Genomic DNA, 72,089 nt, shown 5'->3' with positions numbered 1-72,089 from the left:
AAATAAACGAGATCCAACCAGATCCAAACGAGATCTCCTTCTCCATTCTGAAGGAGATCAGCCCTGGGATTTCTTTGGAAGGAATGATGCTAAAGCTGAAACTCCAGTACTTTGGCCACCTCATGCAAAGAGTTGATTCATTGGAAAAGACTCTGATGCTGGGAGGGATTGGGGGCAGGAGGAGAAGGGGACGACAGAGGATGAGATGGCTGGATGGCATCACTGACTCGATGGAGGTGAGTCTGAGTGAACTCGGAGAATTGGTGATGAACAAGGGAGGCCTGGCGTGCTGCGATTCATGGGGTGGCAAAGAGTCAGACACGACTGAGCGACTGAACTGAACTGAATAGTCCTTTGTATGTATGTACCAAGTCTTCTTTTTAAAAACAAATGTTTGGAGTATAGTTGATTTTTAGTGTTACATTAGTTTCAGGTATACAGAAAAGTGTATCAATTATACGTATACATATGTTCATCCTTTTTTAATGATTATTTTCCCATATAGACTGTTACAGAGTATTGAGTAGAGTTCCTTGGGTTATAAAGTCATCTATGAACCACATCTTCATCCACTCCTCAGTCAATGGACATTTAGGTTCCTTCCATGTCCTGGCTATTATAAATAGTGCTGCAGTGAACACTGTGGTGCATGTATCTTTCCAGATTACAGTTTCCTCCAGATATACGCCCAGCAGTGGGATTGATGAATCATACAATAGTTCTATTTTTAGTTTTTTAAGGAACCTCTGTACGCAGTGTTTGTACCAATAGGCATTCCTACCAACAGTTTAAGAGGGTTCTCTTTTCTCCATACCCTATCCAGCAGCTATTGCTTGTAGATTTTTTTTTTGGATGATCATGACTTTTTTTTAGCTAATAGCTTTTTAAAATTTTTTAAATTTAGTTTTTATTGGAGTACAGTTGCTTTACAATGTTGTGTTAATTCCTATTGTACATCAAAGTGAATCAGCTATACATATACATATATCCCTTCTTTTTTGATTTCCTTTCCATTTAGATCACCACAGAGCACAAATAGAGTTCCCCGAACTATACAGTAGGTTCTCACTAGGTATCTATTCTATACAGTGTCAGTAGTGTATATATGTCAATCCCATCCCCTTTCCCACCCCACTGTGCCCATATGTTTGTTCTCTACGTCTGTGTCTCTATTTCTGTCTTGCAAATAAGATCATCTATACCATTTTTCTAGATTCCACACATATGCATTAATATGCAATACTTTTTTTTCTTTCTCACTCACTTCACTCTGTATGATAGTCTGTAGGTCTATCCTGGTTATTCATAGTGGGTAATGTGGACAATACCTGATAGTTTATGAGACCACTGAATGAATAGAGCTTTGGGCAAAATGACATCAACTCAACCTGGAAGCTGGAAATTGGGTTCAACCATATGGGCAACAATTTAACTAAGCGTGTTTATGTTATGAAGCCTCTATAAAAATTCTAGACACTGAAGCTCAGGTCAGCTACCTAGTTAGCAATATTCTTTTTGTATGTTATCATGCCCTTTAGCCAGGAAGAGATAATGGGTCTGGACTCTACAGAGAGAGGATAACAAGAACCTTCACCTATAGGACTTCAAGGTCCAACCGTATGTGTATCTTCCTTGTCTGGTTCTAATTTGTATCCTTTGCAGTAATAAAACTAATATCATAAGTATAGATTTCTCCTGAGTTTTGTGAGTCATTCTAACACATTACTAAACCCAAGGGATTCCCCTTAATTTGACTATTCTAGAGTATTATTGAATGTGAGGAAGTCCCTGATTTGTATAAGTAAGGGTGGTACTGGGAATCCTTGAACTTTTAGCTGGTGTTTGAAGTGAAGGCAATCTCATGAGGAGTGTTCCCTTAAGCTTTGTGGCTTGGCAAACTCTTTGCAGCAAGGCAGGGGGTGAAAAAAAATTAAGCCAAGATGAAGCCCCTCAAAGGTCTCTGAAAACCACCAGAGAGCTCTGGAGCTAGAATGATCCCTTAGAGTCGGCTGGAGTTGGGACAAAATCATACAGTCATTGGATGTGGGCTGCCTGGTGGCTCTCTGTAGCTGAGGCAGATTGCTTTAGGAGTTGATTGCAGAGAGCTGAGTAACACCCAACTTTGGAGAACTATGTCCCTCATTCCAACAATAGATATTTTTTTATAGTGGTAAAATAACATAAAATAATATAAAATTTACTGTCTTAATGATTTCCAAGTAAACTTCACATGGTTTTGCAACCATCACCACCATCCATCTGCAGAACTTTTCATCTTCCCTATCTGAAACTCTGTCCCCACTAAACATTAATTCCCCATTTCTCCTCCCAAAGCCTCTGGTAACCAACATTCTAATCTCTGTCTGCATGTGTCTGACTCCTTTAGGTACCTTATATAAGTGGAATCTTTCAATTTTTGTTTTTTGTGTCTGGATACATAATATGATTGGGGCTATGGTGGTTGGAATGGGAAGAATTATCAGAAAAGTTGGTAATTGACTTTGGTAGACATTCTTCCATTTGCTCCTTGGGAAGCATACATGTGAGGTTTCCTAGGAAAGTCCCAGTTGATGACTCAGTATTAATCATATCTCATTTCAATTTCAAAATACCCTAGTTTGAGCAGGAAATTAGTCATCCTATTTGCTCAAAAATCTTGCCACGACCATTAAGAAACAAAAATGCACTAAATATTTTGGTCCTTAAGGTAGAGTCTAGATCCTCAAATCAAGGCGTAGGCAAAAATATCGTAGGAAAAGTATAGAAACAATAAATAAGAAGAAAGTGAGAGCTATGATTATTTTACAGTGCTAGAAACAAGACTCCTTATGAACAGAGGCCCTGGATAATGTATAGAGAGAGTGAGAAGGGTATACTGATGTGCTTCATAAAGTCCAGGAGAGCTATGACTTGTGTGGGAAGTCCAAAAGTGGCCACAGGACTGGAAAATGTCAGTTTTCATTCCAATTCCAAAGAAAGGAAATGCAAAAGAATGCTCAAACTACCGTACAATTGCACTCATCTCACATGCTAGTAAAGTAATGCTCAAAATTCTCCAAGCCAGGCTTCAGCAATACATGAACCGTGAACTTCCAGATGTTCAAGCTGGTTTTAGAAAAGGCAGAGGAACCAGAGATCAAATTGCCAACATCCGCTGGGTCATCGAAAAGGCAAGAGAGTTCCAGAAAAACATCTATTTCTGCTTTATTGACTATGCCAAAGCCTTTGACTGTGTGGATCACAATAAACTGTGGAAAATTCTGAAAGAGATGGGAATACCAGACCACCTGACCTGCCTCTTGAGAAAGCTGTATGCAGGTCAGGATGCAACAGTTAGAACTGGACATGGAACAACAGACTGGTTCCAAATAGGAAAAGGTGTACGTCAAGGCTGTATATTGTCACCCTGCTTATTTAACTTCTATGCAGAGTACATCATGAGAAATGCTGGACTGGAAGAAACACAAGCTGGAATCAAGATTGCCGGGAGAAATATCAATAACCTCAGGTATGCAGATGACACCACCCTTATGGCAGAAAGTGATGAGGAACTAAAAAGCCTCTTGATGAAAGTGAAAGAAGAGAGTGAACAAGTTGGCTTAAAGCTCAACATTCAGAAAACGAAGATCATGGCATCTGGTCCCATCACTTCATGGGAAAAAGATGGGGAAACAGTGGAAACAGTGTCAGACTTTATTTTTGGGGGCTCCAAAATCACTGCAGATGGTGATTGCAGCCATGAAATTAAAAGACACTTACTCCTTGGAAGAAAAGTTATGACCAACCTAGATAGTATATTCACAGGCAGAGACAGTTTGCTGACTAAGGTCCGTCTAGTCAAGGCTATGGTTTTTCCTGTGGTCATGTATGGATGTGAGAGTTGGACTGTGAAGAAGGCTGAGCGCTGAAGAATTGATGCTTTTGAACTGTTGTGTTGGAGAAGACTCTTGAGAGTCCCTTGGACTGCAAGGAGATCCAACCAGTCCATTCTGAAGGAGATCAGCCCTGGGATTTCTTTGGAAGGAATGATGCTGAAGCTGAAACTCCAGTACTTTGGCCACCTCATGCGAAGAGTTGACTCATTGGAAAAGACTCTGATGCTGGGAGGGATTGGGGGCAGGAGGATAAGGGGATGACAGAGGATGAGATGGCTGGATGGCATCACTGACTTGATGGACAAGTCTGAGTGAACTCCGGGAGTTGGTGATGGACAGGGAGGCCTGGTGTGCTGTGATTGATGGGGTCGCAAAGAGTCGGACACGACTGAGTGACTGAACTGAACTGAACTGAAGAGGAAAAATGGGGCTTCCCTGGTGGCTCAGTGGTAAAGAATCCACCTACCAATGCAGGAGATGCTAGTTTGACCCTGGGTCAGGAAGAAACCCTGGAGAAGGAAATGGCAACGCATTCCAGCATTCTTGCCTGGGAAATCCAATGGACAGAGGAACCTGGCAGGCTCCAGTCCATGGGGTCACAAAGAGTCAGACATGACTGAGCAACTAAATAACAACAATTTCAACAACAACAGGAAAAAATGTGTAAACAGAAAGCAGAGTGCCAATTAGTTACAAATCACTATGGGACTGCAGATTCAGAATTTCTTGTTGCACATATTTGAATTTACTGCCTTTCCCAGTATTATGAACCAAAAAAAAAACAATGTTGACACAGGTATTAAAATTAGACTATTCTGATGATAATCCCCCACAGGGCACTCTTGATGTCCTTGTTCCTTAGACTGTAGATGAAGGGGTTCAGCATAGGGGTGACCACAGTGTACATCACCGAGACCACTGCACTCTTCCTGTGGGAAGATGAGACAGTGGAGCTGAGATATACCCCAAGGGCTGCTCCATAAAATAAGCAAACAACTGACAGATGAGAACCGCAGGTAGAGAAGGCTTTGTACTTCCCATCTGATGAGGAGACTCAGACAATAGAGGATATAATTCGAATATAAGAGTAAAGGATCCCCAAGAGTGGAACTCCAGCCAAGATGGTACCAATGAAGTAGATTAATATGTTACTGGTGGAGATGTCTGAACAGGCAAGGTTGAGAAGTTGAGAAAGCTCACAAAAGAAATGAGGGATTTCCACATCTGCACAGAAGGTAAGCTGTGACATCATCAAGTAGTGAAGTTGAGAGTTCAAAAGGCTGATGGAAAATGACACCAGGACCAACAAGCCACAGAGGTGGGGATTCATGATGACCAGGTAATGCAGAGGGTGACAAATGGCCACCAATCAATCATAAGCCATCACTGTCAGAAGGAGACTCTCCAAGCGTGCAAAAAGAGGAAAGACAGTCACCTGAGCTAGGCATCCTGCATAAGGGATGGATTTGCTCTGTGTGTGGAGGTTCACTAGCATGTTGGGGACAGTGGTGGTACTTATACCAATGTCAGCCAAGGACAGATTGGAGAGGAGGAAGTACATGGGGGTGTGGAGGTGAGAATCGGAGCTGACAGCCAGGACGAGGAGCAGGTTCCCGAGCACAGTGGCCAGGTACGTGGACAGGAAGAGCCCAAAGAGGAGGGGCTGCAGGTCTGGATCATCTGAGAGCCTCAGGAGGAAGAATTGTGAGACGCGTGTACGATTGTGTGGTTCCATGAAGGAGGGACACCTTTTTAAAGAGAAGAGGGTGTTGAATAAACAACACAAACATAGAGGCACAGACATAAGTGTCCAAAGTTTGGATCTGAACAATTCAAAATTCGGAAATAAAGTATGCATGCTTGAGGACCATACAGCACAATTCATCAAGCAGTATTTCTCAGTGTGAACACATCTCTACTAATGCTGAAGACATCCATTGTTTTCTCCATACATGTATTTTAGAGGCATGAGGCCAAAGAGTGTTAGAGAAGAAAGGACATTTTGAGATCACAAATCCATGAACACGGTAATATGTCTGTCCCCTACCTTTGAGAGAAAAATATAGAATAAAAAGTATTCTTCTCTTTTTAAAGATTATTATTAAAAAAATAAAGATTATTATAACTAAAGTACAAGAAATAGCAGTAAAAAAAAAAAGAAATAGCAGTCAAAATTACTATATCTTATTCAAATGCAGTATAAGAAATTCCCTTGATTTGCACTGTAGTCCCAGAAAGCTAAAAAGCACTGTCTCTGGATTCTAAATTAAAATCAAGTGTTCATGATCAGATAGCATTTGTATAGGCTAATTAATTTCAAGGGTTTTTCATCTTTATTTATACTTATTTATTTCATCTTTATGATATTCATCTTCCATGGAAATAACTGCTTATTCAAATATGTGGGTTGTCTGGTCAATGTCTCTTTAAATATAACTCGAATATAAATATTTGACCTTGATAGACTCCACATTTTGATAAGTATATTTTTGTTAATAGTGTAAAATCATATGGCATCCACGATCCTGAAGACAGCATTAATGTATGATGCAGCAATTATTAAATAATAATTAAATTTTAATAAATACTTTGAAGTTTTTTTCATTTTTGTAGAGTTTTTCTCAGTGCTATATACTCTCAGAGAAAGGTTTGAGGTTGAGTTTGCATTTTACCGTTTTTGTTTGTAAGGCTACGAAAACTTCTTAATTGTGTCTTTACTCCTAACGTTTGTAAAGTGTTGACTTCCCATCAAATCCAGTCCTCTTAAGAATAGTTGAAAATTTTAAGAACAAAGCCCAGTCTCAAACCCTAAATTGGTCTTCTTATGCCAGATTAAGAGCTGTTCAAGTAGTTCTTTTTTATTGAGGAATCAAGTTTCAATCAACATTGAACTCCCTGAAGGCAACTCAAGTCTTCATTTCTCCTGACAGGTCAAAATATGAGTATAATTGGGAAAAATCCAAATGGGAAAAAAATAGTAATATCACAAACAGTTGGGAAGTTTGTGCATCTGTAAAATGGGTACATTAATTGAACTGAACTTACAGGTTTGCTATAACCAATTAAAGTACTCACAGTTACAAGCAACTGGTCACCATAGTCTAGCCTAGTTAACATATAATATTAGCTTTCACATGCCCTTTTAACTTCCCAACTTCTGTCAGTTATACTTTGGAGGCTTGTTTTAATATCCAGATAAGTTGAATTTAAAAATTGAAAAACCAAAAACTATGTATGTATCTTAATTTAATTGAACTTACAGTCATTATAATGTTGATGTAGCTATCACAAAAAGGAATCTGTGCCCTATTTGTCTAGTCAAAAAAAAAAAAAAACTAGAGGGAAAATTTTGCTCCCCCTGCATGATCTTATTCCCTTGCACTTCAATGTTTCCCAAGTTAAACACATCATGAGTTGGGTAAGCATATTTTCTTTCAGTGTTTCCATAACATTTGTATTGATTTATGTATTCATAAGAAGTGTTCTTGAAAACTTTACTAGATACTACCTATCATAGATGAGTTCCTATTTACCACTCTATGAAATTCTGCTATTTCAACACATAATATGATTTATGATATTACCTGAGAGACAAATTTTATTTTCCTTTTCAATTTTTTATTATGACACAGCTAAGAAAATTCTTGGGCCCCTATCTATATTACACAAATAAAAATCCCCAAAGACATATGCATCTAAGACTATTGTTTGAGTTTTAAAAATTGAAGCACGTGCAATTTTCCTATTCCTATCTAGGTTTTTCTTGTGTGATAAAAAAAAAAATCACACAAAAGCAAGTGCATGCTCTGATTGTCAAGGTATAAAATTAGAAAGATCTCTGGAATCTCACTGGCAATAGGCTTTTCATGATAAAATCACAGGAAAATTCCCATCTTGTATAGGGAATGACATTTCTGTAACTCAAATGTTTTAGATGGGCTGGAATATGCATTCCTAGTCACAGAAAATCCTATCATCCATAATATTCATACAATAAAAACCCCTGAAAACCACTTAGTCCATTTGTTAATTCACAGATAAACTCACCAAATCCCCAGAAGAAGAAACCCATGGTTCTACTTCCATTTGATCACCTGGGACTACAGCAGCTTTCAGAAGAAAACAAGCAACCCACTCTGGTGGGACAGAGTCCTGGGACTGGAATTGGGAGGCCCTTGTCTGAGGCCCAAACCTTTCATACACTAATTATGGAGTGTGTGTAAATCTCCCTATCTCTCTGCAAAGGTATTCCTCACATTGAAGTCAGGCCAATAACACCCATTTGTTGGACATGTAGGGTGTCAAGGAAGGGGAAATGACCCTTCTGGAGTTCTTGTGGCTGGATTAATAATAAAATCAACACAGGGCACATTAACAGGAGAAAAGGGAATCAAACATTAATATTAATTTGTGAAGATCACGTAAAAATGGAACCTAAGAAGTGGCCAAAGCAGGCAGCTTTTATCCTCTTTAGATAAAGAAACAAGACATTTGTAAGAAATTGACAGGACAAAGAAACTTAGGCTTTGAGTTGCTTCATTAGTGAAGAATCTAAACAGTTTGAGCTTGAGGTAGTGTATTGAAGAAATAATGAGTTTTGTTTAAACAGATTTCTGGGCCCTAAATTCCCTATGTCTGACAATAAGGATGTCCTTCTTCCCCTAGATAAAGCTTCCCAGGTGGGTCAGCGGTAAAGAATCCATCTGCCAAGGCAGAAGATGCAAGAGACACAGGTTTGATCCCTGAGTTGGGAAGATCCCCTGGTGAAAGAAACGGCAACTCACTCCAGTATTCTTGCCTGGGAAATCTCTGATGGACTACAGTCCATGGAGTTACAGAGTCAGACGCGACTGAACTCACACCTCCCTCTAGATACAGGGAGTGCCCCTTTCATATGAGAGATTTTCCTCCTCAGGGAGACAGAGGAGGATCAGAATTTCCTTCTTGCACTGGCTGCTTCAGAAGCAACTTCATTTCAAACTGATCAATAGATCATTGCACTATGCTTTGTGGCAACCCATCCTGTTCTCCGTTAGAGATATCTGAAGAGGTCAACACTTAATAAACATCCTGTCATAGGTTTTGAATCAGAAGTTGAATCATTACCGGAGTAGTTGGATATTGATGAAACACAATCCTAATAAAATTTAATGATCTTATATTCTATTTTATATAGGAGCGGTAGAAGCCTATTGAAAAATTTACATGGCTCAAAATAGCCTGGAGTTAAAACTCCCCTCCAAGTCCTCCCCGCCATTCTATGCAAAGCAAAGAACTCTCTCACCCGAAGAAAAGAATGGACATTAAGGTTGATTACCCCCAGCTCCCAGCTGGTTCAGCCTCTGGCAGATCTCCAAAATTCCGTGCCCCAGCCCTTTAAGAGATAACTACTCCGAAAAACCTTGGTAAAGAACAGACTCCCTTAAGACAGCAACTTTCCACATACGTGCCTATATATACTTACTCTTTTCTTGGATAAGTGCAGCAGGTCACTAATCTGACTACTGCCCCTTCTTGCCTCATTAAAGGAGATCTGTTCCTGTAGAGTGCCAGTCTCGTTCTCTTTCAGAATCTCGCCTTCTCTAACTCCCTTACCCTACATTTTTGGTGCCAAAACCTGGGAGGTTGAGGTTCCTTCTCATTCTCCAGCCAGCTCTTCACAGCGTGGAAGCCTGCCGAGCTCACTTTCCCGCCTGGGCTTTCAAGACCTCCTCGGGAGGAGACGCCCTGTGCCTTCATGAGCAGTACAAGTCCTGTATAAGGGCTTTATTGTTTTTCCACGTAACCCAAGGGATATTTGTCTCTCTCTTTCTTTCTCTCTCTTCCTCTTTTCTCTGCACTTTCTTTTCCACGAGACAAACCAACTCCAGGACAGAGGCCTTTTGCCATTTGACCACTCTACATGCAACACTCCACTCGAGCCGGCCCCTAGATTAAGGTAAGATCTGGACGGTGTTCTAGAGGCGTCCTATAACCCAGTCCTCTCCAGGTCCCAGGGACCCAGAGTGGCCTAGGGCCACTCTGTAGATGACGGTGGGGGACGCTCCATCCCCCACTCGACACAGAGCCCTCTTCTCGTAACTGCTATTGCGACTACAGGTGACAACTTGAGCCCCCAATAAGAGCCTCTGCTTGCCTTTCAATTATGGGGTCTGGCCAATCTATCCCAAAAGATTCCCCTCTGGCCTGTGTTCTCAAAAGTCTCAAACCACTCTCACTCACTGAACTCAAAGCTAACAGCTTAAAACAACTCTGTATACAGATCTGGCCTCAATACCAATTAGACAACCAAAACCTCTGGTCTGAGTTTGGGACTTTCAATTTCAACATTTTATCAGATCTCACTAACTTCCTCAAACAGAATGGCAAATGATCGAAGGTCCCCTATATTCAAGCCTTCGGAGACCTTAAAAGTTGTCCTTCTCTCTACAAAGACTGTCCTACCTATGAAATCCTCCTCTGCTCTCTCTCCCCCTCCATTACAAAAGAAACCAAATCTAAAGCCCCTAAAAGGCCCCCTAAACCCTCAGCCCCCAATTTTGACACAGCAGATGAGCCTCCTCCCTACCGCCCTGGAGAAAAAGCTTCTGGAGATGAGACCCCATCCTCTAGCCCTTCCTCCTCCAAAACAGAAGGCGATGACTCCAGAACCCCCAAAGAGATTTCCAGCCCCCTCCATCAGCCAGGACCTGAAGCAAACACATTTCCTCTCAGAGAGGCAGTGGGACTGGAGGGCCCTATATGGGTTCATGTGCCTTTCTCAATTTCTGATATACGCCAAACTGAAGAAAAATTGGGATCCTTTTCAAAAAATCATACTAGATACAGAAACAATTCCTCCACCCTACACAAACATATCATTTAACCTAAAATGATCTTTATTACATCCTAAATGCCACTTTAGTTTAGTCAGTTCAGTTCAGTTGCTCAGTCGTGTCCGACTGCGACCCCATGAATCACAGCACGCCAGGCCTCCCTGTCCATCACCAACTCCCGGAGTTCACTCAGATTCACGTCCATCGAGTCCGTGATGCCATCCAGCCATCTCATCCTTGGTCGTCCCCTTCTTTTCCTGCCCCCAATCCCTCCCAGCATCAGAGTCTTTTCCAATGAGTCAACTCTTCGCATGAGGTGGCCAAAGTACTGGAGTTTCAGCTTTAGCATCATTCCCTCCAAAGAAATCCCAGGGTTGATCTCCTTCAGAATGGACTGGTTGGATCTCCTTGCAGTCCAAATGCCACTTTAAGCCCTGATGGAAAGAAACGGATATGACAGCCAGCCTGGACTCATGCTGATCAGCTCCATGACCAAGATAAGACTAATCCGGTGGTTGATGATATAGTCCCTTTAACTGAGCCACGGTGGACATATCAAACAGGCAATGCTGACATCCGGTACCTGCATCATATGATCACCTGTTTATTAGAAAAAAATACTAAAAAGCTCTCACATTCATATTAACTATGATAATATTAGAGAAATGACTCAAGAAAAAGATTAAAATCCTGCCCTTTTTCTTTCACAGCTTACTGAGGCAGTCCAAAAACACACTAATCTAGATATTTCCACCCCTGCCAACTTCTGTACCTACATGTCCAGTTCATAAGCCAGTCAGCCCCTGATATTCACTGAAAACTACGCCAGCTAGAAAAGGGCCCTGAGACCCCCCAAAGAGACCTTCTAGAAATAGCCTTCAAGATGTTCAGTTATAGAAACAAAGAGGTTAACAGAAAAAAAAAGACCATGAGAGAAAAGCTAAATACGCCTTTTTGGCGGCAACAATCAAGATCAGCCCGGCTGAAGCCATCCCAGACTGGAACTTAAGACTCCCTCCCAGACCCTGCTTCTGATGCAACCAGTCAGGACACTGGACAAAAACATGCCCGAACCCGCAGCCCCCCCAAAAAACATGCCCAACCTGTAGTCAGTGGGGACACTGAGAGGTAGACTGAGAGGTCCACACCTCCCAGACCTGGAGAGTGAAATGTCCACAGGGACACCCCGGCACCCCTGGAGACATCCCCACTTCTCCCCAAAACACCAGCCCAACCCTACTAGAGTTGTTTCAATGATGGGGCCCGGGTTCCAGCCCCCCAGTCTGTGTCCCGGACATGAGCTTGGAACTTAGGGTAGATGGGGTAGTGGCCAAATAAAGACCTACTTTATAGTAGACACTGGAGCTGCTTTCTCTCTCTTAACTTCCTACTCTGGCCCAACTCAAGACTCAGAACTCACAATCAAGGGGGTCTCTGGAGTTCCCTTAAGGCCAAAAATCAGTCCTCTATTACTGTCAATTTAAAAAATCAACCCTCATACACTCATTCCTCATAATGTCTCAGTTCCCTATGACACTCCTAAAGAGAGATTTGTTATCCAAATTGGAAGTCTTTATTAACGTAACCCCCCCCCCCGAAACAATCTCTACATTCTGCATGCAGATGACATCTGCTGCTGCTGCTGCTAAGTCACTTCAGTCGTGTCCGACACCATAGATGGCAGCCCACCAGGCTCCCCAATCCCTGGGATTCTCCAGGCAAGAACACTGGAGTGGGTTGCCATTTCCTTCTCCAATGCATGAAAGTGAAAAGTGAAAGTGAAGTCGCTCAGTCGTGTCCGACTCTTAGTGACCCCAGGGACTGCAACCCACCAGGCTCCTCTGTCCATGAGATTTTCCAGGCAAGAGTACTGGAGTGGGGTGCCATTGCCTTCTCCGGTAGATGACATCTAGATCGTTCCTATCCCTCACCCCTGACCTTCCCTTGGATCTACCCACCTTAGACCCCCAAGTCTGGGACACTGATCACCCATCCATAGCCAAACATCATCCCCCAGTCCACATTACCCTAAAAGACCCCTCGGCTATAATCACCCAACAACAGTACTATCTCACCCCGGAGGCCCACAAGAGACTTAAGTCTATCAAAGACTGCCTTCCTCAAGCCTCTATCTTAATTCCTACCCATTCACCACACAACACGCCTATTCTGGCGGTAAAGGAGACCAAACTCTTGGAGACTGGTCCAGGATCTGCAAAAAATCAATGATGCCATCACGCTGACATTCCCAGTAGTCCCTAACCCTTACACCCTTCTGTCTGCCATACCCCCCGACTGAAACGCACTTCACGGTATTAGATCTCAAAGACGCCTTTTCCACCATCCCCCTCCACCCCCTCTCCCAACCCCTTTTTGCCTTCACCTGGCAAGACCCCAAGACTCATGTTTCCCAACAATTAACATGAACAGTTCTCCCCCAAGGGTTCAGAGACAGCCCCCACTTTTTTGGACAGGCTTTATAAAAGGACCTACAGACACTCGACCTAGCCCCAAGTCATCTCCTCCAATATGTAGATGACCTCCTCCTTTGTAGCCCAACCCAAAAACTCTGCCTCCAACATAATGCCAAACTCCCCGGGGCCCTGGGATCCTGCAATTATCGGGTGTCCCAATCCAAGGCCGAAGTAGTACAGACAAACGTCACCTACCTGGGGCTCTCCATATCCCACCAACAAAGAACTATTCCCCCAGATAGAATCCAGGCCTTAATTAACTGTCCACTTCCAAAAACAAAAAGGGAACTCCTGTCTATCCTTGGCTTCCTAAACTTTTTCCATATCTGGATCCCTAACTTCCCTCTCATTACAAAGCTGCTCTATGAGACAACTAAAGGATGTCCGGAGGAGCCCCTCTTTAACCCTTCCTCGCTGGCCAATCCCATTCGCCAGCTCACCCAGAGCCTCCTCCGAGTGCCAACTCTCCACCTGCCAGATGACACCAGACCATTCTTTCTCTTTGCCCATTCCAACCAAGAACAGGCCCTGAGACTTCTATGTCAGCGGGCCAGAGACATCTGGGCTCCCATAGCTTATCTACCAAAAGAGCTTGACATGGTGACCAATTTGTTTATTTTTGGCTGTGCTAGGTCTTTGTTGCTGTGGACAGGCTTTCTTCAGCTGCAATAGGCAGGGGCTACTGTCTAGTTGCAGAAGACAATTTCTCACTGTGGTGGCTTCTCTTGTTCCAGAGCATGGGCTCTAGGGTATGCGGGCTTCAGTGGCTGCAGCGCACGGCCAGTAGTTGTGTCATGGGCACGAGGGGTCCTCCCAGACCAGGGATCAAACCTGTGTCCCCTGCATTGGCAAGCAGACTCTTGTCCACTACATCGCCAGGAAAGTCTTCCTTCTTTCTTTCATTCTCTCTCTCTTTCTCTTCCTGTCTCTCTTTTTAATTTTTGTGAGTGACTATTTTTTTTTTAAAATAATTGAATGTTGTAGATTCTATTAAATGGAAACTGATGAGTCCCTTAGAAAGTGACACAAAGGCATACAAGCACTGTTTCATCTTTTATCTAGTCCAGCAAGACATTGCTGGAAGGAATGAAAAAACAATCAGGAAAATGCCCAGTGCGTGGAAGTTTTATTGCCCACACTCTGCTTCTGAGAACTAAGGAAGGGTCTGTCAGTATTCAACTGAGATTTTTGTTCTTGTAGCCTATTCTGGGTAAGGAAGGAAAGGCTCTGAGGAACCTAAAATAGGTAAGTCTCAGTTGTTTCCCTATAGGCAGTCAGAATCCACTAACATAAAAAAAAAAAAAAAAAAGTAATATGTTGTCTCTGGCTTCCCTGGTGGCTCACTGGTAAAGAATCTGCCTGCAACACTGGAGACATTTGATCCCTGAGCCAGGAAGATCCACTGGAGGATGAAATGGCAACCCATTCCAGTATTCTTGCCTGGAGAATTCCATGGACAGTGGAGCCTGGTGGCTACAGTCCATAGGGTTGGAAAAGTCAGATAAGACTGAGCAACTAAACAACAAAATGTTCTCTCAGGATCTAGGGAAAGCTAAACCTCAGATCACCGGTTATTTTAGTTAAGTAACTGGTACTTAGCCTTAAGGAGAATATTAATAATAAAACTACCTAAAATGTACTTTGCTTTAACTGTAATGCCTCCATCACACATCCAGGCATGTGTTAGAATACATTTTCTTTCATTCTTTGTCAACACAGTTGTATCAACTGGATATCAATTTAGATGGCAACATTGAGGATCAGAGATGTTAAAGACTTGTTCAGTGTTGTTCAGATAATAAATATACAAGATTCAAACTTAGATTGTGGTTCTCTGAGGTCCATGCTCTAAGCGTGTTTACTGTTTCCCCACACTTCAGAGAGTTTAGCACAGGATCAGAAGTCTCTTCCAAGCTTTCTAAAGTACACATTTCTTGTTTCCTGCCTCAGAATACAAACCAACAAACACCCTGATGCCATACTCTCTTAGAGAGCAAGAAGGTATAAATTACAAGAATAAAAGAGCAAGTGGACAGGGAAGCAAAACCCAAGAACAGGGACGAGAGACAGAACTGCCTTGAATTGCATGAGCTCATCCTTCCTGGAATCTCCACTTCCACCTTCCTTCCGGTAGTTGTTAAGCAGGTACCGCCACTGTGCTTTCCACTGTGTCTACCATGAACCCCTAAAGCCTAGTGAGCAGGACATCTCTGCCTGGGATGAAAAGGAAGAGAGTTTGCTTTTTGTTCTTTTTGTTTATAGTGGCTAAGAAAAGCATCTTAAAGATGTCTCAAACCCAGAACCTTTCAAAAAGTTGATTTCTCATCAAATCCAACCCTCTTAAGAACAACTGATAAATTTAGGACCAAAGTCAGGTATCAAACTCTAAGCTGGCCTTCTTATGCCAGCTTAGGAGTTTTTCAAGTCCGTATTTCTTTATAGAGAGTTTGCATTTCTCCTATGTTTAGTCCTGAATGCAGGCTGTATTAGCAGAGGAGGATATTTTCTAGGTGCCTTATGTATAGCGCTTCACTGTCCTCATTCAAATCTGACTTTACCCCCATTTCCACTCCATGGCCTGATAAAAATTTCATACAAATATTGTGTTCCTATCCTCAACTGTAAAGTGATGCTCATGCACGTTGTGGGAGAGGAAATGCAGATAAAAGGAAACAAGCAATAGAAAAGTTTAGCTTGGCTCCTGGCAGTTGGAATCCAAAGTAAAGGTTTGTGATACTATGGTTCCTGATATCATTTTCATCACTATCATCTCCATGATCATCTGGAGTGCTTAAGCACAGTTTAGAGGGACCTATTTCTTTGTCAGGTAGAAAAGATGAGAACGGAAGGACAGTAAGTGTGGGATGAAATAGAATTTTAAATAAACAATATTGTAGAGCAATTGTCCTTCAATTAAAAAAATAGAAAAATTTAAAAAAGAATTTAAAATAAGAGTTCCATGATCCCTAACACTCACAACAAATCACCACAAATAGACCTTATCTATATATTCTGGTTCCCTCCCACTGGCTATCTCAACCGTCTCACTGCCTTGACGGTGATCAAACATGGCTCCTCCATCCTTCCTGCATTCAGTGTCTCCCACTGCACTTGGCACTCTCTGGGCTGTGCTATGTCTCTGCTGGACCAGGACTGAAGATTACAGATTGGCTGCCCCTCTCTTACCTGCTGTTGGATGGGGGCTGAGGCTGTGTCCTCAGGACTGGCAGCAAGGCAGACTCAGGAATGGAACTCCTAGGGCAGACCACAACTCTGGGAAGCTGAGATACACAGGTATGGGACTCACTGGAATAGAGCTGGCTATTTGAAGGGCTGGGAAGCACAGGCTAATTATTTACAGTGGTGCAGCCTCGAGATCTCCATGCACATAGCAGATAATTAGACAAATTGGTTCATGGTCTCTCAAACTCTAAGGATTTGCTAATATAATGGAGGATGAAAATTTCAAAAGTAAGTATTAGTTAGGATCTAGATCCTTCCTCTTTTCGCAAGGAGACTGACCTCTCTCCTTATCTCTGATGTCCAAGTTGTTTATCAAAAATTTCAAAATTTCCCTTTTAAATATATATAATTTTCAGATTATTTTTCATTACAGATTTTTATAAGACATTGAATATAGCTCCTATGCTATACGGTAGGTTCTTGTTTATTTCACATACAATAGTGTATACATGTTAATCCCAAACTTCCAATGTATCTCTCCCCTTCCTTACCCATTTAGTAACCATCACTTTGTTTTCTGTGTCTGTGAGTGTGTTTCGGTTTAGTAAGTAAATTCATTTGCATCATTTTTTTAGATCCTGCACATAAGTGATGTCGTATGATACTTGTCTTTCTCTAACTAGCATACTTCACTTAGCATGATAATCTCTAGGTTCATCCATGTTACTGTGAATGGCATTATCGCATCCTTTTCTTTGACTGAGTAATATTCCATTGTACATATGTACACGTGTTCTTTATCCATTCATCTATTGATCAGTATTTAGGTTGTTTCCATGTTTTGGCTAATGTAAATAGTGCTGCAATGAATATTGGAGTGGATGTATCTTTGGAACCATGATTTTCTCTGAATATAGGCCCAGAAGTAGAATAGTTGAATCACACATTAGCTCTATTTTTAGATTTTCTAAAAGAAAATTTTGGAGTATAATTGATTTATAATACTGTGTTCATTTCTGCCGTACAGCAAAGTGAATCAGTTATGCATATGCATATATCCACTTTTGGAAAGATTTTTATCTATTTCCAAAGCAGGAATAGAGAAGCAAGTGGACACGGGGCGGGGGAGGAGGGAGGGACAAACTGGGAGGTTGGGATTGACATATATACACTATCATGTGTAAAATAGATAGTAAGTGGGAACCTGCTATAAAGTACAGGAAGCTCAGCTCGGTGTGATGACCTAGATGGGTGGGATGGGGGTGGATGAGGGGAGATCCAAGAAGGAGGTGATATATGTGTATATATATGGCTGATTTACTTCATTGCACAGCAGAAACACAACATTGTAAAGCAATTATACCTCAATAAAAATAAAATTGATTCCAAAATGTTATTGTTATTTTCTTATACCATGTTAAAAACAGCTTTTAAAAATATTTATCTTTGACTGTGTTGGGTCTTCTTTGCTGTGTGGGCTTTCCTCCTGCTGCAGCAAGCAGGAGCTATTCTCTGGTTGTGGTGCGCAGGCTTCCATTTCTGTGGCTTCTCTCATTGCAGAGCATGGGCTCAGTGCGCCTGGACTTCAGTAGAATTTGCAGCACGCAGGCTCAGTAGTTGCAGTATGTGAGCTCTCAGGTCTGCTAGCTTCAATAATTGTGGCACACAGGCTTAATGATCGTGGTTCATGGCCCCTAGAGCACGCGGGCTTCAGTAGCTGCAGTTCACAGGCTCTCGCTCATGGGCTCAGTAGTTGTGGCTCATGGGCTTAATTGTTTTGCAGCACATGGAATCTTCCCAGAACAAGGATTGAACCTGTGTCCCTTGCATTGGCACGCGGATCTCATCCACTGTGCTACTAGGGAAGTCGTCTACTTCTGTTTTGTAAATAAGTTCACTTGTACCCTTTTTTTTTTTTTTTTGGATTCCACATATAAGAGTTATCACATAATATTTGTTTTTCCGTGTCTGACTTACTTCACTCAATATGACAAACTCTAGATCCATCCATGTTATTTCAAATGGCTTTATATTGTTCTTTTTTATGGCTGAGTAACATTCCAATGTATATTTGTTCCACATCTTTATCCATTCCTCTGTTGATGGACAGTTAGGTTACTTCCATATCCTGGAAGGCGTGCTTCCCTGGTAGCTCAGTCAGTAAAGAATCTGCCTGCAGTGCAGGAGACCTGGGTTTGATCCCTGGGTTGGGAAGGTCCCCTGGAGAAGGAAATGGCAACCCACTCCAGTAATCTGGAAAATTTTATGGACGGAGGAGCCTGGTGGGCTACAGCCCGTGAGGTTGCAAGAGTCAGACACAACTTAGTAACTAAACCACCACCACCATATCCTGACTATTGTAAATAGTTCTGCAATGGATATTGGGGTGCTTATATCTTTTTGAATTACGATTTATCAGGGAATATGCCCAGGAGTAAGATTGCTGAGTCATACGGTAGTTCTATTTTTTCGTGTTTAAAGGACCCTTTATACTCTTTTCCATAGTGGCTGTATCAATTTACATTCCCACAAATAGTGCATGAGGCTTCCTTTATCTCCACACCCTCTCTGGCCTTTATTGTTCATAGATCTTGTTGATGATGGCCATTTTGGCCTGTGTGAAGTGATAACTCATTGTAGTTTTGCCTTGCTTCCTCTAATAATTAGTGATGATAAGCATCTTTTCATGTGTGTTTCAATCATTGAGCTGTTGTTATATTTGGGAAATTAATCCCTTGTCTGTTGCTTCATTCGCAAATATTTTCTCCCATTCTGAGGGTTGTCTTATTGTTTTGTTTATGATTTCCTTTGATATGAAAAATCCTTTGAATTTAAATAGATCCCACTTATTTACTTTTTTTAAATTTGCATTGCTCTAGGAGACAGATGGAGAAGGCGATGGCACCCCACTCCAGTACTCTTGCCTGGAAAATCCCATGGATGGAGAAGCCTGGTGGGCTGCAGTCCATGGGGTCGCAAAGAGTCGGGCACGACTGAGCGACTTCACTTTCGCTTTTCACTTTCATGCATTGGAGAAGGCAATGGCAACCCACTCCAGTGTTCTTGCCTAGAGAATCCCAGGGACAGGGGAGCCTGGTGGGCTGCCATCTATGGGGTCGCACAGAGTCGGACACGACTGAAACGACTTAGCAGCAGCTGCAGCAGCAAGAGGCAGATGAAAAAAGATCTTGCTGCAATTTCTGTCAAAGGACATTCTGCGTATATTTTCCCCTAAAGAATTTTATTCCTGCCTTACATTTAGGTCTTTAATCTGTTTTAGTTTATTCCTGTGTATGATGTTAGGAAGTGTCTTAATTTCATTCTTTTACATGTAGCTGTCCAGTTTTCCCAGAACCACTCATTGAAGAGACTTTCCTCCATTGTATATTCTTGCCTCCATTGTCATAAATTAGGTGACCACAGAGGGTGCGGGTTTATCTCTGGGTTTTCTATCTTGTTCCCTTGATTTATAGTTCTATTTTTGTGCCAGTAACATACTATCTTAATTACTGTAGCTTTATAGTATAGTATAGTCTGAAGTCAGAGATCCCAGTTCTTCCAGCTCCATTTTTCTTGCAGATTGCTTTAGCTATTCAGGGTCATTTGTGTTTCCATAAAAATTGCAAAATTATTTGTTGTATGTCTATGAAAAGTACCATTGATAATTTGATAAGAATTGCATTGAAACTATAGATTGCTTTGAGTAGTATAGTCATTTTCACAATATTGATTCAAGCCACACAACACAGCCAAAAAGAAAAAGCAAAAAAAGATGTGGGGAGGGGACACAAACAGACAAACAAAACCTAAGGTAAACAGCAGACAAAAACAAATAAGCAGCAGCAAAAGAGTTTAAAAAAAGAGAAAGAAAACAAATGGGCGAGCAAAGCCCAAGACAAATGGTAAAAGCAAAACCAAAGAAACGAAGACAAAACCATATGACCCAGCAATGCCACTACTATGCGTATACCCTGCTGCTGCTGCTAAGTCACTTCAGTCGTGTCCGACTCTGTGCAACCCCACGGACTGCAGCCTGCCAGGCTCCTCTGCCCATGGGATTCTCCAGGCAAGAGTACTGGAGTGGGTTGCTATTTCCTTCTCCAGCATATACCTTGAGGAAACCAGAATTGGAAAAGACACATATATCCCAGTGTTCACTGCAACACTATTTACAACAGCTAGGACATGGAAGTAACCTAGAAGTCCATCAGCAGATGAATGAATAAGGAAGTTGTGGTACATATACACAATTGAATATTACTAAGCTATAAAAAAAGAATACATTTGAGTCAGTTCTAATGAGGTGGATGAACCCAGGGCCTATTTTACAGAGTGAAGTAAATCATAAAGAGAAAGACACATATTGTATATTAACACATATTATGGAATCTAGAAGGATGGTACCAATGATCTTACATGCAAGGCAGCAAAGGATATACAGACATAAAAAACAAACTTTTGGACTCAGTGGGAGAAAGAGAGAGTAGGGTGATTTAAGAGAATAGCATTGAAACATATAAATTGCCATATGTAAAACGGTCGGTGGGAGTTTGGTGTATGATGCAGGGCATCCTAAGCTGGTGCTCTGTGACAACCTGGAGGGATGGGGTGGGGAGGGAGGTGGGAGAGAGCTTCAGGATGGAAGAGGCACATGTATGCTTATGGCCAATTCATATTGATATATGGCAAAAACCATCTTTAATATTGTAAAGTAATTATTCTTCAGTTAAAATAAGTAAATTTATTTTAAAAACAAAAAAGCAAAGAATATATTGATTAATTAACATAATTAATTAATAAAATTAATTAATAAAAACAAAGAAAATGAAAAAAAAACAAGAGTACAATAAAAAAACCCCAAAACGAAAAAAAGGGAAAAAACAACAAAGAAAAGAAAAATAGAAAAAATTAAAAAGATTTTTTAATTTTTTAAATTAAATAAGTAAAAATAAAACAATAGGAAAAACATAGAACAAAGCAAAATAATAATATTTTCCTGGCATCTCAGCTGTCAAGTGTCTTTGCTGGCACCAGGAGTCACAGCCAACCTCTGCCTCCCCTGGAGGCACCTCTAAGCAGGTCTCTAACACCTCTAAGTAGGTCTCTGGACCCGCTGTGTGCACTGTGGGGGCAGCTCAGACTCTGACCTGGGCCAGCTCCCACATGTACTTGCCCCCAGATTCCACAGCTGCTACCACTACACAGGTCTCAGTTGCGAGAACACTCATAGTCTATTCAGACTTTTCATAGATGATCATAGGAATCTAATCTGCAATTGCAAGGAAAGATTTTTGTTCCTCTTTCTTAGTTGCCACACCCCTGGGGCTCAACTGTGGTTTTAGCCCCACTTCTGTGTATTTTCTCCTGAGGCTGCCCTGGAGCTTGAATCTGCCTATGAGGACAGGGCATGGTGGTGGCAGCATAGCTGCCAGGGTTGTGGGAACCCCAGCTACAAGTGCATGGGGAAGCCAGCAGCCACAGGCATGAAAGATTCAGCCCTAGTGGGAGCCTTTACTAGCACCTGGTGGCCGGCATGATAGAGTCCCTCAGCCCTGGTCAGAAAATATACCTTTTAATTCAATTTTTAAAAGATTAAGCCTCAGGAAAATTAATCTATAACTTTTTTCAAATTTAGACAGAGTAGAGAAATTACCAAGAAAAATCCATGAAATTCTGTTTTAAAAATCAGAATATGAAGTTTTTCTTAGAGGAGCAGCAGATCACTATTAAAATAGAATATGGCAGACACTATTAGAATATTATTGCAGAATAATATTATCCTTATTAAGTAGTAAGGATAATATTATTCTTATTAAAATAGAATAATGTGTTGATATTATTATCTTTTCCCAACTAAATTGAGATACAATTGACCAATAATGGGCTTCCTTGGTGGCTCAGATGGTAAAGAATCTCCCTGCAATGCAGGAGACCTGGGTTCAATCCCTGGGTTGGGAAGATCTCCTGGAGAAGGAAATTGCAACCCATCCCACTATTCTTGATTCTTGTCTGGAGAATCCCATGGACAGAGGAGCCTGGTGGGCTATAGTCCATGGGGTTGCAAAAAGTCGTACATCACTAGCACTTTCACCTACACTTTGACCAGTAATACTGTATAAGTTTAAGGTTCAGAATGTGATGATTTGATACAGTAAGAAACTTTCAGTTATATAATACAGTACGGTTAACTAAAGTCATAATGCCGTACATTAGATCCCTGGAACTTAGCATCTTATAACTGAAAGTCTGTATGCTTTGACCAGCATCTCTCTATTTCTCCAACCCTATAGCCTCTGGTAGCCACCATTCTACTCTCTGTTTCTGTGAATAGAGTTTTTTAGATTCCACATGTAAATGAGATCATGCAATACTTGTCTTTCTTTGACTTATGGAAAATATGCATGCTACTGCCTTTCACTGACATTGTATTTTATCAAAACAATTAAAATGAAGAATCATAATTTAATTCAAAGTCTGCCTAAAGTGAAGCAAAAGATACATGTAATCTATTGTGGAGAAATTGGAAAAGATGGTTATGAGTCTAAAAAAAGGAGCATGAACTCTCTCTCATTGAGAATAGTCAAAACTGATTCTAGAAAATACAACAGTCTACTGTGCGAAACATATAAAACAGAAATTAAGGTAAACATTCAATAACTCTTGAGGTGAAATACCCTCAAGTGCTTGAATTTTACATTTAACCATAAATACATTATTTGTACCCAATAGATAAACTATGCTTCACACCTAAAATTGGAATTGTTTTCTAATATCAGCTAGAGCTATTTCTGCTTGTAACTTCAAAAAGTCTGGAATTAATTTGAAAAGCAGTGTGTATATATGTGTGCAAGATATATGGAAAGGAGTTGAGATGGAACAGGTGGAGAGAGCTGGCTGATAACACCTGGTCTAACAGCGTCAGGGAATAGTCATCATTCATTCTTCTCCTCTATAATCTCGGTCTTTAAGGGTTTGCACAGCCCAGGGGTAAGAATGACACTAAAAATATTTGTCTAATGAGAAGCGCTGGATATTGCTTCCCCAGGGATATAGCTCTTGCAAGCGGTCAGCCTGTGAAACCTCATTCAACAGCCGTTGATGACTCAGGAAAGGCACACCTGAGCCTCCTCCTAGAGCTGGTCCTTCTTGACCAGAAGCCCATTGTTTCACTTGTTCTCCCCGCCCTTCTTGGCGACAGGACTGTCTCCGAAATCCAGGTGTCCTGTCAAGCATCATTCTACAATGATGCCAGCCAGGTAACTCAAAGCTCCTTCTCTAATCTTTTTGTAATGAGATCAGGTGTTTTACGAAAAAGTCATCTACAGGAAGCAACGAGCAGAGCACAGGCATGAAATGACCAGAACCAAGTGCCGGTCTCCTTGTTGACAAGTTCTCATGTGTATATCGATGCCCACTCAGTTCTCAATCTCCTGGGTTTTCTCAATCTTCTGGTTTATTTTCTCTAAAAAAGATGAAAAAAAATCACTATCTTCCTGAGCAGGAATCTGCCCCTTCTGAAATAAGGTAGTTCAGTTCAGTTCAGTTGCTCAGTTTTGTCGACTCTTTGTGACCCCATGAACTGCAGCACACCAGGCCTCCCTCCCATCACCAACTCCCGGAGTTCACCCAAACCCATGTCCATCAAGTCAGTGATACCATCCAACCATCTCATCCTCTGTCATCCCCTTCTCCTCCTGCCCTCAATCAGGGTCTTTTCAAATGAGTCAGCTCTCCGCATCAGGTGGCCAAAGTATTGGAGTTTCAGCTTCAACATCAGTCCCTCCAATGAACACCCAGGACTGATCTCCTTTAGGATGGACTGGTTGGATCTCCTTGCAGTCCAAGGGACTCTCAAGAGTCTTCTCCAACACCACAGTTCAAAAGCATCAATTCTTTGGCACTCAGCTTTCTTTCTAGTCCAACTCTCATATCCATACATGACTGCTGGAAAAACCATAGCCTTGACTAGACAGACATTTGTTGGCAAAGTAATGTCTCTGCTTTTGGATATGCTGTCTAGGTTGGTCATAACTTTCCTTCCAAGGAGTAAGTGTCTTTTAATTTCATGGCTGTAATCACCATCTGCAGTGATTTTGGAGCCCAGAAAAATAAAGCCTGACAGTTTCCACTGTTTCCCCATCTATTTGCCATGAAGTGATAGGACCAGATACCATGATCTTAGTTTTGTGAATGTTGAGCTTTAAGCCAACTTTTTCACTCTCCTCTTTCACTTTTATCAAGAAGCTCTTTAGTTCTTCGTTTTTTGCCATAAGGTTGGTGTCATCTGCATATCTGTGGTTATTGATATTTCTCCTGGCAATCTTGATTCCAGCTTATGCTTCTTCCAGCCCAGCGTTTCTCATGATGTACTCTGCATAGAAGTTAAATAAGCAAGGTGACAATATACAGCTCACAGGTTTAGTTGCTTCCCAGAATGTGGGATCTTAGTTCCCCAGCTGGCAATTGTACCTGCATGCCCTGCGTTGCAAGACATTCTTAACCACTGGACCACCATGGAAGTCCCAGACATTCTGATATGTTAACTTCAAGTCATTTAAAAATATATAAAGCAAAAAATAATAATATGCATACAAAAGGTATCCCCCTCAGTTCTTGTCCCCTCTTCTTAGAGACAGTATCACCTTGAATGTGATGGTATCTCCCACGCATTGCTTTATATTGCGTATGTGTTCATAAATATATGTAAAATAAAGGCATTCATCATAATACCTCTCAGTTAGGAAATAAAGAAATAAAACATGATGAAACAATATAGTGAAATACTCTCTGGTATTTAAAATTAATGAAGAGGGATTAACTATATCAACAAATCTGTTCAAGCCCTTTTTCCATTACTTAGTCATGCTTTTGTTTATATTTTTATTGTTGAGCTGTAGGTGTTCGTTGTAATTGTAGGATATTAAACTGTTATCATCTAATTACAAACTGGCTGAATTAATCACTTTTTTCATCATTGGATTGCATTTATTTTATTTAAGAGATGATTGAGATGATCAAGATTAAGAGATGATTATTTAAAAGATGATTGACAATAATTTCTATTGTCATTTCTACTGTTATTGTATAGATACACTAATTTCTATTCTCAGCAATATTTATTAAAAGGTCAGATCCTTTTTTTGCAATGCCACATTGTTTTTAAGAAAGTGTCCAATGCCTCCCCTGTCCTCAGTAAAATTTTAATACAAGAATTTAATTGATCCTCTTTTTCTATCTGTTCCAGAACCATGCCATTTTAGTTACTATTACTCCATATCTTGATATTTGGTAAGGCAAGTACTTCACATTTTTTCCCATATGCTAGAAATGGCAACCCACTCCAGTATTCTTGCCTGGAGAATCCCAGGGATGGGGGATCCTGGTGGGCTGCCATATATGGGGTCACACAGAGTTGAACATGACTGAAGCGACTTAGCAGCAGCAGCAGCAGTAAATCAAATATTCTTTCTCTATTGCTTTTTCATATAAGGTTTTATGTAAATTTTCATAATATCAGCCTCTCCAATAATAATAAAATTTCAGGATTTACTTTAAATCTATAAGGAAATTTGAGGAAAGTTGGCATGTCTATGTTGTGTATAGCTATCCAAAATTAGAATATTCTTTCCATTTTTTAGGTTTACTTAATTATCTTTCTATAAAACATTACAGACTTTTCTATAATATGCTTTCACATCTTTTGTTAGAATATTTCCATGTATTTATCTGATGTTTTCTCAAAGATATCTTTTAGAAATCATGCTTTCTAAATAAATTTTACTTTGTAAAACATGTGATTAATATTTGTATAGTTATTTTTATTCCAGAAAACTTTCTACATTCTCTTGCTCTTTCTAATAAATTGCCTATAGGTTTTTTTACATTCTCTACTTAAATGCTAATATTATTTGCCAGTGGTTACATGTTTATTTGTCCTCAATAACTCAAACCTACACTATGTTTTTTTGAATGAAAGTGGCATTTTTTGGCACCTGTTCTTGATTTTCAAGGGAATGTTTTGGCAGAAATAGATTCATAGATTGAGAGAACAAACTGGTGGTTTTCAGAAAAGAAGGGATGTGGAATTGGGCAAAAGTGATGAAAGGGATTAAGCAGTACAAATTTCCAGTTATAAAATATGTCACAGGGATGTCATATATGGCATGGAGAAAATAGTCAATAATATTGTAATAACTTGTTACAGATAATAACCAAGACTTATGGTGGTCATTTCATAAGGTATGGACCTAACAGAAGCAGAAGATATTAAGAAGAGATGGCAAGGATACACAGAAGAACTGTACAAAAAAGATCTTCACGACCCAGATAATCACGACGGTGTGATCACTCATCTGGAGCCAGACATCCTGGAATGTGAAGTCAAGTGGGCCTTAGAAAGCATCACTACAAACAAAGCTAGTGGAGGTGATGGAATTCCAGTGGAGCTATTTCAAATCCTGAAAGATGATGCTGTGAAAGTGCTGCACTCAATATGCCAGCAAATTTGGAAAACTCAGCAGTGGCCACAGGACTGGAAAAGGTCAGTTTTCATTCCAATTCCAAAGAAAGGAAATGCAAAAGAATGCTCAAACTACCACACAATTGCACTCATCTCACATGCTAGTAAAGTAATGCTCAAAATTCTCCAAGCCAGGCTTCAGCAATACGTGAACCGTGAACTTTCTGATGTTCAACCTGGTTTTAGAAAAGGCAGGGGAACCAGAGATCAAATTGCCAACATCCACTGGATCATGGAAAAAGCAAGAGAGTTCCAGAAAAACATCTATTTCTGCTTTCTTGACTATCCCAAAGCCTTTGACTGTGTGGATCACAGTCAACTGTGGAAAATTCTGAAAGAGATGGGAATACAAGACCACCTGACCTGCCTCTTGAGAAATCTGTATGCAGGTCAGGAAGCAACAGTTAGAACTGGACATGGAACAACAGACTGGTTCCAAATAGGAAAAGGAGTACGTCAAGGCTGTATGTTGTCACCCTGCTTATTTAACTTCTATGCAGAGTACATCATGAGAAACGCTGGACTGGAAGAAACACAAGCTGGAATCAAGATTGCCGGGAGAAATATCAATAACCTCAGATATGCAGATGACACCACCCTTATGGCAGAAAGTGAAGAGGAGCTAAAAAGCCTCTTGATGAAAGTGAAAGTGGAAAGTGAAAAAGTTGGCTTAAAGCTCAACATTCAGAAAATGAAGATCATGGCATCCGGTCCCATCACTTCATGGCAAATAGATGGGGAAACAGTGGAAACAGTGTCAGACTTTATTTTTGGGGGCTCCAAAATCACTGCAGATGGTGGCTGCAGCCATGAAATTAAAAGATGCTTACTCCTTGGAAGAAAAATTATGACCAACCTAGATAGCATATTCAAAAGCAGAGACATTACTTTGCCTACTAAGGTCTGTCTAATCAAGGCTATGGTTTTTCCAGTGGTGATGTATGGATGTGAGAGTTGGACTGTGAAGAAGGCTGAGAGCCGAAGAATTGATGCTTTTGAACTGTTGTATTGGGAAGACTCTTGAGAGTCCCTTGGACTGCAAGGAGATCCAACCAGTCCATTCTGAAGGAGATCAGCCCTGGGATTTCTTTGGAAGGAATGATGCTAAAGCTGAAGCTCCAGTACTTTGGCCACCTCACATGAAGAGTTGACTCATTGGTAAAGATTCTGATGCTGGGAGGGATTGGGGGCAGGAGAAGGGGACAACAGAGGATGAGATGGCTGGATGGCATCACTGACTCGATGGACGTGAGTCTGAATGAACTCCGGGAGTTGGTGATGGACAGGGAGGCCTGGCATGCTGTGATTGATGGGGTCGCAAAGAGTCAGACATGACTGAGCGACTGAACTGAACTGAACTGATGTTTTGGAAACTAATGCTGCATTGTATGTCAGTTATAAACAAATAAGACAATAGTAAAGGTAATGTTTTGAATATTCTACCATAAATATTTCATTTACTGCTGATTATCTGAAATACCCTTTTTTTGAGTTAAGGCCATTTCTTCTATATTTGTTTCACTATTTTTTTATGAGCATGGAGGGAAATTTCATTTGAATGTTTTTTCTCCATTTATAGAGCATAATTCTATGTCTATCTCTTTATAAGTGTATTCAAGAATTCTAATACACATATTTTTTCACTTATTCATTCATTCCTTCATCAAATGTAATTTAGAACACATTGTTGCCAGACCCTTTTGTCATGCTGATGTAGACCAGTGCACAGTTGGAAGCCCAGTGCTCAGAGAGTGTTCATCCATGAGGGGAGGTGAAATTAAGAAAAGAAAGCCTCACTAAAACAGAATCAGGAGTCCAGAAAAGGGAGTTCTCACTCAATACCACTCATGGACCATTACCCAAAGGTCTGTCAATTACAGACCCTAGCAGGATAATCATCAGCAGTAAAGAATCAACAATCACTGACCCCCAAAGAAAAGATGTACCTTGGATCTCCCACAAGGAACCGACAACCCCATCAACTCAGTGAATGAGATGCTGTCATCACCCTGAAATTTTGCTTTTCTCCAGTGGACTTTTCATTCAAAACAATTGCTCCCAACGTCTTCCTTTTGGTCTGTAAAACAAACTTTCTTCCTTTGTTTGTTGATCTTGCCTGTTGTTTTTGCTATATCGTATTTGCCATAATTGCAATGCTCTGCTATTCTCAAACAAACTACTTTTTGCTGATAAATAACTCTTTTAAACTCAAAAGAGGAAACAGGTGACATACGAAAGATATTGTGGAGGACAATACTGATCTTATCATCTTTTAGGAAGGAAGTAATCATTGCTCCAGTGGCAGAGTATGCTGCTGGCAAACAGCCCTTCACTGTCAACTCCCTTTGAGGCAAACTTCAGAAGAAAGCCACTGCATCCAAAGTGGCTTTTCCCTTTTCCAGGGTTGCATCTAATAGCTGACTGCTGCTGCTGCTAAGTCGCTTCGGTCGTGTCCAACTCTGTGCGACCCCATAGACGGCAGCCCACTAGGCTCCTCTGTCCCTGGGATTCTCCAGGCACTGGGATGAACCAGAGTGATGGTACAGGGAGGGAGGTGGGAGGGGGGTTCAGGATGGGGAACACGTGTACACCCATGGCGGATTCATGTTGATGTATGGCAAAACCAATACAATATTGTAAAGTAATTAGTCTCCAATTAAAATAAATAATTTTTTTAAAAAAACCAACAGGAAAAAAAAGAGTACTGGAGTGGGTTGCCATTGCCTTCTCCAATAGCTGACTAGTAAGTTATTAAAGGTACTTAAAGTCCTTGCTCTCTTGCATCAACTTGGAATAGCTCTGAAGGGATAGTCCAGGCTTAATCTTCCTATAGGGTCTCTGGAGCCTGACTCTCAGACTCCATTGCACCTCACTCACTTTCTCTGCCCACTCTTATTTTCTTCCCTTCTCTTCCACAAGGGTTATATCTAGGAGCACTCCCCCCAAACTCCTGCATGCTAATCCCTTCTCTGTGTCTACCTCTCAGTAACCTGATTCAATGCGATAAGAAAAATGTCAACTGACAGATGGTGAAAGGTGCTATGGAGAATAGACACTTGGAAGGAAAGTTATGACAAACCTAGACAGCATACTAAAAAGTAGAGACATCATTTTTCTGACAAAGGAGCATATAGTCAAAGCTATGGTCTTCCCAGTAGTCTTGTATGGATGTGAGAATTGGACCATAAAGAAGGTTGAGTGCCGAAGAATTGATGCTTTCAAATTGTGGCGTTGGAGAAGACTCTTGAGAGTCCCTTGGACTGCAAGGAGATCCAACCCTTGCAGATCAATCCTAAAGGAAATCAACGCTAAATATTCATTGGAAGGAGTGATGCTGAACCTAAAGCTCCAATACTTTGGCCACCTGATGGGAAGAGCCTACTCATTGGAAAAGACCCTGGTGCTGGGAAAGACTAAAGGCAAAAGAAAAAGAGTGGTGGGACAGAAGATGAGATGGTTAGATAGCATCACTGACTGGACATGAACTTGAGCAAACTCCAGGAGGTGGTGAAGGACAGGCAAGCCTGGTGTGCTTCAATCCATGGGGCTGCAAACAGTCAGACACAGCTTAGCGACTGCACAACAACGAATAATGGTAAAAAGACAAGAATAAGTAAATGTGTGCAATTTTACACAGAAGGGCAAGAAAGCTTGCTGAGAAATTGACATTTTAATAAAGGCTTGAAAGAGGCATGGGAGAAAAAAACATGTCTTTGTGGAGCAAAAATCAACCTTGTATTCCTGGAGGCAAATTGGATTTTTCAGAATGCACTACCCATCTTTATTCTTTGTTAGATTTAATTTTGAAAAAAAAAAAAGTGTTAGTAATTTTGCAGGAGTAAGAATGCCTTGTGATTTTCCATTCTTCTAAATTTGTGTGCTTCAGGTATCCAGGTTATTTTAGCCTTATAAAATGAGATAGAGGGTATCCTTTTCTCTATTTTCTAAACTCATACCTTTATTCTATTTTATTTTATTTTTTGTTGGGTGCAGTCTTTCTCTAGTTGCAGTGAGCAGGAGCTAGTTTTGTCGCAGTGCGTGGGCCGCTCATTGCCGTAACGTCTCTCATCGTGGAGCGCAAGCTCTAGGTGCACAGGCTTCAGTAGTTGCAGCACTTAGGCTCAGTAGCTGTGGCTCATGGGCTTAGTTCTCTGTGACATGTGCAATCTTTCTGGACCAGGGATCAAATTCTATGTCCTCTGCATTGGCAAGGGGGATTCTTATCCAATGGACCACCAGGAAAGTCCTTACCTTTATTCTGAATATTACCTCTTCCTTGATTGCTTAGAAGAACTAGCCTCAATTCTGCTTACTTAAGGTTGTATTTCCTCATTAGTTACACTATTGCACAATTTAATTAGCACAGTGCTTCCTCATAATCATTTTCCAGTTTTATTCCCATAATTGATATCTAGTTTCATACGTGGTTGGAAAAGATGCTTGATATAGTTTCTACCTTCTTAAATTTGTTGAGACATGTTTTGTGACCTGGCTGGTGATATATCCTGAAGAATGTTCTATGTGCCCTTGAAAAGAATGTGTGTTATATCACTATGTATAAAATAGACAAACAATATAGACCCACTATATAGCACAGGGAACTCCACTCAGTATTCTGTAATAACTTGTATGGGAAAAGATCTGATAAAGAATGGATAAATATGTATATGTATAAATAAATCAGTTTGCAATACGCCTGAAGCTAACACATTGTAAAACAACTATATCCCAATATAAAATAAAAAAAATTTTAAAGAATGTGTATTCTGTTGTTTTTGGATAAACTATCATATAGATACATATTGATTGCCACTAGTCTAATGTGTCATTTAAGACCACTATTTCCTAATTGATTTTTCTGTGTGGATAATCTGTCCACTGATGTATGTGACGGGTTAAAGTCATCTACTATTATTGTTTTATTGTGAAATTCTCCCTTTACCTGTTATTGTTTGCTTTATATATTTAGATTCTTAATTATTAGGTGCATATATGTTAATGAGTATTATATCCTCTTCTTTCCTGATTTTTTGTCTTTATAATGTCCTTATTTGTCTTTTATTATAGACTTACTTTAGTCTACTTTGTCTGATATGAATATTGCTCTACTAGCTTTCTTTTCAATTCTATTTTTATGAATATCTTTTCCATTCCCTCACTTTCAGTCTGTGTTCTTTAGCTCTGAAGTGAGTCTCTTGTAAGCAACATATAGGTGGATCTTGTTATGTTATCCAGTAAGCCACCCTATGTCTTTTGATTGGTGTATTTAGTTCATTGACATTTAAAGCTATTGATAGGTATGTGGCTGTTGTTTAGTAGCTAAGTCATGTCTGAGTCTTTTATAACCCCATGGATGATAGCCTGTCAGGCTCCTCCATTCAGGGGATTTCCCAGGCAAGAATACTGGAGTGGGTTGCCGTTCCTCCTCCAGGGGATGTTCCTAAGCTACTTGGGAACCCCTTTGATATAGATGTACTTATAGCCATTTTGTACTTGCTTTCTGGTTGTTTTTGTAGTTCTCTATTCTTTTCATATTCTCTAAGTTTCTTCCCTTTTGGGGTGATGTTTTCATTTAGTGATATGCTTGTGTTCCTGTCTATTTTTTGGTATCAATAATCCAGCCACCAAGCCATCACGTAGCTTGGTTCAGTTCTGTCTGGGGGGCTTCTTTTGAAACTTTCTGTTGCTCTAAGCTCACAGTCATGGTTTCAAACAGTGTCCATAACTCTTATGTTCACTCTCATTTCTCAATAACAAATCTCCACTTCTGCTTTAGTTTCTATAAATTTTATATCTCTTTTGTTTTTCTGTTATTTTATGTGTTTGAAGGAAGTGAGGTTAAAGTAGTAAGGGATGAAGTTACAATATCTTGTTTCCTGTTGGTTTTACTATATCCAGAAAATTGTAGGTTAACACATTTCATACAGTAGCAGTGAACAATAGAGGAAATAAATTGACGTGTGCATGTTAAGTTGCTTCACTCATGTCTGATTCTTTTCAACCCTATGGACTGTAGTTTGCAGGCTCCTCTGTCCATGGGATTCCCCAAGCAAGAATACTGGAATGGGTTGCCATGCCCTCCTCCAGGGGATCTTTATGACCCAGAAGCTGAACCCATGACTCCTATGCCTCCTGCATTGGCAGGCAGGTTCACAAGCACATGAAAATATTGAATTCTTTAAAGATGAAAGATAGTTTAATTAATATTAATATGGGATACCAACCCCACTTATTACATAATGGGTAAAATCTAACTAAATGAACTGAGAGTATGCTTGCATACTAGTGTTTTGCCTTGATCTTGTAACCTCTTACAATTCTATGAAAAACTTAGAAGTGGACACGAGCAGAAAAGTAGACAGTGTACAGTTGACCTCACAGAGTCAGGAAAGCAGCCATCCTGAATTTTCCCATGTAGAATCTTAAGTATTTGCACTCTCATGGGATCACAGCAACATTAAATTGCTTGGTTAACAAGGAGCTTTGGAAATTGAATCTCTAGGGTTCAAGACTGCAATCTATCTGCTATCACTTCTATCCACAGTCCTTTCCTTGGATATAAGCAGCAAACAGACTCCTACCATAGATGACCCTTCCTGCCCAGGAGCTGGTGACTCACTCAGACCCTTTTCTTCCTAAGGACAGATCTTTGGTTTGGTGTATCACAGATGTCAGACATCATTCCACTGCGATGCCAGCCAGGTAACCTAATGATCCTTAGTGAATGTTTGGAAATGAGGACAGGTGTTTGGGTACAAGTTTATCTTGAAAAAGCTATAAAAAGAGTAAATACCCCAGATTTCCCTGGTGGCTCAGATGGTAAAGCGTTTGTCTACAATGCCAGAGACCCAGGTTCGATCCCTGGGAAGGGAAGATCCCCTGGAGAAAGAAATGGCAGCCCATTCCAGTACTATTGCCTGGAAAATCCAATGGACAGAGGAGCCTGGTAGGCTACAGTCCATGGGGTCGCAGAGAGTCGAACACGACTGAGCTACTCCACTTTCCACTTTCCACCCCAGATGATTAGAACCAAGTCACTTTTCATAACTTATATCATCTTCACACTTCTTTTTTATTTTGTACCAATAATTAAGCATCTCTGATTTATGAATACCAATAAATATTTTTAAAAACCAACCAAGGGGTAGTTAACCTTTTCTAGAACTGTTTATGCTCTGCTGTCATCAGCTTTGGATATTTTTATTGTTACTCAATCACTTAGTCATGTCTAACTCTGCAACCCCATGGACTGCATCATGACAGCTTCCTCTGTCCTCCACTATCTCCTGAAGTTTGCTCAAATTCAAGTCCACTGAGTCAGTGATGCTATCTAACCATCTCATCCTCTGCCACCCTCTTCTCCTTTAGCCTTCAATCTTTCCCAGCATCAGGTTCTTTTCCAATGAGTCAGCTCTTTGCATCATGTGGCCAAAGCACTGGAGCTTCAGCATCAGTCCTTCCAGTGAATATTCAGGATTGGTTTCCTTTAGGATTTTTTTTCCATAACACATAAATATGCATGCAGAAGGCTTTCCTTCCCCTCCCCACTCCTTTAGTCTCTTTCCATTCCCAAGATGGTTTATGCTTCCTGTGACACCACTGCTGCTTCCCTAGTGATGACACATTTTATTGTCTTGTCACCACACCTTATTCATCAGATTCATCAACATCATGGAACCCAGAAACCAAACAGCTGTTTCTGAATTTCTTCTCATGAGACTGACAGAGAATGAAAACCTGAAGACCATCTTATTCAACCTGTTCCTGTCCATGTACCTGGTCACTGTCCTGGGAAATCTGCTCATCATCCTGGCTGTCATCTCTGACTCCCACCTCCACACCCCCATGTACTTCTTTCTCTTCCATCTGTCCTTTACAGACATTGGTTTAAGCACAACCATGATCCCAAAGATCCTGGTGAACATGCAAGCACATAGTCCAAGCATCACTTACACGGGTTGCCTCACTCAGATCTGCTTTGTCCTGATTTTGGTTTGTTGGGAAAGTTTCCTCCTTGGAGCAATGGCCTATGACCGCTATGTGGCTATTTGTCACCCACTGAGGTACACAGTCATCATGAACCCCCACCTCCGTGTTATGCTGACTCCACTCTCCTTGTTCATTAGCATTGGCAATGCCCTGCTCCACACTCTGATGGTGCTGCCACTATCCTTCTGCAAGGAGCTGGAAATCTCCCTCTTCTTCTGTGAAGTTGTTCAGGTCATCAAGCTTGCCTGCTCTGATACTCTCTTTAATAATACTCTTTTTTATTTTGCTATTAGCCGATTAGGTGGCATTCCTGTTTTTGGAATCATTTTCTCTTATACTCAAATAGTCTCCTCTATTTTGAGAAAGTCATCAGCAGGTGGAAAGTATAAAACCTTTTCTACCTGTGGCTCTCACCTCTCAGTTGTGTCCTTATTCTATGGGACAGGTTTTGGAATGTACCTTTGTTCTGCAGTTCCTGACTTTTCCAGGAAGACTGCAGTGGCTTCATTGATGTACACCGTGGTCACTCCCATGATGAACCCCTTCATCTACAGCCTGAGGAACAGAGACATGAAGGGAGCTTTCAGGAAACTCTTCAGTAGAGTGCCTTCTATCCTATGATTGTGTCATCTTCTAGCTCTCTGATGTCTGACATAAACTTTCCATTCTCTAATAAAAGGTTTTGGTTAGAGCCAATAGAAGCTGAATCTGAGGCAGAGGTTCATGGTATAGTAATTTTGTGGGGAATGTTCCCAGCATGAAGGAAGTGGGGAAAGGTGGGTAGGTCAAGAAAAGAATTTAAACAAGTCTGTGGTCATGCAGAAATAGATTCTGCCTGATTCCTTGGATGACACCATGTAAATTGTACCCCAGAGTAAAGCATATTTACAAGACATTGTGGTTGATCTTTCACACCTCAGTTCAGGAATCTTTAAGACCAGTCACTGGTAAATTGGACATATGTTAGACAACATTAGCACCCGTAACACTACTTCATTATCCATAAAATTTTATGATTAGATTGTCTCAGCAGTTTGAAATTATTGTGGAATATTTGAAATTGATCAGTGAGGAAAATTTTCTTTCTAATAAAAGAAAGAAATCCTGACTCTTAATATGCTCAAACAATAAAGATAATTATCTTTCATCACAAGGATTTCAGAGGCAGGAAATGTGCAGGAGCAGGAAATTAGAGGTTCATTCATTCCTCCATGAAGAGGCTTCATATTAGGCTGATTCCCCTCATGGACTCAGATGGCTGAAATAGATGCAGGTGTATCTAGACATGATTACTGGAGACAAATAAAACTGACTGTCCTTCACTGAGTCTGTTGTTAATTGAGGCTCTATTTATAATAGATATTTCCATGGCTTCACCCATAAGGTAATTACCTTCAAACTTATCACTGAGAAATGGATCATATGCCACCTACTTAATCTAGTTCCTAATATTGGAAATTGATTATTCTTGAGCCTTATGCTTGCCATTTGTAGTCTAATTACTGCTGGAAAGTTAATCTCTATGAGAACAATAAACACTTAGGACGATTCCTCAATAAAATTTAATTAGTGTTACTGTGTTTCGTAGGTTTCCTATACACTTGAGTCCTTGTATTTTTTCCATTGCTTCAGCAGTTTGATTTTTAAAAATTTTTACTTTTTATTGTGGACCACTTTTAAAGTCTTTACTGAATCCATTACAATATTGCTTCTGTTTTATGTTTTGGTCTTTTTGGCCACAATGCATTTGGGATCTTATCCCCCACAAGCAAGTATTGAGTCTCCATCACCTGCATAATTCTTAACCACTGGGCTTCCAGGGAAGTCTTTGATTTGTTTTCTTTTATTCTTATATTTATCAGGTTTTCCCTGATAAAATATTTGAGTAATATAATAAAATCATTGTTTTGTAGGCAGGGAAAATCTTTTTAATCTTCCTCTGGCATCTTATTTGCTTTGAAACTTTTTCATTGGCTTCTTCTTAAGAATGTATGTTTTCACTTCTCTTTTAGTCATCTTTTTATGTTTAGTTTTTTTAATTTTAATTTATTAATTTTTTAAATTGAAAGAATTGCTTTGCAGAATTTTATTGTTTTCTGTCAAACATCAATAAGAATCAGTTATAGGTATACATATGTCCCCTCCCTCTCAAATCTCCCTCCCATCTCCCTCCCCATCCCACACCTCTAAATTGTTACATAGCCCCTGTTTGAGTTATTGCTGTGTTTCTTACACATTCTGATAGAGTCAACACAGAGGAACATCATTGAATAAATTTAACTGTGTCATGGATGTCTTAGTGTATTGGGTTCAGTCTTGGGGCTTTCATGGAAAACTTTTTCATGTGTCTCTATGAGGAAAGTTACTCTATGAAGAACTACTTGCCTTTGACAAAGAGCTGTTGAGAGTAAGACAAGAGAGGAGAAAAGGGAAATAGAGAAGATCAGTGAGATCACCTTCCCAGAAGGACAAAAATTTGAGGCCATCAGTCAGAACCACATGTGGGTGAGGGGACAGAAACAGTGGAACTATCAAGGGAGAGTCCATGGAGTGGTGAAGAACTTTAAAAAGGTGAAGATTGTGTCCACTGTAGGTTGTGCTTAGTTGCGTCTGACTCTTTGTAACCCTTCCGATTGCGGTGCACTAGTCTCCTCTGTCCTTGGGATTTTTCAGGCGAGAATACTGGAGTGGGTTGCCATTCCTCCTCCAGGAGGATCTTCCCGACCCAGGAATCAAGCCTGTGTTTCCTCAGTCTTCTGCGCTGCAGGCAGATATCCCTACCCATTGAGCCATTGGGGAAGGCAGAGGAGCAGTTTTACTTTCAGCACCACAACTGGGGAACAGCTCCCTGCTCGGCACTCTTGTTATCTCCAGACTTCATTGAGGTCCGCACAAGTGAAATGAAGGGAAGTGGCTCAGTCGCGTCCGACTCTTTATGACCCCGTGGACTGTAGCCTACCGGGCTCCTCCATCCATGGGATTTTCCAGGCAAGAATACTGCAGTGGGTTGCCATTTCCTTCTTCAGGGGAGCTTCCCGACCCAGGGATCGAACCCGGGTCTCCCGCACTACAGGCAGACGCTTTACTGCCTGAGCCACAAGGGAAGCAGAACAATTGCAGATTTGAATAACCTTAGAGGAAATGGCAACTGAGCGACTTCACTTTGACTTTTCACTTTCATGCATTGGAGAAGGAAATGGCAACCCACTCCAGTGTTCTTGTCTAGAGAATCCCAGGGACGGGGGAGCCTGGTGGGCTGCCGTCTATGGGGTGGCACAGAGTCGGACACGACTGAAGTGACTTAGCAACAGCAGACCTTAGTTCAGACTTAGTTCATACCTTAGTTCCTTGTTCTTTAGCAAGAACTGTGGATTTTGAGCCTCAGGGGAATGGGGCATATGAAGGATGAAAGAATTTTTAATAAACACTTGGTGAGACTATGATGACCTGAGATGCAGAACTTTCGTATGAGGACATGGGGAAATATATTATCATTACATTTAGAATTAGGAATATGGAAGGATCTTTTCTCAGTTTTACTCATTAAAGTAGCATATGCAAAGTGGAGCTTAAAGTCTATGTGTAGTTCTGCGAGAATGGTAACATAATAGCCATGCATGTACCCACCCTATCCTGGAGTTAAATAAATAAAACAATCCCTTAATTATAGAATGCAATTTTTCTGCCACCTACATCACACTCTCCCCTCCCAGCGACAAACGAAATCTTGACTTTTTAATTCTTTTTCTTTCATTTGATCTTCCATTAGGTTGACTCCTATGAATGTGCCATTATTTGATCATGTTTGCACCATAAAACTGACAATAGGACGAACTATCACTGTCTTATCACCTCTGTATGTATTCCTTTGAAATTTATAATTTAATGACTCAGTAAAATTTAATTGTTATGTTTTAATCTTTTATCTTGATTTTTTTCTCATTGTTGCACTTGGGAGATTTCGTTGTTATCTTGGAGTGTATCAGTAAATAATTAATTTGCAATGTTCTGTATATTTACATTGTGTTTGGAGACTTCGAAATAGGTATTTTTTATTATATTGATGGAAATTTTGTAGCTAATTTTATGCTGTTATGAGTAAATCTGAGTATTCTTTTCTATTTCTCATGGCAGCATGAGGGGATCCATATAGTCATCAATGCCTTTTCATTTATAGTAACAATGTAAAAATTATTTCATCAACAGACATACCTCTTATTATTACATAACTGAGAGGCTTTTGATGCATTAATTTTCTTTCAAATATCTAATTGTGATAGACCTACTGAGTTGTTCATAATTTTCTCATTAATTCACATGAGCTTTTTTTTTTTACACAATCAAGGTGTTAGTGTTAGTTATGCAAAATCAACCTTGACTATTCATTGGAAGGACTGATGCTAAAGCTGAAGCTCCAATGCTTTGGCCACCTGATGCGAAGAGCCAGCTCATCAGAAAAGACCCCTGATCCTGGTAAAGACTGAAAGCAAAAGGAGAAAAATGAGGCAGAGGATGAGATTGTTAGATAGCCACACCAACTCAATGGACATGAACTTGGGCAAACTCCAGGAGATAGTGGAAGACAGAGGAGCCTGGCGTGCTGCAGTCCTTGGGGTCGCAAAGGGTCGAACGTAACTTAGCAGCTGAACAACAAAAACCATACCCATTGCAAAATTATTTCTTAAGTGTATGACTTCTTTTTGGATATCCTGTGCAGTTTTGTTTTGTATGAACACAAGTGCTTCGTTTTAGTTACATAGTTGATAGCTGTTAATACTTTACATAATGGCATTACTTAACTGGTCTTATTTATGAAAACAACAGCTGGTAAAGAATCTGCCTTCAATGCAGGAGACCCCTGTTCGATTCATGGGTCAGTAAGATCCCCTGGAGAAGGGATAGGCTACCCACTCCAGTATTAATGGGCTTCCCTGGTGGCTCAGCTGGTAAAGAATCCACCTGCAATGCAGGAGACTTGGGTTCGAATGAAAACAATAGTACTTCAGTCTGAAGAATTCCCAGTATTGGCTTTTACATTTGAAATATTAATTTAGTTTTCCCTTTGATGTTAAGCAGGATCCAAACTCATTTTTATGTACCTGTATAAATTGCCCACTTATGTATAGATTTCTTTATGAATTCTATTTTCCAGTCTCTAGGTCTTCTATTTACCCCTGAGCCAATATAAAACATTTTAGTTATTCTAGCTCACTAGACTACTAAAAATAAATTTATTGTGGTAACAGAGAAGCTTCGGACTCTGTTGATTACAATCACAAGGTACATTGTGTCAAGGTAACTTGAGTGCTTCTCTGATAACTTATGATGCAGTGTAAAAACACTGGTAATCAAGGACCAGAATTTCAATGAGTGGTCCATTATAATGAGGTCAGAATATTTAATCTACTACTTTGAAATTGGGAAAATTGATACTGAAATTCTATAAAAGGAATTGAAAATGCCTATTACATGCTCAGTCTATTTTTAAAATTTTAGTAAAATATATAACATAAAATTTCCAATCTTAATGATTTTTAAGTGTGCAGTTTTGTGGCATAATTGCATTCACCATGTTATGCTGTCAGCACCAAGATTTGTTTCCACGTGTTTTTCGTCACCTCAAACTCTCCCCCAACCTCAGTCCCTGGCAAACTGTAGTCTAATTTCTGTTTCTATAAGTGTTTCTACTCTAGCCATTGCATATAAATGGAATGATACAATAAATGTCTTTTTGAAAACTATTTTTTAAAAGTCTTCATTGGATTTGTTACAATATTGCTTCTCTTTTTTTTAATGTTTTGGTTTTTTGGCTGTGAAGAATGTAGAATCTTAGCTTCCCAACCAGGGATTGAACCCATAACTACTGAACCATAAGGGAAGTCTGTCTTTTTCAATTTCTTACTGTGAAGTTTTTCAAACATACAGAAAAGTTGAAAAAAATGATATAATGAACACCAATTTGCCCATCACCTACATTGAATAGTTAATGTTTTGCGATATTTGCTTTATTGATCTGTGTACAATATTTTTTCTTTTTTGTTGTGTTTAAATACACATAACATAAAATTTACCATCTGAACCATTTCTCACAGTTTAGTAGTGTTAAGCATAAGAACATTTTAGTCTTGCAAATCAGAAACTCTATACTCTTAAAACAAGAATTCTCCTTTTCTGTCTCTTCACAGACCTGGATAACTACTGTTCTATTTTCTACTTCTATGAATTTCAATACTTCAGATGGTTCATATAAATGAAATCTGTCTTTTTGTGACTGACTTGTTCCACTTAGCCTAATATTCTCAATTCTCATCCATATTGTTGCATATCGCAAAATTTCTTCCCTTTCTAAGACTGAATAATTTTCCACTGTCTGTATATAGCACATTTTGTTTATCCATTCATCCATTGGGTCGCTCCCACCTCCTGATTATTATAAATTGTGTGACTGAATGCTCAGCTGGTAAAGAATCTGATTGCAATGCAGGAGACCCCGGTTCGATTCCTTGGTTGGAAAAGTCCGCTGGAGAATGAACAGGAATGGAATATCCACTCCAGTATTCTTGGGCTTCCCTGATGGTAAAGCTGGTATAGCTGGTAAAGCTGCAAAAGAATCTGCCTGCGATATGGGAGACCTGAGTTTGATCCCTGGGTTGAGAAGATCCCTGGAGAAGGAAACAGCTACCCATTCCAGTATCCTGGCCTGGAGAATTCCACGGAGAGTACAGTACAGTACAGGGGGTTGCAAAGAGCCAGACACAACTGAGCCACTTTCGCTTTCATGAACAAGCTCAGTTCGGTTCAGTCAGTCAGTCCTGTCTGACTCTTTTTGGGTGTATGTGTGAGTTAAGGTTTATTTGGGACAAAATGAGAAGTATAGCCCAAAAGGCAGCATTTCAGATAGCTGAGAAACTGCTCCAAAGAGGTAGAGGGGAAGGTCAGTGTTACATATGATTTTAGAGAAGAGGGTACATGCAGCCAGGCTTACGTTCTGGCAGAGGCTTGCTGCTAGTCTCACATGTGACTTTACAACCCCATGGACTGCAGCACTCCAGGCTTCCCTGTCCACCACCAACTGCCAGAGCTTGCTCAAACTCATGCCCAAAGTTGTGGAAATATCTCTTAGAATCTTAATTTGAAATTTTTAAAGAATCATCATTTTTTAAGTCTTTATTGAATTTGTTACAGTATTGCTTCTGTTTTACGTTTTGGCTTGTTTTGGCTATGAGGCATGTTGGATCTCCATGAGAGATGGAGACCATGAGCTCTATGGAAAAGATAAGGATTTGATTCCTGTGGTAAGATCCCTGGTCGGGGAGCAAAGATTCCCCCCCATGTCTTGCAGTCAAAAAAACAAAAACATAAAAACAGAAGCAATATTGTATCAATAGCAAATTTCCACCTGGGCCCTTGGCAGCTAAAATTTTAAATCTTTATATCATTTGTATTTTTCTGTTATTTTATGTGTTTGAAGCAAATGATGTTAAGAAGGTAAGGGATGACATTACCAATGCCATCTTTTCTCTTGTTAGTTTTAAAATATATCAAGAAAATTGTAGGTTAGCATAGGCCATATTGTAGCAGTGATAAATCCATAGATACCTGAAAATATTGAATTCCTTAAAGATGAAAAATAGTTTAATCAATATTAATGTGGAGTACCACCTCCACCTATTAGATAATGGATAAATATAAATAAATGTACTCAGATTATACTTGCCCACTATTGTTTCACCATGACTTTTTAACTGCTTATGAGCCTATGAAAAATTGAGCAATGGACATGAGCAGGTACAGATGTTGAAAAGTAGGTAGTCTGTACTTAGCCTGAATTTCTCCAGTGTAGAGTCTTTTTATTTACTTGTTTGTTTGCTTATGATTTCGCGGAGTCTTCACTGCTGCACAGTCTTTCTCTAGTGGCGAGCAGGAGCTCTTCTTTGTTGCAGCGCGCAGGCTTCTCATTGCGGTGGCTTCTCTTGCTGCAGACAGTCTCTAGGCGCATGGGCTTCAGTAGTTGTGGCTCATGGGCTCTAGAGCACAGGTTCAGCAGTTACGGTGCATGGACTTAGTTGCTCAGCGGCATGTGGGACTGTACCAGCTCAGAGATCTAACCTGAGTCCCCCACGTTGGCAGACAGATTATCCATTGTACCACCAGGGAAGTCCCAGTGTCAAGTCTTGACCTACAGGTTGGCACTGTCCTGGGATCACAATGACAATAAATTGACTGGTTAATGAGGAGCTTTGGAAATTGAATCTCCAGAGTTCCAGACTACAATCTGCCTGTGACCATCTCAATCGACAGTTCTTTCTCAGAAAAGAAACAGCACACCTGAGACTCCTCATAACAGATCCCTCTTGTCCAGGAGCTGGTGACTCACTCAGACCTTCTGTTCTTTCTAAGGACAGCTCTTCTGTACCAGACACGTGAAGCATCGTTCCACTGTGATGTCAGCCAGGTAACCTAACCTCCCTCTGTCAATGTTTGGGAATTATAGCCAGCATTTGCAATAGGTTCATCCAGGAGAAGCTGTGAAGAGCGTGCATATATTAGATGATCACAACTAAGTTATCCTTGGGTCTCCTGCTGAACTGTGTCATCGTCTTCAATATTTCCTTGTACTTTGCATGAGTACTCAAAAACCTTTCATTTATTAATATTTTACTGACTCTCTGCTATGACAAGGACCATTTCTTCCTGAGTAGAAAGTTGCCCATTCTCAATCAGGGTGATTTTGAAGAATTGTCTGACATTTCTCTGTGTTTCTTGAACATGAGAAGTGTGCAAAAAAGTTGATAAATTTCACCTTATCATCCCATTCCTGGTCCTTGACACACCTAGGAATTATCTCTGTTGTTTAAGTCTGAGGTCACTGGGGATTCAGACAGAATCTTCAAATGCCTCCCTAGTCTGTTTCTTCTTATAAAATTACCAAATGTTTTAAATAATCAGACCAGCATAGATATCAATAGAATGTTGTTGCTCAGTTGCTTGGAGAAGGCAATGGCACCCCACTCCAGTACTTTTGCCTGGAAAATTCCATGGGCAGAGGAGCCTGGTAGGCTGCAGTCCATGGGGTCGTAAAGAGTCGGACACGACTGAGCGACTTCACTTTCACTTTTCACTTTCATGCATTGGAGAAGGAAATGGCAACTCACTCCAGTGTTCTTGCCTGGAGAATCCCAGGGACGGCAGAGCCTGGTGGGCTACCGTCTATGGGGTCTACCGTCTATGGGGTCTCACAGAGTCAAACATGACTGAAGCGACTTAGCAGCAGCAGACTTAGCAGCAGCAGCTCAGTTTCTAAGTTGTGTAACTCTTTTGCAACTCCATGGACTATAGCCCACCAGACTCCTCTGCCCATGTGATTTCCCAGGCAAGAATACTGGAGTGGGTTGCCATTTCCTTCTCCAGGGAATCTTCCCAAAGCAGGGATAGAACTTGTGTCTCCTGCGAGCCACCACGAAAATCCCATAGATAGACTAATACAAGTTTAAAAAACAGTCCCCTCTTAACCATTTCCAGATTTAATTTTGATTATTGACTGTTATATCAGCTTTAGGTTCTTTTTACAGTAACAGAAAATTTTGCATCAGAAGACTTTCCTTTTTTACCACCCTCCGTTAGTCCCCTTCCCTTCCCAGGGTGGTTTCTTCCTCTTGTGATAGACCTGCTGCTTGTCTAGGGATGATATATTTCATTTTCTATTTCATCTTTTTCATCAGATTTATCAATAACATGGAGCTCAGAAACAAAAAGGGTGTTTCAGGATTTCTTCTCATGGAAGTGACAGAGGATCCAAAACTGCAGTCTCTTGTCTTCAGCCTGTTCCTGTCCATGTACCTGGTCACTGTGCTGGGAAACCTGCTCATCATCCTGGCCATCAACTATGACCCCCACCTCCACACCCACATGTACTTCTTCCTCTCCAAACTATCCTTTACTGACATCTGTTTAAGCACAACCACAATCCCAAAGATGCTGATGAACATCCACACACAGAACCAAAGCATTGCTTATGCAGGCTGCCTCATGCAGGTCCGCTTTGTCCTGATGTTGGCAAGTTTGGATAGTTGTATTCTTTCAGCAATGGCCTACGATCTCTATGTGGCCGTTTGTCATCCACTGGGGTACACTGTCATCGTGTACTCTCGTCTCTGTTGCTTGTTGATTCTTCTTTCTCTGTTTACTCTCATTGTGGATGCCCTGCTCCACAGTCGGATGCTCTTGCAGCTGTCCTTCTGTACAGATCTTGAAATCCCCCTCTTATTCGGTGAAGTTGTTCAGGTCATCAAGCTTTCATGCTCTGATACCCTCATCAACAATATCCTGATATATTTTGCATCTAGCATGTTAGGTGGTATTCCTGTGTGTGGAATCATTTTCTCTTATATTCAGATAGTGTCCTCTGTGTTGAGAATAGCATCAGCAAGTGGAAAGTATAAAGTTTTTTCCACCTGTGGGTCTCACCTCTCAATTGTGTCCTTGTTTTATTGGACAGCTTTTGGTGTGTACATTAGCTCTGCTTTTACTAATTCTCCCAGAAACAGTGTGGTGGTTTCAATGAGGTACACTGTGGTCCCTCAAATGATGAACCCCTTCATCTATAGCCTGAAAAACAGGAATGTGAAAGGTGCCTTGAAGAAACTTGTCAGTATCTAGGACATCTTTTCTTCTGGGATATCTCATTTGCTTTGCACTGGGGTTTCTGGAATGAGTTAAAGTGATAGAAAATCTGGGCAAACCAGAATATTTGCCTGGTTCTTCCACCACCAAATTCTTTGAAAATAACTATGTAACATAATGAAAAGTTCATTTTAACTTTGGGTTTTGATTGCTATGAGAGCCTTAGCTTGACTATATGGAGTATGACTGCTTCTAAGAAGTTCACCCTTATAAGCACTACTTAGGACAATGCCTGGTGCCTAGTAAGTACACAATAAAGTTAACTAGTATCACTGTGTTCCATACTTGCCTATATTCACCTGTTTTGTAAACTTAATGTTCTCACATATTTTTATCACTTGCCTCAGCAACAAGATTAGATTAGTTTTCTTTCATGTTATGTTTATCAGCTGCTTTTTCTAGTCTGCATAATGAAATAAAATAAGTTGTGTTCAGGTAGTCAGGGTAATTACTGATAATCTTCTAGCATCTTATTTGCTTTGAGCTTTCTCATTGGCCTATTTATAAGAATGTGTCTGAGTTTTCAGTTCTCTCCTCAGTCATCTTATATTGCTGTACTTCTGAAAAAAAAAACATTAAAATGAATTGTATCATTGATGTCATAGAGGACTGGGTGCAGTCTTGGGGATCTTAATGCAAAACTTTTTTTTCTATTTCAATTATATTTGTTTATTTTTTACTATACAGGGTCTTCTTTGCTTTGCACAGGCTTGATCTGGTTGCAGCCAGCGGGGGCTGCTCTTCATTGTGATGCTAGGACTTCTTATTGTGGTGGTTTCTCTTGCTGAGGAGCACAGGTTCTAGGCTTCAGGAGTTGCAGCATATGGGCTCAGTAGTTTTGGCTTTCTGGCTTAAAGCACAGGCTCATTAGTTGTCATACATGACCTCAGTAGTGTGGTACACAGGCTTAGTAGCTCCATGGCACATGGAACCTTCCTGGGCCAGATATCGAACCCATGTCCTCTGCATTGTCAAGAGGACTCTTTTTTAAATTAATTTATTTTTAACTGAAGGATAATTGATTTATAGAATTTTGTTGTTTTCTGTCAAACCTCAACATGAATCAGCCATAGGTATACATATGTCCCGCCCTCTTGAACTTCCTTCTCATCTCCCTCCCCATCCCATCCCTCTAGGCTGATACAGAGCCCAGCAGGGGGATTCTTATCCACTGTACCACCAGCGAAGTCCAATGCAAAGCGTTTTAATGTGTCTTTATGAGGAAATTTATTCTATGGAGAACTATATTCTTTTGAAATGGAGATGTTGAGTTAAAGACAAGAGGGGGAAAAGGGGGGAATTTGATAAGGACAGGAACATTACTTTTCCTATGAGCATAAAAAAGAAGGGCCATAAGTTGGATTTATCTCTGTGAGGATGCAGGTGAAACAATGGAGATCTCAAAGGAGAGCTGAAGGAGTGACTGTGGAACCTTCTGTTCTTGTCCTCATTGGTGGTTGAGGGGTTGTTTTATTTTCAGCACCATAACTGGGGAACAGCTCCCTGACTGACCCGCAAGTAGAGCTTCCCCACAGAACAGATGCAGAAATAGTTTCAGGGACTTCGCCAGTGGTCCAACGGTTAAGAATCCACCTGACAATGCAGCAGACATGGGTTCAATCCCAGGAAAATCTCACATGCTTAGAGGTAACTAAGCCGCTGCACCACACTTATATTGAGCCCATGCCCTAGAACCCATGCTCCACAACAGAATCCACGGCAATAAGAAGCCGGTGCACCGCAACTAGAGGGTAGCCCCCGCTCACTGCAACTAGAGAAAGTCCACGCGCAACAACGAAGACCCAGCACAGCCAAAAATAAATGAACGAAAGTGTGAAAATGTTAGTTGCTCAGTTGTGTCCAACTCTTTGCGACCCCATAGATTATAGCCTGCCAGGCTCCTCCGTGCATGGGATTCTCAGGCAAGAATACTGGAGTGGGTTGCCATTTCCTTCTCCTGAGGATCTTCCCCTCCCAAGGATCAAACCTGGGTCTCCTCATTGCAGGTAGACTGTTTACCATCTTTTAATATAAAAAGAAACAGATCATCTGACCTTTGTACTAAGACTTCTCTGACCTCCAGCAAGAACTACGGACTTTGAACCTCTGGAGGAGATTTGTGGAAAACCTGCATTCATTTTTTCACCCATAACTCTGTTTGATATTTTTCCAAAATTATGACCCATTTTTGTTTAAAAGTTGAAAGAATTTTTAAAACTTTTACATTGGATGAACATTTTTAATAAGCACTATGAAATTCTGATGACCTCTGAAATCTGAGATGCTTGACTTCTTCAATATTAAACAACATGGGAGAATGTGTTTAGAATGATGAAGATAGTAGGCCTTTTCCCAACTTCTTAAATATAGTATATGCTAAGTAGTGCATAAGATTTATCTGTAGTTTAAAAAAAAAAGATTTATCTGTAGTTTTGAAAGAATAGATAAGAACATGATATGAACCTATATGTAAGGGTTAAAAATAGAGCGATGTCATTACCTGAAGTGTTTCACAGTCACAACATGCTCTCCTCTTCCAGTACAAACACTAGCCTTAACCTGTACTAACTTTCTTTGAAATTATTCTTTTGGGTTGAATCCTATGAAATTGCCAATATTTTATCATATTTGTCCGATGAAACTGGCAATAGAATTAAATGTCATTGTATTATCTCCCCAATATTATGTTCCTGCTCAATTTATAAATTCTTTTCAAACTTATTGAAAGTTTAATAGAATGTATGAGTTTTTTTAATCTTGATTGCTTCTCTCATTATGGCACTTTGAGTTTTAATCAAGTTGTTGGGCATATCAGTAACGAATTTATTTCTAATCCTTTGTATTTTCACGTTATGTATGGTGACTTTTCAAAGTAAGCATCCTGCCCAATACTGATGAAGATTTTGTTTGTAATTTTTTTTTTCACATTAAAAATAAACCTGAGTATTCTTGTATATATTTCTTGGTGGAAATGAGACATTATGCTTGCAATGAAATTACTGAGTGTAAGTGGGTATGAATGCTCCTTTGAGTTGTACCAAAGAGTTCTCCTAAGTGACTGAAACAAGCATACACACTTTCTGATGAAAGTCTTGGTGCTCTGACTGATAACTGATACACTTTCAGGTAAACTGATAACCTAATGTAAAAATCATTTCATTAATTGATATATCACTTTTTATTATTTGTTTGAGAGTTTCTTCCACATATTAAATTCTTTTCTTTTAAATATATGTTTGTGATATCTCAAATGAGTTATCTTTTTTATTATTTTTTAATTTTTATTTATTTATTTGGCTGTACTTGGTCTTAGTTGTGGCATTTGGGATCTTTAGTTGCAGCATTTAGGATCCAGTTCCCTGACCAGGGATCGAACACAGGCCCCCTGCATTGGGACCTTGGAGTCTTAGCCACAGGACCACCAGAAGTCCGTCTTTTTCTTTTTAATTCATATGAGTTCTTTATATAATTTCAACCCACACTCCCCTAAAATACACCAAAGTGTACAGTGAAACTATTGTGAAAAGATTAGAAAAGACGGTTGTGAAAGCTAAAAAAAAAAAAAAAAAGGGAGTATCAGACTTTTATGTATTGACCAGAGACAATTGTCAGGAAATAAATTATTATCTGCTATAGAAATATACACAGTGAAAATTAAGTTTGAGGAGACATTGCTGCTGCTGCTGCTAAGTCGCTTCAGTCGTGTCTGACACTGTGACCCCATAGATGGCAGCCCACTAGGCTCCTCTGTCCCTGGGATTCTCCAGGCAAGAATACTGGAGTGGGTTGCCATTTCCTTCTCCAATGCATGAAAGTGAAAAGTGAAAGTGAAGTCACTCAGTCGTGCCTGACTCTTAGCGACCCCATGGACTGCAGCTTACCAGGCTCCTCTGTCCATGGGATTCTCCAGGCAAGTGTACTGGAGTGGGGTGCCATTGTCTTCTCCAGAAGAGACATTAGTGACTGTTAAAGAGAAAAACTCCTGAGAGTTTCCAATTTTATAATAACATTTAAAGATATACTAATTATATGCACATATGTAACTATATTTTCACATATAAACTTGGTATTAGACTTTGTGATGTAACTAATTAGGTAGAGATTCCTTTGCTCATATTGCAAAAAGAGAAAACTGGAATCCAGTTAGAGAAAGATGATGTGCTCATATTTAAAGAATTAGAAAAGGAGGTGAGCAGACTCAGATGGAAAAAACTACAGGGTGTATAACTGGTCTCATAGGATCAGGAAAGCAGCTACTCTGATTCCTCCTTTCCAGAGTCTGGGCCTTTACAGATTTGCACTGCCCTGGGATCACAGCGACAATCAAATTGTTTGGCTAATGAGGAGCTTTGGAAATTGAACCTCTAGGGATGCAGAGACAGTATACTGCCTGTGACCACCTCGTTCAACAATCCTTTCCGTGGAAAGTTACAGCACACCTAAGCCTATTCCCATCTGTGATCCCTCTTGCCCAGGAGCTCTGGTCTCACTCAATCCTTCTGCCATTCCCGAGGACACATCTCCTATGTGGCAAGTCAAAGAAGACATCAAGCATCATTCCACTGTGATGCCAGCCAGGTATCCTAACGTCTCTCAGTGAATGTTTGGACATGAAGTCAGGTATTATGCAATAGGCTCATCCAAGGGGACCTGTGAGGAGAGTACCTACATCAGACGGTTTAGAACTAAGCCACCCACGGTCCTCCTATCTGTCAGTCAGCTTCTTTACGTGTTTCTTTGTACTTGGCACCAATGCTAGAGCATCTCTCATTTACTCATATTGTACTCACTCTACTATGACCAGAAGCATCTCTTTCTGAGTAGAAATCTGTCTCTTTTAAAACAGGTTGGCTGTTATAATTCTCTAACTTTCACTTGCACCTTATCATCCTCTTGCTGGTTTGGGACATAGCCGTGTATTACCTCAGTTGCCTGCCTCTGATGTCTCAAGAGATCCAGATAAAATGTTCAAGCAGCCTCTCCCTGTTTCTCTTTATAAAATGACCAGGTTTTAAATAGCTAAAACAATATACACAGTGTAATTTTTTAAATGACACCTGTTAACCCTTTCCAGAATTAACATTTGTTGATGCTGCTATATCAGCTTAAAGTTTTTTTAACTGAAAAAAAAAGTTTTTAAAGAAACAAAATAATTCACATACACAAGAGGCTTTTTTTTTTTTTTTTGCCACACCACACAGCATGGGGGATCTTAGCTCCCTTAACAGGGATGGAACCCATGCCCCCTGCATTGAAAGGGCAGAGTCTCAACCACTGGACTGCCAGAGAAGTCCCAGGCACATCTTTTTAATTGCCCTCTCTCAATCTGCTTCCCTTATTCTTTAGATGGTTTCTGCTTCTGGTGACACTCTTCCTTCTAGTCTAGAAAAGACACATTAGATTATCTTGTCATTGCACATTTTCCATCAGATTTATCAACAGTATGGAACAGAGGAATAAAACACGTGCTTCCGATTTTCTTCTCATGGAAGTGACAGAGGATCCAGAGCTGCGGTCCTTCCTTTTCAGCCTCTTCTTGTCCATGTATCTGATCACAGTCCTGGGAAATCTGCTCATCATCCTAGCCGTCAGCTCTGACTCCCACCTCCACACCCCCATGTACTTCTTTCTCTCCAATCTGTCTGTTAACGACATCTGTTTAAGCACTACCACAATCCCAAAGATGCTAGTGAACATCCAAACACAGAATCAGAGCATCACTTACACAGGCTGCCTCACACAGATCTGCTTTGTCCTGGTGTTTGCTAGTTTGGAAAGTTCTCTCCTTGCAGTAATGGCCTATGACCGGTATGTGGCCATTTGTCACCCACTGAGGTATACTGTCATCATGAGTCCCCGCCTCTGTGGGCTGGTGATATTACTCCCCCTGTTTATTATTATTATGGATGCCCTGCTCCACACTCTGATGGTGTTACAGCTGACCTTCTGCACAGACCTGGAATTCCCCCTCTTCTTCTGTGAAGTTGTTCAGGTCATCAAGCTTGCATGTTCTGATACCCTCATTAACAATATCCTGATATATTTGGCAACTAGCATATTTGGGGGTGTTCCTGTGTGTGGAATCATTTTCTCTTATAGTCAGATAGTGTCCTCTGTCTTGAGGATGCCATCAGCAAGTGGAAAGTATAAAGCTTTTTCCACCTGTGGCTCTCACCTCTCAGTTGTGTCCTTGTTCTATGGGACAGGTTTTGGGGTGTACATTAGTTCTGCTCTTACTAACTCATCCAGAAACACTGCCGTGCTTTCAATGATGTACACTGTTGTTCCTCAGATGATGAACCCCTTCATTTATAGCCTGAGGAACAGGGACATGAAAGGAGCCTTGAGGAAACTCATCGTTAGGACTCCTTCTTTCCTGTGATTGTCTCTTCTGCTTTGTACTGGCATTTCTAGAAGGAACCAACATCACAAGAATGTCAGGTGAACCAGAAAGCCTGACTCTTGTCCCACCAACTTATTCTAAACTGACTAGATAACATAGTGGCTAAGTGAATTTTAACTTGAGGTTGAAACCCAACCTGCTCTTTGCTTGGCTCAGTGATGGTTCACAAATGAGTCCCGTTTCCTAATCTTGTTTTCCTCCATGCATTCCTTAAGAAGCTAATGGAGGCAGGAGATACACTGATATCGTTGGAACATCAAAAGAAGAAATGTGGAAATTTTGGATATGCCAGGGAGAGGATCTAATAAATTTGTGGACATAAGAGCCTTGAGTTTGCCTGATCTTATGGTTGGGACCAACAAAGGATATAGTGAAAACTTTGGTTTTCCAGTAGTCATGTATAGATGTGAGAATTGGACCATAAGGAAGGCTGAATGTCAAAGAATTGATTCTTTCGCACTCCGGTGTTGGAGAAGACTCTTGAGAATCTCTTAAATTGCAAGGAGATCCAACCAATCAATCCTAAAGGAAATAAACCCTGAATATTCATTGGAAGGATTGATACTGAAACTGAAGCTCCCATATTTTGGCCACCTGATGGGAAGAACTGATTTACTGGAGCTAGGATGTTGGGAAATGTTGAAGGAAAAAACAAGGGGTCGGCAGAGGATGGAATGGTTAGATGGCATCACTGACTCAATGAACACAAATCTGAGCAAACTTCAGGAGACAGTACAGGACAGAGGAGCTTGGCGTGCATGCTGCCATTCATGGGATCACAGAGTCAGACACGACTTAGTGACTGAACCACAGCAGAACCGAATCCCAGGCTCAAGCCTGCTGTGAGGTGTGTGGATATTTGTATGCACTGCATATTTCTTTTTACATTGTGATATTGCTTTTGAATATCTTTCTGTAGTTTCTTTTTTTTATGGGGGCAGGGTATGAACACAAGTCCTTATACTTTCCATAATGGTTTGTACTCCCTAGAGTAAAAATGCAAATCACCTTGGAAAATTAACTAGCATTGTTGTGTTCCATAATGTGCTTATATTCTAATTTGTAAACTTACTGGTCTCACATATTTTTACCACTTGCTTTAGCAGTTAGGTTAGTTTTGTTTTCTTTTATGTTGTATTTATCAGTTTGCTTTTCTGATGTATCCCATAATAAAATAAACATTATTTATGCAGCAAAAATGAACTCGTTTCCAATATTCTGGACTTGTACGTGTATGCTGTATCTTTTCAAAATATATGTTCTTTCTGATGCTGGAAGTTTCGTTTCTTTGTAACTAGTTTTCTGGTGTTATAGATAAATCATTTTGAATAGTGTCTTATATGTGTCTGATATTAATGAGAGTGTTTTGTAATTGGGATGGAAATACTGGGTATTAGATATATCAAGTCTCCTTTGGGTAGTTCAATAAGTTTTCCTTTGAACAAATAGGCATACACTGGAAAGTACTAGTGATCTATTTCATCACCAATATTTTCAAGAATACTGACAGTCTAATGGGTATAAAACTGATTTAATTAATTCATGTGTGTCTTATTATTAAATGGTTGATATTATCTTCATATACTTCTTTCCTATCTGTTGAATTTTTGCTTGTGGTATTTCTCCTGAGTTCCTTCCCTTTTTCTAATGTATTCATGTGACTTTGTATCACCAGGTTATTATTTTCACCTGAATGCACTGAAATTTTTTTCACATGTGTTTTCTGCTTTTAGATATTTTTTTAAGGTTTTTTTGAGGGGACAGAGTATGTTCACAACTGCTTAATTTAATGTAGTGCATTTGTCAATCCCTTCCATAATGGTTTGTGCTCCCAGATGTTTTTTTAATAAATCCCAGGGTTACTTCAATCTGAGGGATTCATCATTTTGGCTTTCATATTTGAAACAAACCCTTCCTGGAATTTAGTTTTGCCTTGATGTGAGGCAGAGATCCAAATTCATTTTTCTATCCCTGAATAAACTGTCCATTTATGCGTGGTCTTAGGCTGGGCTCTACATTATCATCAGCAAGTCATATTTACTCCTGTACAAATTTTATAGGTCTTAATTATTGTAGCAAACCATTCAGCTAAAGAGCTTCCTTGATGGCACTCAGCCATATATATACATATATCCATTCTTCCCACAACTCCCTTTCCATCTAGGCTGCCACATGACACTGAGCAGAGTTCCCTATGGTACACAGTAGGACCTTATGAAGTGAAGTGAAGTCTCTTAGTCGTGTCCGATGTTGAAATCTGCATCTCCCTTTTTTGAACTTTTTATTTTACACCAGAGAAGAGCTGATTAATGGGCTTCTCAGGTGGCGCAATTGTAAAGAATCTGCCTGCAATGGGAAAGACCCAAGTTCAATCTCTGGGTCAGGAAGATCCCCTGGAGGAGGAAATGGCAACCCACTCCAGTATTCTTGCCTTAATCCCATGGACAGAGGAGCCTGGGCTGTAGTCCATGGGATCACAAAGAGTTGAACATGACTGAGCACACACAGAGACAGAAAGTGAAGAAAACTATTAATATATATTGAAGCTATTTTGATAAATTAGAAAAGATGGCCGTGATATACTGATTGATCAGAGATGGTGTTGTCACAGAGAATATATTGCAATGAATAAAATTTGTGTGAAAAATGCATGCTCAAGATTAAGATTCAGGAAACATGAAACCTTGAAATTTTTTTGTGTTTTTTTTTACATTAACAGGTATGTTTTTAAAGTGTTACTTGTGTAATACATAGCATATATTTTATAAGTAATTATAATATACAAAACATAATATTATAGCTTATTATATTATAGGATTATATATAGTATAGATTAGTATAATATACTAAGCATTATAGAATTATATCCTTGGTCTTTAAGGATTGGCACAGTCCTGGGATCACAGTGATAATAAAATTGCTTGACTAATGAGGAGCTTTGGAAATTGAACCTCTAGGGAGTACAGAGATTGTGATCTGCCTGTGACCGTCCCACTCGACAGTCCTTTCCCTGAAAAGCAGTAACACACCTGAGCCTCTGTCCATAGATGATCCCTCTTGCCCAGGAGCCTGGTGGCTCACTCAGTTCCTCTGCCCCTCCTGAATACAGATCTGTATGGAACACTCAGCAGAAATGTCAACCATCATTGCACTGTGATGCCACTCAGGTAACCTAATGTCCCTCAGTAAGGTTTGGAAATGAGGACAGGTGTCTCGCTATACTTATCCAGAGGAAGCCATGAGAAAAGAATATACATCAGAAGATTAGAAATAAGCTACTCCAGGCCTCCTGCCTGTCTTTCATCTTCTTCTCCAGTTTCCCTGTACTTTGCACCAGTATTCAAATGCCTCTCATTGACTAATGTTGTAGTCACTCTCTACTATAACCAAGACCATTTGTCTTGAGTTGAAATCTGCATCTCCCTTTTTTGAACTTTTTACTTTACACTGGAGTAGAGCAGGTTAGTGGGCTTCCCAGGTGGCACAGTGGTAAAGAATCCACCTGCAATGCAGCAGATGCAAGAGACATGGTTTCCATCTCTGGGTCAAGAAGACATCCGGGAGAATGAAATGGCAACCCACTCCAGTATTCTTGCCTGAAAAATCCCATGGAGAGAGGAGCCTGGCAGGCTAGAGTCCATGGAGTCACAAGAGAGTTGGACACAACTGAGCATGGCCACACACACATACACACAACGTTGTCACCATTTAAGGTGGATGGCAAAGGCACTCAGCCATATATATACATATATCCATTCTTCCCACAACTCCCTTCCCATCTAGGCTGCCACATAACACTGAGCAGAGTTCCCTATGGCACACAGTAGGACCTTATGGTTATTTACAAAACAGAAACAGATTCACAGACTTAGAGAACACACTTAGGGTTGCTAAGGCAGGAAGAATGAGAGGAAGGGACCATTAGCGAGTTTGGAATCAATATATACATACACTATATTTCAAATCTGCATTTCTTAAAACAGGATAACCTTTAAAATTTTTCCAACATTCACTTGCAATCTTGTGGTGGTATGGGGTGGGTGGACAGAAAGTTTGGTAAAGTTCATCTTATCTTCTCATTCAACTCTTGACAATTTGTTATTGCTGTTCAGTCGCTAAGTCGTGTCCAACTCTTTGCTACACTATGGACTGCGGCATGCCAGGCTTCCCTGTCCTTCACTGTCTCCCGAGGTTTGCTCAAATTCATGTCCATTGAGTCAGTGATAGTATCCAACCAACTTATCCTCTGTTGCCCACTTCTCCTCCCGTCCTCAATCTTTCCCAGCATCAGAGTCCTTTCCAAGGAGTCAACTCTTCACATCAGGTGGCTAAAATGTTGGAGCTTCAGCTTCAGCATCAGTCCTTCCAATGAATATTCATGGTTGATTCCCTTTAGGATTGACTGGTTTGATCTCCTTGCTGTCCAAAGGAGATCAAGGTTAGTGACATACCTATGTATTATTTCAGTTTCCTGGCTCTGAGGTCTCTGGGGATCTAGACAGAATATTCAGCTGCCTCCTTAGTCTCTCTTTAGAAAATTACCAAGTGTCTCAAATGATCTAAATAGTATAGTTAGTGTATTATAAAAAGTGACTACCCCTTAAGCCCCTATGGGAATTAACAATGGATAATATCTGCTGTATCAGGTTCAGTTTTTTGAAAAACAGAATCATATGTGTACAGAAGGAAAGTTTCTTATTCTTCTCTGTCTCCATCTCATCCCAAGATAGTGTTTGCCTTTTGTGATTCTCCTGCTAGTGCAGAAAACTCACATTTGATGTTGTCAGTTTCCATCCTTCTCACCAGATTTTTCCATAACATGGGACCCAGAAACAAAACAGGAGTTTCAGAATTCCTTCTTATGGAAGTGACAGAAGATCTGGAACTGCAGCCACTCTATTTCATTCTGTTCCTGTTCATATACCTAGTCACCATTCTGGGAAACCTGCTCATCATCATGGCTGTCATCTCTGACTCCCACCTCCACACCCCCATGTACTTCTTTCTCTACAACTTGTCCTTTACTGACATTTGTTTAAGCACAACCATGATCCCAAAGATGCTAGTGAACATCCAAACACAGAATCAGAGCATCACTTATACAAGCTGCCTCATCCAGCTCTGCTTCATCCTAATCTTTGTTGGTTTGGAAAACAGTCTTCTTGCAGTAATGGCCTATGACTGGTATGCGGCCATTTGTCACCCACTGAGGTATACTGTCATCATGAGCCCCTGCCTCTGTGGCCAGCTGATTCTATTCTTGTTTATTAGCATCGTGGATGCCCTGCTCCACACTCTGATGGTGTTACAGCTGACCTTCTGCACAGACCTGGAAATCCCCCTCTTCTTCTGTGAAGTTGTTCAGGTCATCAAGCTTGCATGTTCTGATACCCTCATTAACAATATCCTGATGTATTTGGCAACTAGCATATTTGGGGGTGTTCCTGTGTGTGGAATCATTTTCTCTTATAGTCAGATAGTGTCCTCTGTCTTGAGGATGCCATCAGCAAGTGGAAAGTATAAAGCTTTTTCCACCTGTGGCTCTCACCTCTCAGTTGTGTCCTTGTTCTATGGGACAGGTTTTGGGGTGTACATTAGTTCTGCTCTTACTAACTCGTCCAGAAACACTGCCGTGCTTTCAATGATGTACACTGTTGTTCCTCAGATGATGAACCCCTTCATTTATAGCCTGAGGAACAGGGACATGAAAGGAGCCTTGAGGAAACTCATCGTTAGGACTCCTTCTTTCCTGTGATTGTCTCTTCTGCTTTGTACTGGCATTTCTAGAAGGAACCAACATCACAAGAATGTCAGGTGAACCAGAAAGCCTGACTCTTGTCCCACCAACTTATTCTAAAATGACCAGATAACATAGTGGCTAAGTGAGTTTTAACTTGAGGTTGAAACCCAACTTGCTGTTTGCTTGGCTCAGTGATGGTTCACAAATGAATCCCGTTTCCTAATCTTGTTTTCCTCCATGCATTCCTTAAGAAGCTAACAGTGGCAAGAGATATGCTGATATCGTTGGAACATCAAAAGAAGAAATGTGGAAATTTTGGATACGTCAGGACATAAGAGCCTTGAGTTTGCCTGATCTCTTGGTTGGTTCTGAGAAAGATCTATATAGTCAAAGCTATGCTTTTTCACCAACTCAGTGGACATGAGTTTGAGCAAACTCTAGGAGATATGAAGGACAGGGAAGCCTGGCTTGCTGCAGTCCATGGTGTCTCAAAGAGTCAGACAAGATTTAATGACTGAACAATAACAAATGGTTTTTCCAATAGTCATGTACAGATATGAGACTTGAACCATAAAGAAGGCTAACACCAAAGAATTGATGCTTTCAAACTGTGATGCTGGAGAAGACTCTTCAGAGTTCCCTGGACTGCAAGGAGATCAAAGCAGTCAATCCTAAAGGAAATCAACCCTGAATATTCATTGGAGGGACTGATGCTGAAGCTGAAGCTCCAATGCTTTGGCTACCAGATGGGAAGAGCTGACTCACTGGAGTTGGGATGCTGGGAAAGATTGAAGACAAAAGGAGAAGGGTCAGCAGAGGATGAAATAGTTAGATAGGATCACTGACTCAATGGACACAAATTTGAGCAAACTTCAGGAGACAGTAAAGGCCAGAGGAGCCTGATGTGCTGCAGTTCATCGGGTCACAAAGAGTCGGACACAACTTAGTGACTGAACAACGACAGAATTGCATCCCATGGTCAAGCCTGCTGTGAAACATGTGGAGAGCTGTTCTTGCAAATTCCAACTCAGTCATTCCTGATACCCACCACAGATAAACTGTATGTGTACATGGCAACACCAGCATCCACCACTACTTGGTTTTCTGACCTCTGTAACTGCTATATTGTTGCTCTCTCAGTGGTTTGGGATGATTACAAGACATTCCATTTTGATCAGTGAGGAAGCTTTCATCTTTACTGAGCTAAAGTAACCCTGATTCGAATGTGCCAAAACAATGTTCTCGTACATTACGAAGGCTTCAGAACTGGGGAATGTAGAGAAAAGTTGTTTACTCCTCCAGGTGGTGTCTTTAACCTGGGAGCAGTTGTTTCCCTTGTGAGCCAAGACGGCTGCAACACATGCAGGCATCATATCACAAAATGTTTACCGGAAACAGAAACCTGACTCAATCGTATAGGTCTTAATATTTAATAATGCATGGAGCCATCTGCAACATACACCCTTCATCCTCTTCACCATGAATAGGATCAAATGTCCCATCTGAAGCTCATCCTCAAGGTGGAGAAAATGCTTATTTTGAGAGCCTAAGCCTGACTATGTGCAGTGCAATTCTTCCTTTGAATTCTATCCCCAGAAGCAATAAAACACCTCAGACAACTTCTGACATGTACTAAAGGACTCAGTAAGATTAACTAGCATCATTGGGTTCCATGATGCGCTTATATTCATAATTTGTAAACTTACTGTTCTCACATACTTTTACTACTTTCTTTAGCAATTAGGTTAGTTTTCCTTCATGTTGTATTATCAGCTTGTTTTTCTAATCTGTGTCATTTAATAAAATAAATAGTATTTATGCAGCAGAAATGAACTCATTTCCAATACTCTGGACTTGTAAGTCATATGTGGTAGCTCTTCAAAATATATGTTCTTTCTGATACTGCTGGAAATTTTCTTTCCTTGTGACTAGTTTTCTGGTGTTATAAATAAATCATTTTGAATAGTGCCTTATATGTGTCTGGTGTAAATGAGAGTGTTGTGTAATTGGGATAGAAATATTGGGTATTAGAGATACCAAGTCTCTTTTGTGTGGTTACAATAAGTCTTCTTTTGAACAAATTTAGACATATATTGGAAAGCTGACAGACACGACAGAGGCGGACACAACTGAGCAACTGAACTGAACTGAACTGGAAAGTTGCTGTTCAGCCTCCTAGTCATGTCCGACTCTTCATGACCCCAAGGACTGCAGTATGACAGGCCTCCCTGTCCCTCATCATCTCCCAGAGTTTGCCCAAGTTCATGGTATCAGTGATGACATCCAGTCATCTCATCTCTACACCCTCTTCTCATTCTGCCTTCAGTCTTCCCCAGCATCTGGATCTTTTCCAATGAGTTGGCTGTTTGCATCAGGTGACCAAAATATTGGAGCTTCAGCTTTAGCAACAGTCCTTTCAATGAATATTCAGGGTTGATTTCCTTTAAGATTGACATTGGAAACTACTGATGGTCTATATCATCGCCAACAAATTTTCAAGAATACTGGCAGTCTAATGGGTATGAAAATGATTTAATAATTCATGTATATCTTATCATTAAATGATTAATAGAATTTTCAGATACTTATTTCCTTTCTGTTAAGTTTCTGTTTGTGGTGTTTCTCCTGAGTTGCTTATCTTTTTCTAATTGATTCACGAGACTTTGTATCACCAGGTTATTATTTTCAGTTATATGTGCTGCAAATTTCTTTTTGCATGTGTTTATTACTCTTGGATATTTTTTAAAGCTTTTGGGGAGTGATGGGATGAACACAAGTGCTTGGTTCTAATGCAGTGCACTTGTCAATACTTTCCACAATGGTTTGTGCCCCCTAGACATTTTTTAATAAAATCCAAGGTTACTTCAATCTGAGAGATTCACCGTTTTAGCTTTTACATTTGAAACAATACTCTTTCTAGAATCTAGTTTTGCCTTGATGGGAGGTAAGGATCCAGATTCATTTATATGTCCCTGAATAAACTGTTCATTTATGTTCTGGTCTTTTTCTGGGCTCTATATTATCATCAACAAGTCTTATATTTACACCTGTACAAGTTTAATAGGTCTTAATTATTGTAGCACGCCATTCAGCTAAAGGGCTTCCTCCATAGCTCAGCAGTAAAGATTCCACATGCTATGCAGGAGACATAGGAGAGGAGGGTACAGTCTCAGGGTCAGGAAGACCCCCTGGAGGAAATGACAACCCACTCCAGTATTCTTGCCTTGATAATCCCATGGACAGAGGAGCCTGCCAGGCTACAGTCCAAGGGGTCACAGAAAGTTGGACATAACTGAGCACACATAGAGACAGAAAGTGAAGAAAACTATTAATATATATTGAAGCTATTTTGATAAATTAGAAAAAGTGGCTGTGATATAGTGATTGATCAGAGACAGGATTGTCACAGAGAATATATTGCAATTCAATTGTGTACAATATACACAATTGTGTATAAGATTAAGATTATGATCAGAAACATTTAATGACCCTTGGAGAGATAAAACCTGAAATCTTTGTGTTGTTTTTTACACTAACAATTATGCTTTAAAATATGCTATTTGTGTAATATATAGCATATATTGTATAATTAATTATAATATACAAAATATAATAAAAGAACTTATAAGATTTTATATATGTAGTATAGTATAGCATTACAGAATTGTATCCTTGGTCTCTAAGGATTTGCACAGTCCTGGGATCACAGTGATAATAAAATTGCTTGACTAATGAGGAGCTTTGGAAATTGAACCTCTGGGGAGTACAGAGATTGTGATCTGCCTGTGACCGTCCCATTCAACAGTCCTTTCCCTGAAAAGCAGTAACACACCTGAACCTCCTTCCATGGATGATCCCTCTTGCCCAGGAGCCAGGTGGCTCCCTCAATTCCTCTACCTCTCCTGAATACAGATGGAACACTCAGCAGAAATGTCAACCATCATTCCACTGTGATGCCCCCCAGGTAACACAATGTCCCTCAGTAAGGTTTGGAAATGAGGACAGGTGTCTCACTATAGGTTTATTTGTGATGAGAGAACATGCATCAGATTATTAGAACAAAGCTATCCAGAAGGTTCCTGCCTGACTGTCCATCATCTTCATCTCATGTTTCCTTATACTTTGCACCAGTATTCAAACACCTTTCACTTACTAGTATTGTATTCACGCTCTTCGACAATCAAGACTGTTTTCTCTTGAGTTGAAATCTGCAACTCTTATTTTACCTTTTTATTTTATATTGGAGTATAGCTGATTAACACTGTTGTGATAGTTTCAGGTGGACAGCAAATGGACTCAACCATACATATGCATGTATCCATTCTCCCCCTCAAACTCCCCTCCCATCCAGGCTGCCACATAACATTGAGCAGAGTTCCCTTTGCTGTACAGTAGGACCTTGTTCTTGTTCAGTCACTCAGTCACGTCTGACTCTGTGCAACTCCATGGACTGAGCATGCCAGGCTTTCCTGTCCTTCACCATCTCCTGGAGCTTTCTCAAATCCATGTCCATTGAGTCCATGATGCCATCCAACCATCTCATCCTCTGTCATCCCCTTCTCCTCCTGCTTTCAATCTTTCCCAGCATCAGGGTCTTTTCCAATGAGTCACTTCAAATCAGGTGGCCAAAGTATTGGAGTTTCAGCTTCAGCATCAGTTCTTTCAATGAATATTCAGGACTGATTTCCTTTAGGATAGACTGTTTTGGTCTCCTTGCAGTCCAAGGGACTCTCAAGAGTCTTCTCCAACATCACAGTTCAAAAGCATCAATTCTTCGACGTTCAGGTTTCTTTATAGGCTAACTCTCACATCCATACATGACTACTGGAAAAACCATAGCCTTGACTAGATGGACCTTTGTTGGCAAAGTAATGTCTCTGCTTTTTAATATGCTGTTTGGGTTTGGCATAGCTTTTCTTCCAAGGAGCATGTCTTAATCTCATGGCTGCAGTCACCATCTGCAGTGATTTTGGAGCCCAAGAAAATAGTCTGTCCTGTTTCCATTATTTCCCCATCTATTTGCCATGAAGTGATGGGACCGGATGCCATGATCTTAGTTTTTTGAATGTAGAGTTCTAAGCCAGCTTCTTCACTCTCCTCTTTGACATTTATCAAGAGGCTCTTTAGTTCCTCTTTGCTTTCTGCATAAAGATGGTGTCATCTGCATATCTGAGGTTATTGATATTACTCCTGGCAATCTTGATTCCAGCCTGTGCTTCATCCAGCCTGGCATTTCACATGAAGTACTCTGCATACAAGTTAAATGAGCAGGGTAATGATATACAGCCTTGATATACTCCTTTGCCAATTTGGAACCAGTCTGTTGTTCCATGTCCGATTCTAACTGCTGCTTATTGACCTGCATACAGGTTTCACAGGAGGCAGATAAAATGGTCTGGCACAGTCAGAGGCTTTAGCATAGTCAATGAAGCAGAAGTAGATGCTTTTCTGGAATTCTCTTGCTTTTTCTATGATCCAACAGATGTTGGCAATTTGATCTCTGGTTCCTCTGCCTTTTTTAAATCCAGCTTCAACATCTGGAAGTTCTTGCAGTAGTTTGAACATTCTTTAGCAATGCCCTTCTTTGGGATTGGAATGAAAACTGAACTTTTCCAGTCTTGTGGCCACAGCTAAGTTTTCCAAATTTGCTGGCATATTGAGTGCATCACTATAACAGCATCGTCTTCTAGGATTTGAAACAGTTCAGCTGGAATTCCATCACCTCCACTAGCTTTGTTCATAGTGATGCTTCCTAAGGACCACTTGACTTCACACTCAAGGATGTCTGGCTCTAGGTGAGTGATCACGCCATTGAGGTTTTCTTGGTAAATTAATTTTTTTTTTGCATAGCTCTTCTCTGTATTCTTGCCACCTCTTCTTAATATCTTCAGATGGGTTGTGGTGGAGAGTTCTGACAAAACATGGTGCCACGGAGAAGGGAATGGCAAATCACTTCAGCATTCTTGCCTTGAAAATCCCATGAAGAGTATGAAAAGGATGTTGTTGGTTATTTACAAAACAGAAATAGACTCACAGACTTAGAGAACAAACTTCTGGTTGCCAGTGGGGAAGAATGGAAGGAAGAATCCCAGTTTGGGATTGATATGTACACATTGCTATATTTGAAATCTGCATCTCTTAAAACAGGATGACTGTTATAAAATTGTCTGACGTTTGCTTGCGATCTTTTGGTGGTGGGTAGTGGGTGGACAGGAAGTCTGGTGAAGTTCATCTTATTTTCCCACTCCTGGTTCTTGACATGTGTGCTTAGCCACTCGCCTATGTATTATTCCAGTTGCTTGGCTCCGGGGTCTCTGGGGATCGAGGCACAATGTTCAGTTGCCTCCTTAGTCTGCTTCTGTCTATAAAATTACCGAGTAGTGTAGTATAAATAATACAATTGCTTTCCTGGTGCTTCAATGGTAAAGAACCTTTCTGCCTACTCGGGAGACATGGATTTGACCCCTGATCCAGGAAGATCCCACACACTGTGGAGCTACTAAGGTTCATGGACCACAACTATTGAGCCTGTGCTCCAGAGCCCTAGAGCCGCAACTACTGAGCCCACACACCATGGAGCCCATGCTCTGCAAAAAGATAAGCCACGGCAGTGAGAAGCCTGTGCGCCACAACTAGAGAGTAGACCCTGCTGCAGCTAGAGAAGAGCCCAGGCAGCAAGGAAGACCCAGCACGGCCAAAAATAAACACAAATAAAATTATGTCTAAAATACAGTATGAATAGTGTAATATAAAAAAATGACTACCCATTAAGCCCTTATGGGAATTAACAATGGATGACATTCTGCTTATCAGCCTCAGTTTTTTAAGAAAGTATCAGAATAACATGCATACAGAAGACACGCTTCTTATTCTTCTGTTTATCTCCATCTCATCCCATGATAATGTTTTGCTTCCTGCTGGTGCATAAAACTCACATTTGATTGTGTTGTCAGTTTCCATCTTTCTTAGCAGATTTGTCCACAACATGGGACCCAGAAACAAAACAGGAGTTTCAGAATTCCTTCTTATGGAAGTGACAAAGGATCTGGAACTGCAGCCACTCCACTTCATTCTGTTCCTGTTCATATACCTAGTCACCATCCTGGGAAACCTGCTCATCATCATGGCTGTCATCTCTGACTCCCACCTCCACACCCCCATGTACTTCTTTCTCTACAACCTGTCCTTTACTGACATTTGTTTAAGCACGACCACGATCCCAAAGATGCTAGTGAACATCCAAACACAGAATCAGAGCATCACTTATACAGGCTGCCTCACCCAGCTCTGCTTTGTCCTGGTGTTTGCTAGTTTGGAAAGTTTTCTCCTTGCAGTAATGGCCTATGACCGATATGTGGCCATTTGTCACCCACTGAGGTACATGGCCATCATGAACTTTCGCCTTTGTGGTTGGCTGAGTCTATTCTCCTTGTTTATTAGCATCGTGGATGCCCTGATCCACAGCCTGATGGTGTTGCAGCTGACGTTTTGCACAGACCTGGAAATCCCCCTCTTCTTCTGTGAAGTTGTTCAGGTCATCAAGCTTGCATGCTCTGATACCCTCATCAACAATATCCTGATATATTTGGCCACTAGCATATTTGGGGGTGTTCCTGTGTGTGGAATCATATTCTCCTATACTCAAATTGTCTCCTCAGTTTTGAGAATGCCATCAGTGAGTGGAAAGTACAAAGCTTTTTCCACCTGTGTTTCTCACCTCTCAGTTGTGTCCTTATTTTATGGCACAGGCTTGGGGGTGTACATTAGTTCCGCTCTTATCAATTCTTCCAGGCAGACTGCAGTGGCTTCAGCGATTTACACAGTTGTCCCTCAAATGATGAACCCTTTCATCTATAGTTTGAGGAACAGGGACATGAAGGAAGCTTTGAGAAAACTCATCAGTAAGATACCACTGCCTTTTCAGGACTGTGTTATTTAATTGCCACACACTTGTGTGTTTTCTAGATGTTATTCTCTTATATAGAGCTTCCCTGGTGGTTCAGACAGTAAAGAAGCTGCCTTCAGTGCAGGAGATAGGGTTCAATCCCTGAGTTGGGAAGATCCCCTGGAGAAGACCATGGCAACTCACTTCAGTATTCTTGGCTGGAGAATCCCATGGATGGAGGAGACTGGTGGGCTATAGTCCCTGGGGCCACAAAGAGTCAGATACAACTGAAGCACTTCAGCATGTGCACACACATTCTCTTATATATTTCTAGATTCATACCACTGTAGTCAGAAATAATACTGTATGATTCCAATATTTTCAAATTTATTGATACTTGCTTTGTGGCCTAAGATGTAAACTATCTAGGGAGTGTTCTATGTGCACTGGAGAGGATTGTTCTTTCTGCTTTTGTTGTGTGTAGTGTTTATATAGGGCTTTCCTGGTGTCTCAGACAGTAAAGAATCTGCCTGTGATGGGGCAGACCTGGGTTCAATCCCTAGGTTGGGAACATCCACTGGAGAAGGGCATGGCATCCCACTCTAGTATTCTTGCCTGGAGAGTCCCCAAGGACAAAGGAGCCTGGCAGGCTACAATCCATGTGTTTGCAGAGTCGGACCCAACTGAGCAACTAAGCACACAACACAGTGTTTGTGTCTCTTGGGGTTTGTTAGTTTATAGTGATTTTTAAGCCTTCTGTGTCGTTTTTTTTGTTGTTGTTGTTTATCCAGAGTTACTATCCTTTGCTGAAAATTTGCATTAAAATCTGTAAGTGTTAGTATAGAAATTTGGATTTCTCACTTCACTTCTGTCAAGCTTGCTTCACATATTTTGAGGCAGTATTGTTTGGTGTATATATGTCTCTAATTATTCTATAATCTTGATTATTAACCATTTTATCTCTATCTGACTGTCTACCTATTTCTATCTATCTATCTTTGTCTAGTTTAACAGTTCTGACTTAAAGTCTACATTACTACTATATTAACTCTCTTTTGGTAATGATTTACCTAAGTTTTTCCGTTCTTCCATTTGCAATCTATTTGTGTTTGTGGATCTCCAGTGAGTCTCTTATAAATCACACATATTCACATCAGGTTTCTTTTATCTTTTTCCCAATCTCTGTCCTTCAGATTAGACCATTTAATTCACTTATTTAAAGTATCTACTGACAAGGAGATACTTAATTCTCCACCTAAAATTTACTTTCTGAATAAACCATGTTTTTCTCCAAATATATACCCAGGAGTGGAACTGCTGGCTCATATAGTAATATAATGTGTGTGTGCACGCTTGCTGAGTAACTTCAGTCATGTCTGACTCCCTGAAACCCTATGGACTGTAGCCAGCCAAGTTCTTCTGTCCATGGGGTTCTCGAGGCACGAATACTGGAGCAGGCTGCCATTTCCTCCTCCAGGAGATCTTCCCCACCCAGGGTTTAAACCCACCTCTCCTGTGCCTCCTGCACTGGCAGGTGAATTCTTTACTGCTAGCGCCACCTAGGAAGTCCCAGCTATGGTCCATGGGGTCACGACTTAGCCACTAAACAACAAAACAAAGCCTCAAGCATTCCTTTCATTTTCTTTTTACCTGTGCATAAGAAAATAAAATCACCTAGGAATAAAATAAGCGGGTAAATCGTCAGAAGACATAATCATCAAATGAGAATTTCCCTGGAGATCAAAAGGTAAAAAAATGGATATGGTGAATGCAGAAGCGAAACAGTTCTCTTCTTAAAGTAACAAAACATTTTGCATAGAGACAGTATTCCCTTTTTATTTTCCTGCATTCCTGCCCTTCCATTCTCGGAGGCAACTACAGTCTTAACTTTAGCATGTCTCTCGGCATTGGGTTAAGCTGTTTTTATACACATGTATGAGTATGTGTGTGCATGTGTGGTTATTTGCATGTGTATGTGTGTGTGTGTGTGTGTCCCAGTGCAAATGCCCCTTGCTTCTAGAAGAAATAAACTGATATTGAGAGACAGGAGAATAGCGTAGGGAAGTGACATTAGTGAATCAGAATGAAATGGACTAAAATGTGTTCCCTCTTTCTGTTTCTATACATAAGCAAGATATAGTGGTCACTTCAGAACATGAATTCCTCCTTGAAATTAGAAGTTATCATCTCAGGATTGTTCTCTATATCTCTCCTCTTCTTGTTCCATCCCTCACTATCCTTCTTATAATAAACTGTGTTATTTTGTCCAGTCATGATTATGCCATAAACAAATTACTACAGTGAGATTAAGATGTCTCAGATGTCAAGCATTTGCTTGGTGATATTGTCTATTTATTTAAGTTTCCTGTGAGATAGGAGCCTTCATAAGGAAATGAAGATCCAAAAAAACACTTAATCCTGAGTATTTTTATGCTAGGCAAAAAAAGAGAAGAAAAAGACAATCATGTGCTTAACAGCTGTGAATGTCCAGGAAAAACAGATGTGCTGACAACTGCACTGGGCCTCTTGCTTGTGTCAGTCAGTCAGTCAGTCAGTTCAGTCGCTCAGTCGTGTCCGACTCTTTGCCACCCCATGAATCGCAGCACGCCAGGCCTCCCTGTCCATCACCAACTCCTGGAGTTCACTCAGACTCACATCTATCGAGTCCGTGATGCCATCCAGCCATCTCATCCTCTGTCGTCCCCTTCTCCTCCTGCTTCGGAGTCTTTTCCAGTGAGTCGGGTCTTCGCATGAGGTGGCCAAAGTACTGGAGTTTCAGCTTCATTCCTTCCAAAGAAATCCCAGGGCTGATCTCCTTCAGAATGGACTGGTTGGATCTCCTTGCAGTCCAAGGGACTCTCAAGAGTCTTCTCCAACAACACAGTTCAAAAGCATCAATTCTTCGGAGCTCAGCTTTCTTCACAGTCCAACTCTCACTTAAATAAAGGAACCACCCCCCAAAAATCGATGATGTCAAAGATCATTTGGCACGGACTTATGGTAATCTTTTTTATGGTAGTAGCTCAGTCATGTCTGACTCTCTGCAACCCCGTGGGCTGTAGCCCACCAGTCTCCTCTGTCCATAGAGTTCTCCAGGCAAGAATATCGGAGTGGGTAGCCATTCCCATCTCCAGAGGACCTTCCCGACCCAGGGGTTAAAGCCAGGTCTAAGCATATAGCAATTAAGATAAATAACCCAACTGTTTCAACACAAATAATAAAAACTCAAAAGAGAAAAATAGTATGGTTTTCAAGGTAGCTACAGCATGAGAAAAGTTAAATGAGTGATTTTAATTTTTTACACAATTTTTGAAGGTTATACAGTTGTTACAAAATGCTGACTATAATCTACATGTTGCAAAATACACCCCTGTAGTCTATATTATACCCGATAGTTTGAGCCACCTACTCCCCCCACCTCTCTTTTGCCCCTCCCTCCCTCCCTGCTGGTAACCACTAATTTGTTCTCTATATCTGAGAGTCTGCTTCTTTTTAGTTACATTAACTTGTCTGTTGTATTTTTTGTATTACATACCAGTGATGCCATACAATATCTATCATTCTCTGTCTGACTTATTTCATTCAGTATGACAAGCTCTGGGCTTCCCTAGTGGCTCAGTGGTAAAGAAACCACCTGCCAATGCAGGAGACCTGGGTTCGATGCCTGGGTTGGGAAGATCCCCTGGAGGAGGGCGTGGCAACCCACTCCAGTATTCTTGCCTGGAGAATCCCATGAACAGGGGAGCCTGATGGTCCATGGGGTCCCAAGAATCGGACACAACTTAGTGACTAAACAACAACAACAATAATGATAATTCTAGGTAATGACAATCTCTAGGCCCATCCATGTTGCTGTAAATGGCATTATTTCATTCCTCTTTTAAATTTTATTTTTAAATTTATTATTTTTCTTTTGTTATATTTATTTATTTTCTAATTAAAGGATAATTTTTTACAGAAATGTGTTGGTTTCTGTCAAACATTAACATGAATCAGCCATAATTATACAATTGGGGGAAATTGCTTTACAATGTTGGATTGGTTTTCTGCTGTACAACAATGCAAATCGGCCATAATTATACAAATGTCCCCTTCTTCCTGAGCCTCTCTCCCTTCCCACCAAACCACCTCTCTAGGTCATCACAGAGCACCAGGCTGGGCTCCATGTTATATAGCAACTTCTCACTGACTATCTGCGTTACACATGGCAGTGTATATATGTTGATGATGCTTTCTCCATTTGTCCTACTCTCTTCTTCCCCTACTGTGTCCGCAAGTATTTATTCATTTATTTGGCTACATCAGGTCTCAGCTGTGGCACGTGGGATCTTCACCATGTCATATTTATTCCCAGGGCAAGTGCTGCAGCGCAGTTATGCTCAGGGCTGTCTGAGTCAAAGTCTTAGCCTGGAGGATTGATGTTGCTATGGTTACTTGTGCTGATTCCATGTTCATGGTGCAGAATTTCCCATTAATGAAGAAAATATGCCTAGGTCCACTCATGTCTAAACATTAGTATACTAATAAGCTGTTCACACCTTGGAGACTTTCTCAAAACCATCGATTCTCAAGAAAAATGCAAAAATGTAATAAAGCAACCAGAATTTAGGGAATCAACTCTTGCCTGTTTTGGGCAATCAATAAGCACATTCTCAGGGGTCTTAACACAGGAAGTAGCAGTGTCATTGAAGTGATCCTGGCACATAAACTAGGGACTCCTGCAGGTGCCAGTACCCAAGCCACCCAGTCTGTAATGGGGCCCAACAGAAAAAGAGGAAGAGGATCTGACTATCATGATTGATTTTCAATATTTATTTTCCTGACATTACCTGCTAATTATACAACTGAGACAGATGTACCAAAACATAAAGTAACAGAGAACGGATCAAGTTACTGAGTATCAGGGGATTAATTATTTCTAAATATGTCATAAAACCAGAGAAGGAAATGGCAACCCATGCCGGTATTCTTGCCTGAGGAATCCCATGGACAGCACAGCTTGGTGGGCTATAGTCCATGGGGTCACAAAGAGTTGGGCACAACTGAAGCAACTTAGCATATGTCATAAAAACTTGGAAATAAAGGATGGGATGGGTCCCGCTGGGCTACCTGCCTAGAGAATAAAGGAAAGGAAAAATAGGTCTAAAATTAATAACCTATTCATGGAGATTAATTACTACTGTTCATTTAAAATCTGAAGTAGTATGATGTCTTTTCTCATTAGCTTTCAAGTAAAAATGTGACTGACAGCTAAACAGGAAAGAGTCTGCAGGTATTTATTTCATACACTGTTTTGTGTGTGGTAGGGAAGGTAAGAGATTCGATATAAGGTCTCATTTTCTCATCCAGTTGTGAGCATCTTAAATAGCAAGTCTTTTATACCAGGGGCTAAGATCCCTGCTAAGTAATTAGCACAGACTAAAATGTTTAAAATCCCGCAACTACAAAGCATTTGAAGTATCCAAGTGAACTTTGTTTAATTTCCTTTTTTCTTCTTAAGCCTAACAACAATCTTTTCCTCTTTTTTAAATTTTTTTTATCTTTTCCTCTTTTACAAAGATTTTTTTTTTTTAATTTTTGGCTGCTCTGGGTCTCCTTCGCTGCAGGTGGATTTTCTCTAGTTGCAGTGAGCAGAGGCTGCTATCGTTGATATTCTTTTCCAATGAGTCAGCTCTTCACATCAGATGGTCAATGTACTGAAGCTTCAGCTTCAGCATTAGTCCTTCCAATGAATATTCAAGGTTGATTTCCCATAGGATTGACTGGTTTGATCTCCTTGTTGTCCAAGGAACACTCAAGAATCTTCTCCAGCACCACAATTCGAAAATATCAATTCTCTGACACTCAACCTTCTTTATGGTGCAACTCTAGAGCTGTTGAATGTTTTCTGTTTCTTAATTTCTCACCTCAGTTTTACAGAGCAGAATCTGATTTCCCTCTGTGATCAATCATTACTGGGGTCAATATACGCAGACTTCCTACTCCCTTTTTAGACTTTCATTATCACCTTTTTTCAATTTTCACATAATAGATTCAAGATATATTTTCTCCACATTGGAGGACTTTGGATTGAATTATGTCCTTCATATTCAATTTTATTATGATAAAAAAAGACAATGCCCATGCACTAGTGTGCAGCTTTGTCCGTTATTTAGTAGATTTCATGAGATTTCATCCATAATTGAAGATATAAATAATGATCCATGTTTTTAATATTCACTTGAAAACATTTTCTTTAAGAACGTCAGTATTTTCATGTGGTCATCAATTTACTTTACATTTTAATGCTTTCAATAGGAATTGTCTTAGTTTATATTTTTCAAGATATATTTTCTGAAAACAAACTAATGGCGAGGGACTTCCTTGGTGGTCCAGTGGTTAAGACTTCACTTTCCACTGCAAGGGGTGCGGGTTCAATCCCTGTGTGGAGAGCTTAGATTCCACAGGCTTTGCAGCCAAAAACCCAAAACATTAAGCAGAAGGAATATTGTAATAAATTCAATAAATACTTTAAAATTCATCC

General features: G+C 40.4%; 5 protein-coding genes and 1 pseudogene across 5 annotated transcripts; 5 read left to right on the top strand and 1 right to left on the bottom strand.

Annotated features, from left to right (window-relative positions):
• Positions 4,681-5,634, bottom strand: LOC102179757 (annotated as a pseudogene).
• LOC102177791 (olfactory receptor 7G1-like) lies at positions 34,535-35,476 on the top strand. The gene has a single exon (XM_005701631.2). It carries the CDS (start codon positions 34,538-34,540, stop codon positions 35,474-35,476), a length of 939 nt encoding a protein of 312 aa, XP_005701688.2. The 5' UTR covers positions 34,535-34,537.
• Positions 44,588-45,514, top strand: LOC102179468 (olfactory receptor 7G2-like). The gene has a single exon (XM_005701635.2). It carries the CDS (start codon positions 44,591-44,593, stop codon positions 45,512-45,514), a length of 924 nt encoding a protein of 307 aa, XP_005701692.2. The 5' UTR covers positions 44,588-44,590.
• Positions 50,964-51,920, top strand: LOC102179186 (olfactory receptor 7G1-like). Its single transcript, XM_005701634.2, has one exon. The coding sequence runs from the start codon at positions 50,982-50,984 to the stop codon at positions 51,918-51,920; it is 939 nt and encodes a 312-aa protein (XP_005701691.2). The 5' UTR covers positions 50,964-50,981.
• Positions 56,761-57,696, top strand: LOC102178900 (olfactory receptor 7G1-like). The gene has a single exon (XM_018051683.1). It carries the CDS (start codon positions 56,761-56,763, stop codon positions 57,694-57,696), a length of 936 nt encoding a protein of 311 aa, XP_017907172.1.
• LOC102178620 (olfactory receptor 7G1-like) lies at positions 64,658-65,620 on the top strand. Its single transcript, XM_005701633.2, has one exon. The coding sequence runs from the start codon at positions 64,667-64,669 to the stop codon at positions 65,618-65,620; it is 954 nt and encodes a 317-aa protein (XP_005701690.2). The 5' UTR covers positions 64,658-64,666.

The sequence above is a fragment of the Capra hircus genome, chromosome 7 (assembly GCF_001704415.2).
Source record: "Capra hircus breed San Clemente chromosome 7, ASM170441v1, whole genome shotgun sequence".
NCBI classification, from domain to species: Eukaryota; Metazoa; Chordata; class Mammalia; order Artiodactyla; family Bovidae; genus Capra; species Capra hircus.
This window is presented reverse-complemented; position numbering and strand designations above follow the sequence as displayed.

Coding starts and splice junctions, on each gene's coding strand:
- LOC102179468 (XM_005701635.2), top strand. CDS start 44,591: ATGGAGCTCAGAAACAAAAAGGGTGTTTCAGGATTTCTTCTCATGGAA.
- LOC102178900 (XM_018051683.1), top strand. CDS start 56,761: ATGGGACCCAGAAACAAAACAGGAGTTTCAGAATTCCTTCTTATGGAA.
- LOC102177791 (XM_005701631.2), top strand. CDS start 34,538: ATGGAACCCAGAAACCAAACAGCTGTTTCTGAATTTCTTCTCATGAGA.
- LOC102178620 (XM_005701633.2), top strand. CDS start 64,667: ATGGGACCCAGAAACAAAACAGGAGTTTCAGAATTCCTTCTTATGGAA.
- LOC102179186 (XM_005701634.2), top strand. CDS start 50,982: ATGGAACAGAGGAATAAAACACGTGCTTCCGATTTTCTTCTCATGGAA.